At 45.0% G+C, this 65,115-nt stretch overlaps 2 protein-coding genes across 5 annotated transcripts; one reads left to right on the forward strand and one right to left on the reverse strand.

The window, feature by feature from the left end:
• Positions 1–20,690: 20,690 nt before the first annotated feature.
• Positions 20,691–21,683, reverse strand: LOC6596955 (ADP-ribosylation factor-like protein 3). Its single transcript, XM_026989636.1, has 3 exons — positions 21,042–21,683; positions 20,889–20,975; positions 20,691–20,813 (listed from the first exon to the last, which is right to left on the reverse strand). Exons 1-3 carry the CDS (start codon positions 21,681–21,683, stop codon positions 20,691–20,693), a joined length of 852 nt encoding a protein of 283 aa, XP_026845437.1.
• A 5,578-nt stretch (positions 21,684–27,261) lies between these two features.
• LOC6596954 (microtubule-associated protein futsch) lies at positions 27,262–38,447 on the forward strand. Of its 4 annotated transcripts, none has more exons than XM_026989723.1 (6): positions 27,262–27,281; positions 27,350–27,400; positions 27,463–27,629; positions 27,696–27,994; positions 28,063–32,852; positions 34,764–38,447. In XM_026989723.1, the coding sequence occupies exons 1-6, from the start codon at positions 27,277–27,279 to the stop codon at positions 38,398–38,400; spliced, it is 8,949 nt and encodes a 2,982-aa protein (XP_026845524.1). In that variant the 5' UTR covers positions 27,262–27,276; the 3' UTR covers positions 38,401–38,447. The 4 variants fall into 4 exon arrangements, with proteins under 4 accessions (XP_026845524.1, XP_026845525.1, XP_026845521.1 ...); XM_026989724.1 differs by having other exon boundaries at positions 28,063–30,944; positions 35,808–38,447; XM_026989720.1 differs by having other exon boundaries at positions 28,063–38,447.
• The last annotated feature ends 26,668 nt before the right edge of the window (positions 38,448–65,115 follow it).

Genomic DNA, 65,115 nt, shown 5'->3' on the forward strand with positions numbered 1-65,115 from the left:
TCCTGCTGTTGCATGCCATATAAAAATATGTGTGCAAAACCGGACATACTAGAATATGTACATCATCACAAAGTGTATCTGCAGCCTCGGCTATCGAATATAAATTTCTTTATTGGTTTCAAATTGCATTTGCACTTGTTTTTATGGCGTTGGCTCAGGATGGTCATGGTCCTGGTCCTGGTCCTTGTCCTGGCCATGGTCATGGGCGACAGACAGCGGACAATGAAATGCAAGTGCAGTTTGCGCCATCCGGAGTGCTCCTGTTTAAAAATTGCGAACGGGAATGGAGACGAAGAGTACTGTTGCCTGATTGGGCAGTACCAAAGATAGAATCTGGTGGTGGCTCTTGCTCCTGTAGCTCATTCTGTCGCCCCGGCTGTTGTTGTGTCTGGCGCACTTCACATGATAAATGATGCACAAAACTAAACGATGAAAATCGCTGCAGCATGCTCCATGCTCTGAATTCAAGTACAGAAGCGAGCCCGACCCCAAGTATGACGGGGATGCATCGGCCGACTAATAAGCAAACAGAACAGAGCGTGAAATCCCTTAAAGGCTTTTTAATTTCAAAATCAAGCGAGATGATTTCATAAAACTGTGTGAACATTGTAAGCTTTCTGCATTGACAATTCCAATATCCAGCATCCCCCAGTGGTAGAGATTTTAGAAATTAATATGGATTGCAGGAATTTCTAATTAGTTTCCCTTTATAAATATGGCTTACTCAAAAAAACATAATGCTCCAATCATATGGCACTGTCTCTCGTACCATCACTTCCGGCCTTTACGCTTTGATTTCTTAAGTTCTGCAGTGCGTTTTGGTGGATCGAAATATGCCAGGACCAGCAAAGAAAACCGAACACCCAGAATCATAAGGAATGACCATACCGGGCTGCTGAATCTGGATCACATCGGATCATCATTATTACGTCTTCCACGCGCTTACTCTCCTCTACTAATGGGTAGTAGCGAAGCAAAGGAAAGAGATAAAATACTCCAAAATTCCAATTACATACTGGATCATTAGGTGGAAAGCGGAAAAACGAAGTGCAAGAATGGACACTAGAATAGAACCAACAAATCAATTCGTCCCTTTTCCTAACAGCGATACCAAATGACAAAGAGAGAGAAAAGGCCGCGGCAGTCATCGGCAGCGGTAGCAATTCTGCCGCTTACACATAATAAATATTTTACATATATTCTATAAGTTCCAAAAGTCATAAGGAGGATGTCCCATGGCCCTGGGCCGATATTCATCCCTCAAGGGTCCTTCCATTTCCATACTGAACAAAGTTATGGCCACGATTCGTTGACTGCCGAAGTCGCTCTCCAGATGATTAACAAGTGCTGCTGTCTTGCTGAGTATCTGCCAATGGAGTAGCCCTTTCAAGGGTGAAAGAAATCCTTTAAAAATTTGTCACTCGTTTGTTCACCTTTCGGTTATCTCTGCTTCAATCGAAGGCTCCATTTATGGGACGGAAGTAGATCGTACTTCCTGCAGCCTAAAATAGCTGAAAAATAAAAAATGAGTACCAGAGCCAGAGCCAGAGCCAGGACCCCTTGGATATATGTACATATGTACATATTTACGGACTGACATTTAGCCAGGACAATGGTCGCGCGAAGGAGAAGACCGACCAATGTTCGAACGCACATTGTTAACAAAGGTCAGGGGTCGGAGGTGGGTAGCGGGGCCATGAGGCAAGCAGTAGGCAGGGGAGGAAGTCGGATATGTCCACACCAACACCAGTGCCAACACTCACATGGACATGTGACAAATTCCACTCCCAGGGCCCAAACATATGCAAAATGTATAATTAACCATACACACACACACACACACACACACACACACACACACACGGTCGCAAGGGGGAGGCTGGGGTCGGTGATCGTGGGTCATGTCGAGTGGCAGTAACAAAAGAAGTACGAGAGGAGGAACAAGAAAGGGATGTGTGGAAAATGTTACGGCCATTTACACAGTCAGCAGGCCATTGGACCTTCCTCGTGTCCACTCCGATCCGGACATGGCCGGCAAGGCATTGAATACTCGTATTTTGACTTGCTCGATACCCTTTTCCACCGTCCGAGCAGTTCAACGAGACCAACTCGGTTGCTTCAGTGCTACAAATCTATGCGTGTAGTGTTTTAGTCTTCTTTTGCAGTATAATGGTACCTTTTGAAAATTATTTTGCATGAATCACCATCTATTGGATGGATTTCAGATTGGTTGACAATAGTTACTATTTAAATTTAATTATTCGGAGTTTTCCGATACCCTTTCGCCGTGTTTGGGTACGTATAATGGTACTATATTGCTGAGATATTCCTATTTTAATCTGTTTCAGATTAATTTTAATATCCGGCATTAATATGTATTTAAAAGACTTAAGAAAGCATTCTTGGCCCTTCTGGTTTCGATTGGATCATTATTACGACCGTATTATTAGGCCGTAACAAGGAGCGTTTCTTCAAATGAAGAGTGTCTGAGATTCGTTTGACCATCGCTCATTTCTGCGGCTTTTTTTCGATTACCTCTCTGCCACTTCCACCCACTGCTCTTCTCTGTATGTGTGGTAACAATGAAACGGGGAAAATGTTGCTCATTTTTTGCCGACCATTCCCACTGCCTCTCCTGCACCTCATGGCTGATGTTTGGCCCATCGGCTGCTCCTTTGGTTGCCACCGCCCTTGCTGCTGCTGCTGCTTCTGCTACTGAATGCTGTGGTCAGCATTGCTGCCCCACCTGCTGGTGCCACATCCACTTCCACATTTCCACCCGCCCACTCCCTCCTGGGCAAAAATATGGAAACATTTGGCACTAATTGCATGTGCTCGGCGGCAGCGGCAACGGCAACAGCAACAGCAGCAGCAGCAGCAACGGCAGCGCTGTTGCTACAGTCGGAGTCTCGTTTGGAGGAGCGACAGTTATGACAGGCAGCGATGCTGCCTCTGCCTGTGTTGCCGCTGCTGCTGCTCCACACAGCACAAAAGAAATTGCGCAAAAATCGTTGTAACAAAAGAACAGGGGACATGCACGCACACACATACTGGTGTGCCGTTAAGGGGGACAATTGGAGGACATCATAAACGTTTGCCAGCAGAGCAGAGCAGAGCAGAGCAGAGCAGAGCAGAGCAGAGGAGTGGCTGGTGGCAGTGGCAGGACAAAAAATGTGGCAGAAAAGGCAGTACCCACCCAAACGTATGAGCACACAGGGTAACGGAGGAATGGAGGGTCGGAGGCATGTGCCTCCTGTTGCTCTCGGACCCGCTCCGGCCACTCTTTTCTAATAGTTGTTACACATACCCATAAAAGGCAACGACGTGCAATAGGAACAGCGACCATTGAGTGAGGCCGTGCCAGCAAGGACATCGTTGTCAATGGCAATGACAAAGGAAACAATTCGCGGTGGCAAATGCATGCCTTCGCGTGGCGTGGCCGTTACTATGGGGTTGCCCATGGGCTTATTACCTTTTTCAATAAAAACCCACCCATGCACACGCATGCACGCATCCAGAAGGTGACCCATTGAGCCCTATGCTTCCTGTGAAGATAGCTGAATCCCGAGTGGAATCCAGAGCACAGCTAGGCAATATGAAAACGGTTGCATACTCGGAAAAAATGCAGCTCGTATGCTTCTCCAGCTCCTGACGGAGACATTGATACTTTAAAAGATGGTTCTGCTCTTCTCTGTAATAAATGCAAAGGTTACCCCTCGACCGACCCGACCAACCGCTTTCACACGGCATGGGAATGGAGTCTCTAATTGGTTTTGCGTTAGTGTGATGATGCTCTTGCCAAAGTATTTTGGCAACAGCAGTTAGGCTCCTACTCGCTCTCAAACGCATCCTCACTCATCTACACTGCAGAAAATCTTTCAAAAGTCAAGAATATGCCGAATGTAACACAGCTTTCTTTAGAAGGCATCTTTGGACAAATTCAGATTGCTAGATTTATGGGTACATATATTCATCTAAAGATTCTTTCCCTTTTGATTTCCCCCTTTTCAATTATGTCTTGAGATTCTTCCTTTGGGATCGTACGGTTCGTTCAAAAAATTGATTTGGTGACGTTTTTCCTCCCAGTGGAGAAGCGGCAGAAGAAGACATTACAGAGATGGAGAAGAATGAGAGGCGAAAATTTATTGAAGAGCAAACTCATTTGACTATAACTTATGATTGGATTATCGGTTTAGTATGGCATTTGACAGCAGCCAGCCATGTGTGTGTGTGTCTGTGATAAGACATATGTCTGTGGCTGTGGCAGTGGCAGTGGCAGTGGCAGCGGCAGTGTGTGGAGTGTTCCCGTGCTTGCGCCTACATGCAGGCTATGGGATGCCCAAGACTCTGTGCCGTAGCTCCCCCTAGGAAAGTCATAAATGCGCCGCAGACAAGCGGAAAGATGCTGGCTGACTGTCTCTTTCCGCCTGGCTGTCGCTCCGTCGGACTGGCTTCTGTTGGCTGGTCTTTTTGGCCAGCGATTCCGTCTGGCTGCAACGGTCTGGCCTCCTCCTTGGCCTCGGCCCCGGCCCCGGCCTCGGCCTCGGCCTCGTCCTGAATCTGAGCTTGCTTTTTCGAGTCTCGTTCGGCTGCTTCATTTGGGTCTGGCAGCATGCAACGGCAGCATCAGTAGTAGTCAACGCGATTGCTTTATGTCTGTGCCACACCACCCTGGTGCTTGCCCTCCACAGCATGCATCCCCCGCTCAGCTTTGTGTGTGCGCCTGGTTAGGGTCTGTTTTATTGCGCCATAAACACGCACTTAAGCACACAGACATACCCACGAAGCCACACACACCGAAGCACATTCACATGTACAGCCATATACAGATACAGCCTAAGTAGTACCCAAACCCCCAGCCCCACACATTGGCCGTAACTTTTTGGGAAACCTTTTGGAAATGTGTAGCCAAGTGTAAAATTTTGATTTTTCAACCTCCACAAACAAAGTGACGCTCGAAAGGGAAGTCTCTACGGGGTGGGTATACTGGTAGCTCCCCAAATTCCGAAGCACATCAAAAGGGGCATCGATAAAGCATCCTTCTCACAATATCGGAGATATTGCACTTGCTCAGAGCGACAAGATCTGGACTATCTGATAGCCCTATCTGATAAGTTCAACTGAAAACTTGTTTCCTTCATCTATAGTTCTATCCTCATTTCTATTTCTATCCTCCTGGAAAAAATGTATTCAAAATTGTAGCTCTTGTATCAGTATCACTAATCTACTACACAACTATTCTTAATTGAATATCCATATAAGGCCACTATGCCCGGCCTTTTGGCAACTTATTATACAGCAGTGGCATAAACCTCAACATTTTAGAAGCGTTTTGAAAACGTGTATTCCTTTCTATAGTGATTCGGCTATGGTAGTGATCCAGGCACTATTGCAAGCATCTTCCTATTCTACCAACAGTCTATTCCAATCTGAACTTTGAAATCTAAAACAAACAAGAAACTTCGAAGAATACCGATCTGTGTTTTCCAAAGTCTAATTAAGCTTCTTTTAATTAAGTGTTCATTGAGCAGTTTGTCTGGGCTCCAATCGCTGTCAGGGTACTGTGCTACCCGATCCTGATTATCTTTTCCTTCTCATCATCAGTGATGTTAGAGGTGTTGGCATCCGATACGAGCTTCACCTTTATGGTCATGCGTGCGATCTTATTGTCCAAATGCAAAGGCGTACCACACCGAGCCAAACGCCCGGCGGCCTTCGGACCCAAGAACAACGTTTCGAAAATCATTTATTGTGTGATCTACAGGGCTGCACGTCTGTTGGGTCATTCTATCTTATCAAAGAGCCTTTTTAAACCACCGCGTGTTTCCTATCACTATCGGAGTAGAAGCAATGAGTCAGAATAGGCCTTTACATTGGCTGAAGCACGCTGTTGTGTCTTGGGACAGTTCACTTTTAAACCAAGCAGATTATGGATAAAAATACAAAAAATAGGCGACAATAACTGGATTCTTTTATCTGCAGTGGAACAAAATGAAGAAGTCCCATTAATATGTATCGAATTGGTGTGGGTGTCTGCTGCCAAGTGAAAATTTGAGTCTGAAATTTCTAACTCCCTGAAAACCACCAATGTTCTTTCCCCATAAATCGATTATGGCCGCAGGGGTCCACAAAATTCGTTTATCTAATTTCACAATTATTTTAAACTACTTGTTTCAAGGACTACATTCATATGTTTATCTTTTCCTTCCTCAGAAATAATTTAATAGGAAAATTTGTGTGTTCATATCTGCTGTTTTTTATGTCATTAGTGGTGATAGTTGCGCTAATACGCAGAACAAAGCAAAAACGCAATGTTTAGCGCAAAAGTAATCGAATATTTCGATTAGACGCACCTGCCCTCGAAAAGGACGCCATTTTTCCCACCACTAGGCCCGTATGCTTATCCTAAAGCAAAGACGGATTACGCAGCCACAGTTTAAACAGCTTATAATATAAGGGGATTTGAATATGAACCGATTTTGAACATTTTAGTATATAATCGACTTCTAGCTTTTGTGACAAAATGATTTTTTCCATCACACACAGCCAGACAGCCAGGAAAATTGGTTCTGAAAATTTCAACAATCGATAACCTCTGCCGCAGCGCTGCTGCCAGCTCAGCTGGAAAGCCAACTCCTTTCCCATAGGGCTATCTCTGTTTTCAGCTTGTTAGTGAGAAAAGTCTAATGTCATGCAGCTATTATCGTTAGGCACATTGTATGTGCTAGACATTCAATGTTCATAAGGTGATAGTTCGGATAGCGTCAATCTATGCGAACGATCGAGAATATAAAGATGTGAAAGACCAGTTAAACCATTGAGCCAGAAAACATGTCATATCGTTGCAGAACGTACATACACTTAATACGATATTATGTTCCTAAAAGGATATTGAAAAACATTCAGACATAACAAACGTACAAAGCGAAATCGAGAATTAGGTTGGATTATCCAGTAGTTGTTTTTTTTATAAATATATATATAGGACTCTCATGTTGCTTTCCCCGTTATCCTTGAAGGTAGACCGAAATTATCCTCCAGTGTAGTGATAATACAGGTAGCCTGATTTCCTACGGTACAGCCTGTCATTGGTGCACTCTCTGGCCGGAATTTGATACATTAAGCTCAACTAAATGACAGACTGGGTCTAAAGAGGGGCCGGGGGGGCTTCTCCCCTTGTTTCAGGGATGGCGTTGCCAAGTGTCGCAGCATAAGAGGCGAAAAAATCTGGGCGTAAACTAATTATGTCTGCTTTTTAGGCGCTCATGCAGGCGTGGCGGAGGCGACTGATATACATACACGGAGAAGCGTACGGCGGAAGATAGGGACACTCGGGGGAAGATATTGAATTTCTAAGTGACATTTGCTTGCTTCAGGAGACGAGGACTCGAGCAGCTCCTGGGATACGAGTATATTCAACAAGTCTTGGGTGGATATAATTTTTAAGCCCTGCCTATCTTTGCCGCCCCCTTGGCCGTGCTACAGGCAGCACCTCTGGCGCTAATTGGTGAGGGTGTGTGTGTGAGTTTGTGTCGAGTAACTCGATTTTGGATCAAAGTGGAGCGCTTCCGGTCTGTATTAATGGCTTATTCCTGCTGCTCCGTGCAGATGTATAACACTTATGTAATCCGTAAGAGAAACTTGCAAACACTGACAGAAAGAGAGTGGACAAGAGAGGCTGCTGTTAACAACAAAGCTACCACAAAGAGAGCAATCCTGCTCTTAACCAAAGTATAACAGTTTCGCACAGCACTCTTGCCATAAACTTGTGTTAACTGTACTTGTATAACTAAGGGAGGACCCACCACCCCTTGGTTCCCCAAGCCGGGACCAGAACCGCGCCACGTATAAGAGTGGAGCGCCATAAATCACGACAGCATTTGATTAGCGTCAATTCCACGTAGCCCCACAATCAATTCCCATTCACATCCACACTTCTCTCTCTGCACTCGCTCTCTATGGCATCTCCCGCTTGTCATTTCTCCAGTTTTGAATTTTGCGCAAGCGCCTGTAAAGTCCTCATTGTTTCCTTTTTCTTGATTACTAGCGGTCCAGCCACATTTCGCTGTGGCACATTGTGGTTGCATGCACGAGAAATGAGGAACAAAACAAAGCATACCTTTTTTCTAAATTTCTATATGCAATACTTGAGGGTACGCTACACGCCATATTTCGTTCCCGTCGTCTCCAATGGATCGTCTCCCCTTCCCCATTCCATTGCTGCATTTCCACCACTTGAATCCATTTAAAACCCATTCGAATGTGAAGATCGCGTCACATTTCGTCTAAGTATAAATATTTCAACAGTGGATAAAACATGGACCACTCAATTGACTCTCTTTTAGCTATTTTTTGAAGGCGCTCACTGGTATGATAATGCAGATACATATATAATACTTAATGACAATGGCTTTGTCCGAGAAAAGTGATTCTCTTTTAATGATCCTTCCACTGAAATGCTCCCATTGGACCGCCTGTGGCACACACCGTATAAACCCCACTTTGCACCCTTAGGAAGAGATTAGCTTTAGTTATAAAATCATTGGCTTTAGTTGATCGAACATAGGTTTGGCTGGTTACTTTAAGTACAGTTGAATACGAAGATAATACCTTACTTTTCTCGATTATTCTTTATGTGTTTCTCTGCGGCCTGGGAAATGGATATGACATCAGCATGGATGTGCCAGAAACAGCACAGTAGCAAGCTGCAGTAATTATCCGATCGCCATGATTAAACATTTTAAAAATTTGTATTATGCGGCTAGCTCACATGTCTTCGGTTCGCAGATCGACCGCTTGCGATTGTCTACGTTCTCTTTGAGGAGCACGATAAAACCTAGACGAAGCCTCACTTAATGCCGGCACCGTCTTGAGCCAGGATTCGAGGAGCATTTGAATCTGCATGGCTCCAGTTAGACCTGCCCCAGAATATCGTGCTGCGGTTGCCGTGGAGACATGGCACGACACTCCCTCCCCGATCCCGGACGGGGCCATAGAGGGCCACACAGTGCGTTCGAGTGGAAATTTGTATTCAAAATGGAGCCCGAAATGAAATTATCGACCACAGACAGATTTCAGACGTGGATTCAATTACAAAACACACTTGGACAGTAGTTGCGGAGTGGGTTTCTGAGAGGGTATGGGGGTTATGGAATTGGTCATTGTCTTGGGCCGCACACATTCATACGCACTGTGTGTGTGTTATGACATTTGCTTACGAAATGAACAAGCACTTAACGGCCAGTCCTAATGTTAATTAGCTACACACACACACACACGCACTCACACCTGTGCCAACCCGCACACCTCTTGTGCATGGAGTGTGTGTGTGCGTGGGCCGTGTTTCGGTATGCGTCTCGTAACGTATACGTAATTGCTCTGTATACAATTGTAATTATAAACCACTAATAAGATTCGAACACGAAACGATTTTCAAACCGCCATGAAACGTGGCAACGCAGCAGACTTCTACGGCACCCTACAGCACTCATCCTCACAGTCGCCCCCAAGCCCCTTCTCCATGGCGCGTCAGAGTCTCGTCGCCGCTGCCACATCAACAAGTTAATTTTGCATCTGTGAGGGGAGGGGTCATTGCTGGTGGTGGTGAAGGCATTGGCATCTGTTCTTGGTGGCATGAGAAGCTCCGGGATAGGGTATTAAGAGAGAGAGCAGTCGAGAGGAGAGATGGGTACGAGTGGAGCGCTCAAGTGACTATTTAATGCGATTAAAATTGCAAAAGCTTTGCTCGACCCGGCTTCACGTGGATCCCGATGGCCGCTAGATGAACTCATGGGCCTCTAGTGGCATTTCGTTACGACATTTGAGCAGTATGGTCATCGGCTGGCCTCGAAGGAGTGTATTCAAAACTGATTCGCTTATCGATAGTTTCTCAAAGTTTTCAAATAATGAAAGTGGTTTCATACAAAAACGATTCAAGATATACATTCTTTATTTCTCATACCCCAGTAAAAACATTATCAGAGGTGGCACTTTGGATATACAGTCGTAAACTGTTGTACATACTCCTATGTATGTCCTTCTGTTGTATAGTTTAAGGTTGAAGGAAGCATCCCCGAGGGGGTTCAACTGTAAGCGAAATGGATTTCAATTCGAATAATGATTTCTGCTGAACCAGTTCCATATCTGCATTGGATGGAAGACTTCAATAGATGACCTTGCCGGACTGTACCTCTGTTCTAGTCGTTCAAGTTCTCGTTCTCGTTTGGTCTCTATCTCAGCAGAGATTACGGGATTTTCGCCTTCATCCCTGTCTCTCTTTCTGGTTTTCCCGGCAAGTCGCCTCGAAATGAAAATGGAAATTGACAACTGGCCAACGGGAGCGGCATCCCTGCTGCGAACGCTGACCGACCGACCGACCGACCACCAAGAAGGAGTGCATTCATATGTGAAATGGAAAAATTATAATCCAAATAAGAGAATGTAAACGGAGAAGGAGACGGATACGGATACGGAGAGTGCTAGCTTCGAGCTTCGAGGTTCGAGCTCAGAGGCTTCTGGGGCAGACCTCAGGAGCGAACGGTGGCGAATCGGAATCGATGACGGATGCGCTGGCAGGACAACAAGTCATCGGTCGCCGGGTCCTCTGGCCACGTTCACATGTCGCTCATAGATTGGGTTCGCCGTCCTTCGTCCTCCGTCCGATGGTGATGGCGACGGCGATGGCGATGGCAACGTCGACGGCTACTGCTGTAGCCATTTTTGAAAATTTCTTAAAATTCAATAAATATTTATGAGTTGATAATACCAAAGGCACGCGTACTCATACGCACACACAGCTGACATGGTCGCTTGGTCGCTTGGTTGAATTAAATGGATAACGGATACGGGCACGGCGCAAAGGAACAACTCCATGCGCGGCGCCACACACAAAATGCAAACCCAGTGGGGCACGACCGTGTACGACCGGGCATGGCGATTGAGTGGCTCTTCGGCTATATGGGCGTGCATCTCAAAGTGGGGCACTCCCATACACTACACTACATTGCATCCAGTAAATGTGCATAATTCATAGGTCTCTGTTTGTAGCTGGCATTAGCCAGGACAGATTCTCCTCTGAAGGACAGACACAGAAATATAAGCAGTAATCTAAGCAATAAGTGCATTTCAGATGATCCCACAACCACACATACAAGTTATATGGAAAAGTACGCACTCATTTCCTGTTTTATATCAAAACATGTTTTGGAGGTTTACAACGTACGGTAATTAATCAGAGATCTCATGGAAGCAGACTCTGTCATTAATTCTTCCAGGAATATCTGCACTTAAGGTGAATGGTTCAAAAGTTACCTTTCTCTCTCTGTATGTTTCATTTCCACACCTACGTCAAAAGTTCTGGCCAAAGTGCTGTCCAGATGTAGAAGGAGATCAGGCGATCTCCTGAAAAATTAGTTTGGTAATTATTCACGGATCCCCTCTGTATGTATTCTAAGCAATCGCCTAGTCTAGGAACTTCTTCAACCGGCCTTCCTGCCGAGGCAATGTGGAGACTGCCCATATTCTCACTATTGTGGTCGAGATAATGTGGTCGATTTTTGACTTGTTCGACCGCATGACAGCAGCACCACCCAATAGTCAGGAACTGAGCGATGCCTACCAGGCCAGGCCTCTGAAGAGGCAGAGAAATGATATGAGAACATACACCTCAGCTGCCTTCTCCCAGATCCTGGCCATCAGCCATTTTATAAACTGGAACAAAATGCCCGAGTGTGACCAAGCCTCGATGTTGAGAACCCTGGTTCTGCTCGTTGTTTCCAAAGAGAGCGTCTTCAGTGTAAAAAAAAACACCTTTTCTACATTTGAAAAGAAGTAGCTGAAAACTAATCGCGCCGAGATCGAGAAGAATATACATAGATAGATTGTCACACTAGGAGATAATCAATTATCTGTTACCGGAATATTAATTCTTTTAATTTTAATCCCATTATCTAACAATGATGATATCCATCGTTGCCCCGATGTGTTTAGCGCTTATCAAAATCACATGCGGTCTTACGACTTTCGCGGACGCGCTGAAGACGATGAATTTGGGTGTAGGTACTTCATAGATCAATAGACGATCAACTAAAGAAGCCAGGAATTTGTCACCGGCAGGAATGGGATACGATCAATTGAAGATTATTGCAAAATGCAATTTAGATGAAACGTTTGCTTTGTTTTTTTCCTCATTTCCCATTCGTGGGCAGATCAGAAGAGTCGATCGAGCTGGAACCATCCGTATGTCCCATCTGTCAAGACATATGTATGGCTGAGGCACTCCGCGGACTCCTTCGGGTCTAGACCATTGGGATGAGGGGATTGTGGATATGGCATTAGTATTCTGAAGCTGTATATATTTATGCATGTTCCGCCTATGAGTCAATGTGTTGATTGGGCGTTCTTTGTCAGCTGTTTGTGTGGGGAGGAGCGCTGGAATGGAATTCATCAGAAAGTAATTATTGGAAAAGTTTTCGGTCTGGTATCTGGCTGTGCAGCGGCGAGGCAATGTCCCAACTATGAGGGAGGTCCGCACTTCTTGGCCCCGTTGTAAGCCATCGACAAACACGTGGAACTCAACGGAAGAGATGAACAAACTTTGGCAAACAACAAGCAGAATCGAAACGCAAACTTATTTATAAAAACGACGAGCGAACCGAGCTTAATGAAATTCTGTGCATATTCCGGCAAACGTACGCCAGCCCGGGTGCTCGCTCGGTTTTTCTACATAACCTTAGGTTCGTTCTGTGCGATTGTTCTTGCGTCTGGCTGAGGCTGAGATAGTTCCTTAAGGGCAGTACGGGCAGGCGGACACGCAGCCGGAGCCGGAGAGCGCGTGTACGTGATGTTCATATTCTCATAAATTCAATAATTTATACGCGAATGTATGTACATATTATGGACACACACACACACACACGTGCATCTGGCTTTGTTGGAGTGTGTGTATGCGTACATTGATACAAAAATATAATGAAGAATGAATATCGACTTACATATACATATGTATTTCAAGATCTTTACATTGGATATGGGTTGGCTTTTTCAAAAGCATCGATCTGGGGTCATCAGACATGTCTGCAACAATAAAAACCGAGTAAGGGATTTATATTTATTATTTATTGTATTTTAAGTCTAGGAACTTCTCACATTTCCTTTGCTCGAAACGCAAAAAATTATAGTATGCGATGCAAAGATATTTAAATGGTATGCGAGATTGACTTTGGCTACTTTTGGGACTGTATGGAGAGCAGTCGGGGCAGGAGAACACGATGTACAGACTCTATACGATAGACAATGATGTCGACACTTTCAGTTTTGTAACTCGATTTTCAATAAAAACAGTACACAAAACTTTGCCCTCGCTGCCTCCTCACTTTGTTGATAACTTAATTTCGTTTGGCGCTGTTCACTTGGCTGTTTCACAGGCTAAAAGCATTTCATTGTTGGCCAACAACTCTTTTTTCGTGCTGATGCTGCTGCTGAATGGCAAGTGTGTGGGCGAGGCGACGCAACAAGACCCAAGTGTCGGCATTTTAAACGCACACATACTCGAGCATCGACTAAAGCTACCGCTTTTGGGTCCAAGGAAAACGCTCTTAAAATTGAGCTATCTACTGTCTAAAGCCATTGGCCATAAGGTCTATGACTGAGAGAGAGGGAGAGGGGACATAGCTCTCGATTTCGATTAACGAGCAGAGTTCGAGGAAACGGTAACCTGTTGTTTCTGTTGTTTTCCTTATCGATTGTCCTCATGGCGATGGGTCGCTCATTATACGTGTATGCTCTGCTCTGCTCGCATCGCATAATGCCATTGTAGTCTTTTTAGACACTAATCACTCTCGAATATCAGACCAGTGGCGGCGTCATAATACAAATAATGATGCGTCATAAAGAACAAATTTCTCAGTACAATATACGCTCCTCCACCGCTGCTGTGGCTGTGGCCGTTCCCGTTCCTCGCTGCTGGCCTTCTCCTTCTCGCTATCTATGAGTATGTATTGTCATAAATCTTTCATTGATTGCAAACGAAGACATCGACACAACGTCAACGCGGCGGGTAGGCGGTCGGCGGAGTGGCGTGGTGGCATAGTGGCACCGAATCACGGGGGATTGGGGATTAAGGGTTTTGGCGGCGCCGTGTCGTGTGGCAGAAAAGAAATTCTATAAAGCGACCAAGCTGAAATATATATAAATATTTTAGCCATCGCCGAGCAATACGATGCTGTTGCTCTGTTGCTCTAAGAATTGGGTATATTAGGCTGCACATCAGGGCAGTCATACATATCCATATGTGTGGATGTTGGGAAGAAAGATCACTTCATATTCCATCTGTTCTCAGGTGGTTGTCTGATAGGGCACTCGACATTCGCCATGACTGCCACGTATGGTTAGTCCCTTTCCCTGTTCGTTTATCTCGTTTATTGTGGATTTCATTATGGCTGTGTTTGCGTGTCTTTTGCTTCGCGGTGGCTTATTCCGCCATTCGATTTTGAAAATGTAAATCTCTTGTCGTCGTCCTCGTCCGCGTCCTCGTTTTCGATGCCTTTGGCCATTGGATTGGGTTTGGGTTGGGGTTTGGGTCTCGGTTTGATGCTGGTGTCGATATCGGTGGCGGTGTCGGTGACGGTGACGGTGTCGGTGACGGTGTCGGCGGCATCGTTTGTCAACATGTCACCAGCGCTGGTTGGTGATTTTGATCTGAATTATTAAGTTGCTTTTAATGCGTTTGTTTTTGGCTTTAGCTTTGACAGCGCATGCCGTTTTGCTTCTTATTGGCACAGTTTTCCCAATGCCACCTGGCGGCACCTGGGGAAGGGCAGGTGAATAGCTGTTCAATTGCTAAGGCAGTTTCACTCGGTCTCCGTGAAGCTGTTTCAGTCCATTATTCAGAGAGCTCTCTGTTGATATGATCTATGGGCGCCATCGCCACTCCGTACGTTCGTGTTACGTTCTCGCAATGCCCCGCAAAATTCGTAGAGGAACTCCCATCCTCATTATACAGATTTGTTTATCAAGGGTCCACGCCGGGGCGTACGTATGGTCCATGTGCTCGTGTCCGTCTACTTCCGAAGCCCTGGGACTTCATAAATCTGCCACGGCGGACTTTATCAAAACGCCAGGCCGGCAATGGTAACGCCTCTGGCCTCCTGCGCCGCAAGTTGAGCATCAACTACATAAGAAAGTAAATTGAGACACGACGGACACGTGAGTTTGATAGATTGAGGGATACATATAGAGGCATACATACTCGTACTCGTACTCGTGCTCTCTCTGGCATACGCACATCATGCTGGCCAGGCGATGGAGATGGCAATGGCAATGGCGTTGCGTTGGCGATGGTGGCATTCTCAGCGTCTAGCATCCTTGCCGTGCCGTGCCGTGCCTTGCCTTGCCTTGCCCTGCCTTGGCTAGGGATTGTGCCTGTATGCGTATTTCATTAACGTCGCCTTTGAAAATCCATTCATTTATCAAAAGCAAACTTCAAACACGCACATCTCCGTCGGAGTGTGTGAGAGTATTCCATCCGTCTCTCCGTGAAAGCAAACACATTTATGTGTGTGGCGTATGGTGTGTGCGTGTGTGTGTGTGTACGATGTAGATACTGCAACAATTTACCAGGGAATAACTGGCGTAGCAGCATCGTAAAAACGGAGCGGCCAAAAGGATCAATGAAGTATGCCTAAGAATCTGTCATTTATGACACATGACATACTTTATGAGCCTGACAGAGACCCAGGATTGTGGGTCTGCCTGTGGCAGGACCAGGGCCAGGATAATAACAGCAGCGATAATAAAGATAAGCTAAAAGAAACTTGGCCAAAATGCAATTGAAAGTTTTGCTCTTGGCAACTTGACGCCGTCGTCCGCAACATAAAATCCGTGTCCTGCGGCTATGCGTGTGCCTATCCTTGTATCTCCGTCTCCGTCTCCGTCTCCTGCCTCTTCCCTGCTTCCTTCAGCATCCCAACACTCTTTCCTCTCCTCCTGCTTTTGCCTAGGCCAAATTCATGTATGTATTTGTAACTCTTGAAATCTGCTCGTAAATCTCATAGACTTTGCTTTATCGAAGACTTTAGTTGTGGGTGTTGTTGCTGCTCCTGCTGCCATCGCCTCAGTCGCCTCCGTCGCCTTTGTCGCTCCTCCTCTGTTGCTCATTGTGGCATGTAATCCTTTTCTCCTTATTTCGGCTGCAGGCTCGTAAAGCGCCTGAGAATTTATATTTATGGCTTGCCATGTTGTACACACACTGGGAAATATTCCTACCGCCTCCTTCACACTCCTTCACATATATGTATGTTACGAATCCATCTCGACGACATCGACATCCACATTCCATGGGGCCAATTTTATGCGTTAATTTTGTGTAGACGTTCAGTTTTGGCATATGGCACAAAAAAGTATCCATATTTGGATACGATTCAGCATAAGTTTGTGGCGAACAAATGGAAATACAGATTTTATGCAGCACTCAATAGTCCTGGAGCAGGGGATGGCCGTTCACCTTTGCCCTGAGCTCGAAGATTTTCTGAAATAAATAAAACATCTGTAGAAATCATGTGTATCAGAATGATTCATCTGATGTTTCGTGGCTGCCAATAAGAAGTCGTTATTTGTAAGACGAATTCCCGCCTTTTCTGTCTTTCCAATAATCTTTCTCCCCAGAATACAAAAAATGAAATCAATAAAACTTAAACTACTATTCCGATTCCACTATCATTAAGTGGCATGAATGGAATGAATCACTCTGAAGTTCGTTGGCCTCTCACAGTTCGCCCTGGCCCCCGCCTCCTGCCTCCTGCCGTGCTGGTCAGGTGGGAGAGTGACTGCGCCTCTTCCTCTTGAACATCGAGTGTGTAACCCCACACTGCCTGTGAACCAGGAGGCCTGTCCGGGACGGCCGGAAACCGAAGCCAAAATCCTCCTCTTTGGGCTCGATTCGTATTATGAATTAAGCACAAGGCAGCTCGTCTCGCAATAATTGCAAACTACTGAAGCATTTAATATTTTGAGTGCATTTCCGCGTTACGCGTTGACCAAAAAAAAAAAAAAAAAAAAAAAAAACGAGGATGAACAGAAACGAACAGACATGAAGGGGAGCCGGAGGAGGAGCTGCATAAGCTGGAGTTGGTGCTTTTGCAGGAGCAGGGGAGCAGGAGCAGTAGATGGAACTGAGGACCAAGCTGGCCAAATCGAAGCGCATGGAAATTGAAAGTTAAAGAGGCAGCACAATCGATCTGAAGGGGAGAGCTGAGCCGCAGGCGGAACGGTCAGCCGAGGACGAGGAGTGGCAGAGGTCACTTCTCACCGGCCCCACCGGCCGTAAAGTTAATAAAGAGCCCTGGGGGCGATAAACAATTTGCGTTGCGAAAAGTCGATCAGGGAGGACGATGACGAGGCCGGGCGGAATAGGGCGGGCGCTTAAGGCGTCGACGGGACACACGGAACATCGGACTGCGAACTTGAAATTCTAATTGGCATTTTATGCCGGACGGACGGACGGACGCATTGCTCTGGGATGTGGCATGGGAATGAGATTGGAAGGAGGGGATGTGACGCGAGGTTGATGTGATTGAGGTCCATGTCCAGGTCCATAGCTAGCTTTTGCACAGGTGTGAAATCGTTGAAGAATTCTCACGAATACATTTAATCCGCTTTCAGATTTTTTCAGTTTTCTCTCTGCCTCTGTGTCTGTGCCCGCTTCGTCCGCTCCGGCCTCCGTCTCTGTTTTGTGTGCCTGAGCTTGGAAAGGATCCATGGGTAGCAGCGGCGGCAGCAGGAGCAACCTCGACCGCTTTGCATTTTGTGGACGATATCATGTTGGATTAAAAAGAGCGACGTCTCCGTCGTCATCTCTACTGCATCTGCTGGTGCCATCCTTCGTCCTTCATCTAGTAGCCCTGAAAAATAATTTCGTGCACATGTCCTGCTGCCCTTTTTCAGCAAGTTTGTTTGGCATCCAACGCCCTTGCATACAATGAGCGTATCGGGTTACCCTTTTAGCGGTCCACCACTTGACCAAATCGCCTGGCTTTCGCCCTCCCGAGCTCCCTCCTTCTGGCTCTGGCGGTGCTCCATTTCTATCCTCACGTGTAAACCGCAAATACTAAAGCGGCGTGACTTTATTTGATTATGTTCACAGAGAGGAAGAGAGGCAATCCTTACTGAAGAGCTTCGTACGAGTACGAGAAACATTGGGTCCAGGCATAACACGATTGTGGCTTAAATTGAAATTGAAACTTGATTTTTTGGGCCAAGGCAATTGCTGGGGCCCGACCAATCCTCCTGTAAAGATACCAAACTTATGAACAAGTTTCTAGAAATTTTTGAAGATTCATTTACACTTTGGGCAATCCTCTCCAGGCTTTTCTCACCGGTCCTACACACCGTGTTTCCCGTCCTCACAGGAATGTGCATATCCATAATCGCATAATCGTAAAAAAGTCCTAAAAACGTGAAAAAAAATGCCGATTAAATCTTTATTTTCCGCCTTGGCGCACTGCCGCACCATCACCACCACCATTGCCATTACCACGGCGGATGACGAGGGTTGTGGAACGGGTTATCGATATTGATGAGTCGCTGCTGACCCGGCGGCACACACACTCGTATTTGGTTACACATTTCTGAGCCCTTGACTGTTGACAGACATGTGACAGCGGCTGATGGCGGCTCATGGCGGCGGATGACGGGTGGGCCGGATCGTACAAACAGATGATTTAATAACTCTCCTCGCAGAACTGATTAGGAATGCCGCAAAAGGAGTGACCGCACCAGAGGGGTTGGCATTGGCGTTGGCGCTTTTGTAAATATGCCTCTCGTGTTGACAAAAACTAACCACCACCCCATGGTGGGTGGGTGCTACCGGTGGGACGTTGACGTTGCTCCTGTTCCTGCAGTTCCTGTTCCTGTTGTTCCTGTTGTTCGTCTTGTTCCTCTTGTCACCGCAGCATATCCCCTTTTCTCCTGCACCCGTGTTTGTGTGTGATTGATGACAACGCGAATAAGCGATGATTGATGCTTATTTTACACTTTTCGCTACAACACACGGCGACAGATGTTTGTCTGGGAGTCGGGTGCAGCGCACCGGCGTTGGGTTATATATCGAGGGATTATTATGAGCACACGTTCGAGCGTCTCCAGACAACGACTACGACGACTACGACGACGTCGACAAGGACGAGCCGCAATCATCAATGTCACCCATCAGCGGGTGTGGGTGAAATCTCTGTCGGTGTAGTAGTAATTGTTTGATTCTGCCCTCTCCTGCCGACGCGTCGTGTGTGTCATTTTGTGTCTATAGGATGCTTCTTCGTATGGGTTTGGTTATTGGTGTTCGGCAATACATCATCGCCTGGGTGACGGGGCCCAGGCACACCCACACCCATGGCCAGACCCCACTAGACCCCACTGGACAAACCGGATGACTGAAACCAACTTTGCATAGCAGTCTCCTCTGCTGTCTGGCCGCATCAATGCGGCGCATGGTTCTTTAAATACATGTAGTTTGAAATGCCATATAATGTATAGACGATAGGGCGGCGACTAATTTCAGCTAAGATTGTTAATTAGAGCCTTCAAACGGACAAGGATTGTCATAAGTTGTGTGAAATACGAAATGCTTTTACTAACCGAATCGATTGATTTATTTTTGTTCCGTGAATAACGCTTCTCTGTGGTTGCGATGCCTCCAAATGGATAACAATAACATGCTAGAGCATTATAAACCTCTTACTATGACTGCATGATTTTTCCACACAGTTTCCATTGCTGGTCCCACTCTCTTCTATTGAAATGCAGTGGATAACGACGAATAGTACGCTCTGTGCCCACTCTGCATCCACAATCATATGCAGATCGAGCGGAAGCTTTGTGCGCCGGCAAGGGCCGCGGCTCTACTATGTACGAGTATGTGAGCTTATGATTAATGTAACTGGTAAAATATATTTTGTAAATATCGCAATCGTCTCTCTGTCTTTTGGTATTGCTGATTGCAAAAGTGACGAATCTATTGTTTTTTTCGGGGACGGGTTATCTCTCTACGACTTCTCTTCATTTTGCTCACTTTTGTCATGAAAAACGGAGAAACATAGAGAGAAAGATAGAAACCATGACCACTCCATTGATTGGAGCCGCACATGCACGAGGAAAAGTGTCCGGGAGAGAGAGAGAGAGAGAGAGAGAGAGAGATAGAAGGAGTAAGCGCGGGAAATGGCGTTGCGTAGCCACTGTAATTTGATAAGTTCATTATGGCTATAATAGTGGTCCGATCTGATCCAATCTGCTAGAAATGGTCATTGTCAATTATTCTGCGTTTTTGGTTATTTTTATTAAATACATAAAGTTGTATGAAAAAAATTGACAATATAATAAATATAAACTTAAACATCAGCAAATATCTTTATAGTTTTTTTTCGCACATTAAAATTTGTGTATCATTTTAGAAATCGCGATTTGCGAAAACCGGACTACGAGATATTGCGATTGGACAGTCAATGTGCCTCTTTTTGCGATAAGCGGAGAGATAACCGGCTTTAAAATGGGAAAAAGCGCGAAATTACCCGCAGAAAAAACCATAACATCTTTACTTAAACCTTAACTATAAAATACTGCTTAAATCCTATAAATAAAAACGTAAGGCCTCTGGTAACAAAATGCTTTTGGCACGTCGGACGCGGACACGTGACAGAAAGCTAAGACGCTGCTTGCTCCGGATTTGGCGCTACCTCTTGTCGCGAGCGAACTAAGAAAATTGTCGGCGGCGCCGTACTGGGACGCACCGTTGTCTGATTAACACTATTGACTGTAGGCCAGAGCTGTTGAGAGCAAGGATATATGTAAATAGGTACACTCATAGATAAGTCTGAGAAATCCCTTCGAAGGATGGCTACCTTTCTGTTTGGGCGACGAAATCGGCCGCGATGCACTTGCGCCATCTTGCTGCTGGATAGGAGTGACTTCTTGCGTCGGTGCCAGACCTGCTGGAGGGAAAACCAAGTTGAGGTGAGAAAGATGACGTGTGTGTGCTTGTAGTCGAATATAACCTGCATGTTGACGTCGTAGCGGACGCGCTGCTCGAGCATGGGACGCCGTGCCACTAGCTGGCGGCACAGCCAAACAATGCCGTGTCCCAAATCCCTGGCGTCGTCCATGTGGCAGATGTGAAGGGGGCAGCCGCAGGAGCGAGCCAGCTGGTCCAAGCCAAAGGAGTGCTCCACGTCGTACAGTTGCACTCCCTCGCGGTGTCGCTTGGCCACCAGAAGCACAGGCTTTCCGTCCAGAGCCGTGCCCTGAAGGCACTTGCGCAGCAGCGCGAACGTGTCCTCCAGCTCCTCCATGCCCGAGCCAAGATCGAAGCAGTAGATCAGTGCATGACTGGCAGCGTAGTAGTGCTTCCAGAGGCGCTGCATTTCCGCATTGCCACCGACCTCGGTGAGCTGCAGATCCACAGCGATATCCTCGCGCTGTAAAGCCGCCGACTCCAAGCGGTAGCATCGCACTCCGTTAGTGGGATCCAGATCGTCCCCGCCGCGCTCTCGACCGCTCACCCGGTGGCCCAGCTCCGTCTTTCCACTGCCAGCGGGCCCCAGAAGCAGCACCTGGAACTCCTCAGGCGGCGGCAAGGCCCTAAAACAGCAGCAGGAGGAGCAGAAGTAGCGGCGCAGCTTGGCGCATAGCACACCCATCTAGGACATGGCCATACCGACCACCAGCTCTGATTTGTTTGATTATTTTTACTGTTTCAAATAAACTTTTGCTCCGAGTTCCCGTTGATTAATGCGGATTTCAGTTTCTGTTTGTTTACATGCCACAGGCGGCGGCCAGCTGATTGTGCCACGGAGTCGTCATGGGCAACGCAAGCAAATGCAGTGTTTTGGTCAGTGTTCCACTGCTCTTTGCCATGGAGACGCCGACGACAAGGGATGGGATGGAGACGTAAGCGACTCGCAGACAAGCGATTCCCCGGTAACTTTTCTCCATTCGATTGTTCCAATGGTGGTTCTTCTCTGTTAACTGGAATCCATGTTACCCTCCCTGTTCCTTTCGCTGGTAGCCTTTCGAGAATCCCCCTGTTAGGCAGCGTAACAGTTCGAAGTGAGAGCTTTCTCTCTCGAGTGATAGACGCCAGATGGCGTTTTTGTCCCAATTCTGAAATAGTGGTATATCGCATATCCCAGTATCTATGTTTATCCTATGCAGTGTAGTTGGGACTTTTAAAGTTGGGACCTTTAAAGTTGGGACCCATGATGTTCCCCATATAAAATTTGTACAAGTATATTTCAATTAGGGCTCATAATTCCTTGCAGACCTTCAACAGGCTTTGCAATTATTGATTCGGTTTAATTTCCTGATTGCCCCTGCATCCCAAATGCCAGGACACAGCCCGTCGGTGCCAGCTCCAGTGCACACACATAATGCATATTTGATGAGGCAGTGGCAGTAGCAGTTGCAAAAGCAGTGGCTGTGGCAGTGGTCGTTGCGGCTTTGTGGCTTCTATGTTCTGCTGGGGAGCAGAGCCAAAGCTCTTCATACATTTGCGCTAATCGCTCTCTGGCCGTATTTGCCCAGGCCTAAGCCCAGAATAGAAGCCCCTTTGTGTGTTATTCCATTGCATTATGATGTGCTCTGCCCATAACAGTAACGGGTAAGCACATGTAGCCCGCTTCCTGCCCCATCTGCCGCATCTTTGTGTCGCTGCCGCCAACAAATTGAAAAGTAAGCAAGTTAAACGTTCGCCGAACTTTCGGTGCGAGTGCGGAGAGTGAGAGTACGAGTACAGGCCCCAACTCGTCTGTAGCCTAGAGGCAGTCGCCAGCCATCCTTTTTTCTCGCTGCTGCTGCGCCTCCTGCTTCAGCGCCTCCTCCGGATTTGTAGCCTACCTATATGAATACCAAGTTGCTTGGTCTATGGCCACCACCTGACATTAGTTTTGCATGACTTCATCGTCGTCGTCCCTTTTGGCAGACGCATTAATGCGGAACAAAGCGGTGCGAAATGTGACAACACGGACTTAGGCTGGAGCACACCTAAGATGTTCAACTGGGCGAGGAGTTGGCCACGGAAGGTGAGTTAGAAAGAGCAACAAGAGCAATACCTCGTTCGGCACTTGATTGCAGGCAGATTGTATTCGAAGAGTCAGCCACGTGTGGGGAGAGGAGCCACATGCTTACTAGCCAGGAAACGATTTCTAACTGCTTGAGAAAGTGTATAAGTTATTTTTCATCGGATCTAATTTAATTTCATAGACTGCAACAAACTCTTAGATGATCATTTATGGCACTTAACATTGAAAATAAAAAAGGAAAAAGCCCAGCACACTTATGATATGTACATATGTATTTATATAAACGTTTTTTCGAGACAAAGAATGCTGATTTTATACATGATCATTTTAAATGCATCCTGAAATCGTCAAAGCCAAAGAAGATGCCACAATTTTGAGAGCCCAATACTATCTCTAAGAAACCTGCTGAAATGTTCCGAGGTCACACCAGAATTATCCACTCAAATGTCACTATCGCAATATTTGAAAGCGCAAAAATTGGTGCTCCCGCTTTCGCAAAAAGCAATGTTTCTATTTTCAAAACGGAAACATATCTAAGCGAAACACTAAAGATATGCAAAACGAAAGTGTATTTGCGGTGTCCGCAGCAACTCACAGCGTTCCCCGCTGCGGACACCGCAACTCTACATTTATACCCGATACATAGTCAGTATGGCTCTTCTCCGGCAGACGCCGCAAATATTAAACGACACGACAAAGAGTGCGTGCGAGAGAGACAGAAAATCAGTCTGAGCCAGAGCAAATTGATTTGTTCCTTTTGGCTATAAAAACGATCTGATCTGATCCAGATTCAGCAACCGGATAGATATGGTCAGTCTCTATGATTGTGCGTTTTTAGTTTTATCGAATCTGCAATATTGTGGATGCAACAGATTTTCGTCTTTTGTGGGGGCGCAAGGGGGTGGGGCGAAATTTTGAGATATACGTTTTATAGTGAAATCTAACAGGAGTGCGGATACCAAATTTGGTTACTCTAGCCTTAATAGTCTCGGGGCGGAAGGGGGTGTGGCGAAATTTTGACACAAAACGGTTAAGGTCCGATATCACAGGAGTGTGGGTACCAAATTTGGTTGCTCTGGCTCTTATAGGAACTGACCATGAAACCTGTGTGTTAGAGAGAGACATAGCGAGAATGAAATTGTTTTCTTGATTCTGGCTATAATAATTATACGATCTGGTTCAGATTTTACACTCTAGAACATATAGTCTTCCTCTACGATTCTGCGTTTTCAGTTTTCTCGTATCTTTGAATTTGTGGATGCCACAGATTTTCGCCCTTTGTGGGGGCGGAAGTGGGCGGGGCAAATATATATATATATATTGATATATACTTGTAGCAGTGACATATCACAGAAGTCTGGATCCAAATCATCGTTGCTCTAACTCTTATAGTCTTTGAGCACTAGGCGCTAATAGGGACGGACAGACAGACGGACTGGACTAATATATTTACTTTATGGGGTCGGAAGGAATTTGTGGATGTTACACAAATCTACCACAAATCTTATATACCCCAATACTAATTTGAGTATCGGGTATAAAAACCAATACTTCAAATAACGTTACACGTTGTGGCAGACCACGAAAGACAACTGCCAAGGCAGACACTTTTAATTTGCGGCAATTTGAGAGGGATGTCTTGAAAACTCCTCGATCGGTTGCCAATGACTTGAATGAAAGAGGAAATTTTGATGTCAGTGAACGGACAATAAGAAACCTACAAGAACGTCGCAAAAAAGTTGCACCCATATGTGAAAGAGCGATCCATGGAGGTGGGACCATAATGTTTTGAGGATGCGTCGCCTACAATGGCTTGCGAAATTTAGATCCAGTTGATGGTAGCATAAATAAGGAAAAATATTTGGAAGTGCTAAACAATCTGGCTTTCCCCTCTGGAGATAATTTGATTGGGGAGTCCTTTACATTCCAACAGGAAAACGCCCGTGTCAAAAAGCTAAAGCCGTTACCCAATTCTTGAAGGACACTGGGGTTAATACTTTGGACTAGCCGCTTCAGAGCCCAGACTTAAACATTATCGAGCGTCTCTGGTCTTATATAAAATGAAACCGGACTCCAAATTTGACAAGGAAGCGTGAGAATACAATCTGAGAGGTGAAATCACTCTGGAGAGAAATTCTGTTGGCTTATATCCACAGCTTTGTGGAGTCAGTTCCGAGGCGTCTGCAAAGGTGAAGAGGCAAAGGGAAGATATATATTTGGCTGATTCATCATAAAAAGTTAGTTCGTTCCGTTCTTTTTTGCTTTTTTACATTTTATAAAATGTCAAAATCCTTGTGCCACCATCTGTTTGGGAATAATTAATTTTCATTTCACAATAAACGCACTTATCATTTTTTTCTTACATATTGTTAATAGCTTAATATAATACCTATTTACGGTAAATAAATATAGTTTCTACTTTGAGAAAATAAGAAGTTAAAACCGAATACTTATGCCGATGTGTGTATGTAGGCCAGCACCTCTGCCCAAAAACTAAATAGTATTGTCGGTATTTTTCTCTTTGAACAAACACACAAACATATTATCGTACGACTTTATACTGTAGAAGTTGGTAACCTTACTATCTTCCAAAACTTCCACAATATCGTTGGTTTTTTTTGCCTCAGCACTTTGACAACGGAAAATACATTCAGGAAATTTAAAACTATAGGGTAGCCTAAAGTTTAACAGAACCAAATTGCTCTTATGCATGTGATGAATGCATCAAAAAATGCATAAAAAACAAGTTAATATTTTTCATTCAACAAAAAATCTAGAGAAGATACAATTTTTATTAAAAACAAATATAAGCTGAATAGCATATAAGCTATTTGCTAATTTTATAAGCTAGTAGTCAGTCCACTTTTAAAAATGCTAGATCTACCCTGAAATAGGCTAAACTGGCAGCATTGGTTCTATTAAAATATCGTATGGTGTATCGACTCTGGCATATGGTGTGGATGGGTTTGGAGTCTGCGTTTTTGGAAGCTCAAGTCAGAAATTTTCAGACCCCAACTCCGTTTCCAACAGCACCACCAACTCCAACTCCAGTCCCATGCCCATGCTCAAACCTATGCACATTCCCAGGTAAATGAAGCGATACGGCGTAATCGTTTGTCCTCGTATCCTACGAGCAGCTTCGCTCCACTGGACGGCCAGCTATGGGAATGGCTACCGCGTAAGCTTTGGAGTCAGCTCTGGCTGATGTTCTGGCCGCTGCGTTGGCTTTATTCGATTATTTGTGCGCAGCAGCATCATTTCGTTTGCTTTCCGGCTGTTTTCCTTTATCCTCTCTACCCGGCTCCGTATCCGCTGCCGCCACCGCCACCGATAGCGAGACCGCCACCGTCACCGTCTTCGCTCAAGCTGGTCTTTGACTACGACTTTGAGAATGCCACATGGCGACGTCATATTTCCTTCTATTTCTGGACCGTTTTTTTTTCACTTTCTGCTGCCCTTTCTCTGTCTGCCGTTTTTGTCATGCCGTTCACCGTGGAAAAGTTTAGCGGGCTTAGCGCCGCGCACGCCAGTTTGCCCAGGATTTCATTTCCGGCATGTTGCGGTTGCGTTAAGTAACGGAGATTGCATCGCTAATGATGCAATTGTGTTTGGCGGAAATGAAAGCGGTTTTGTGTGACGACTTCTCAGTCCAGCCAAAAGCCAACGTGCGCCTTAAAAGTCCCACCTAGAATCACACCCATTCCCTAGTATTCAATCCCCAACCGCATCTCCCATCTCGCATATAGTTTCGAGGAGAGTCTGTCTCTGACTCTCAGTTTCATTTAAAGTCATCAAAAGCCAATGAAGTTGAAGCAAATTGAATGCAGAGGAAGCTATGTGCCCGCTAATTGCATATACAGTCTTCAGTTGGAGCGAGAGCTGAAGCTCCTGAACGGAAGTGGTTGTCGAGTGGCAGCCGCTCCCGGGGCTCTTCGAACAACCTGCTTTAATGAGCTCCGCTCCGTATAATTGTTTAATTGGATAAGAAAAAGTGCACGGATGCTTGACACACTTTGCAAACGGTACATTGATTGCTGGAAGTAGCAACGATATCATAACGAAATTTTTCCGAATCTCAGCAAACTTTTTATCCCTTAGGCTTTGTAGCTTTCCAGATACTGATTTTACTCATAAGTCTGGCAACTCTCGAGCCTCTCACATCAAAATTTATGATTCTCCAAGTCGAAAAATCTTTTCAAAATTTTAAGTAAACATGAGGTAAGACTTACAGTTGATATTTCAAAATGAAAAATGAACTAATAAATGTTTAACTCTTTATCCGTAAGCTCCCCGAATAATAGTCCGAACAAAAAAAATTCGCTGCAATGTGAGAGCAGGTGAGTGACGTGATCTGACAACGCAGTCGCGGCTACTGATAACGTTACCCCATATGCGAAAGGATCAGTCTCCGACGCAGCGGTGGAACGCAAAACGATCTCGTAAATAAACTGCAGCATTTGCGTCCGGGATTCGGTCTCGGCGCGCCGGTACGCCGGTACCTTCCCGCCGTGTTCGGTGTCATAGACGGTGGCACCCATCCGCGCAGCATCCTACGCGATCAGACCCGTAAGTGCTTCGCGTGAGATGCAGTTTCAAGGCTTGCAGGTATAACACTGCCGCACCCACTTGCAGATAAAACCGATGCAACGGAGGTGAAGAACTTCCGGCAGGCCCAACCGCGACGCCAGTCCCGTGGCCGACAGCAGCTTCAAATAGCCAATGTTCCGGAGGAAAATATAGCAGATGTGTCGGCACCCAGCTTTGAAATGAAAAAGCCCTCTCAACGATCCAATATGGCGGAGGCGCCGGTGGCCAGCGGCCACACGGTCGAGACCGTGTATACGGAAATTTTCGATAGCTTTCCGGACCCCAGGGATATTATGACGCCCGGCACGTCCTTACAGATTAGAGACAAATCCCTTAGCCAGAAGGTAACTAAAATTCTCCGAAGTGTGTACTTAGTTTTTGCCCTAATTCTTATGTCTCTTGCGTCTTGAAGACTACCCACCGCAAGGTCACTACGCATCGTGACTCCAACGGAAATATTACTAGTCGCATTGAGGAGACGACCACAGTGTGCACTGCGCCCCGGGATAGGCCACCGTCCATTACACGGCGCATTAACTTCTCCACAGAGGATGTGTCTAAAAACGTGTCGGACGAAACGATGCTCATGCTCCACGATGACTCTAGGCCAAGGACGCTTATAGGAGAGAGATACATGCCCAGCGAGTATCCGGGTGGGCAAGGACCTCTTCAATATCGCGATCGCAGCTCACAGCGCGAGAAATTGGAGGACGAACCAGCGCATTCTTTCAATGGCATTTCGGGAGCTACTCGCCAATGGCGAGCACCCAGGACTATCGGGTTCCTGAATGACCAGACAATACCGTCTTATGTGGCATACACCACCGGCTTCTCTGACAGGGCACAACAGACGTGGCCCAGTGCCTACAGTGAACAGCAACGGCGAAAAAGGAGATCCCAAGGAACGGCTCCGGACCGGACCAGTTTCCCGGACAGGTCACAACAGGACAGTCCAAGCGAAAACTTAGAAAGTGATCACCGAAGATTCCGATCTCAAAGTCCAGATGGCAGACGCAGTCAGTTTCAAGAGGACCTCAGTTCCGCGACCCGCCAACGAAGCTTGTCGCAAGGCTCAAATCCCAGAAGGCAGCAGATATCACAGCAGTCGCAGAATATAAACAATAATTCTGCTCCTCAATTCAACGACAGTCCACCCAGAGGAGAGGTTTCGCCTTCTTCGAGATCTCCAAATGGCAACGCCCACCCCAAGTCAGTGTCTGGTGACCTTGCTGAGGAATACGCCCCCTTTCGCAATGAAGCCGGGTCGATAAAACGGAGTAACGATTCTGTAAATAAGGGGCCAGTCAAAGTGACTGATGAAGTTCTGGATGATGTAACCATGCCGTCGTCTGGAGAAGCAGCAACTTCATCCCACCGGCATGTGACACTACCCAGCGGGGACTTACGCGAAGTGTCGGCTCGGGAGCAAATAGGTGATGAATCGGCTCCTACCTTTGCAAGTTCAGATCACAGAAATACTTACAGTCAGAGACGATCAATGCCTTCAAGCAACATTAATGATGAATCAGCCCCCACATTTGACAGTACCGGTCGTGGAACAGCATACAGTCAGAGGCAATCCATGCCATCTCAAAACCTAATCGATGAATCAGCACCCACATTTGAGAGTACTGGTCGTGGAACTGCGTACAGTCAAAGGCAATCTTTACCTGCAAATACTCAGAGGAAATCCATGACTTCAGCAAACATATGGGATGAATCGGAACCTACTTTCGAAAGAACCAGTCCTGGAACTGCACATACACAGAGGAAAACCTTGCCTTCAGGTACTCATCGACGATCTAGGCCTTCACAAAACATATGCCATGAATCATGTCCTAAATTCAACTGTTCCGGCGATGAACCTGTACCTACTCAGTTTCAAACCATGCCTTCCCAAAACATAAACGATGAATCAGAACCAACATTTGAGGGAACCGGTCGTGGAACTGCATACAGTCAGAGGCAATCCATGCCATCTCAAAACATATTTGACGAATCAGCACCCACATTTGAGAGCACCGGTCGTGGAACTGCGTACACTCAAAGGCAATCAGCTCAGACGAGATCCATGCCTTCTCAAAACATAAACGATGAATCGGAACCGAAATTTCACAGTACCGGTCGTGGAACTGCATACAGTCAAAGAAAATCCATGCCTTCTCAAAATATAAACGATGAATCGAAACCGTTATTAGAAAGTACCGGTCGTGGAACTGCATACAGTCAGAGGCAATCCATGCCATCTCAAAACATATTTGATGAATCAGCACCCACATTTGAGAGTACGGGTCGTGGAACTGGATACAGTCAGAGGCAATCCATGGGTCCAGCAGCTCAGACAAGATCCATGCCTTCTGAAAACATAAACGATGAATCGGAACCCACATTTGAGAGTACGGGTCGTGGAACTGCGTACAGTCAGCGGCAATCCATGGCTGCGTACAGTCAAAGACAATCAATGCCTTCTCAAAACATCAACGATGAATCGGAACCCACATTTGAGAGTACCAGTCGTGGAGCTTCATACAGTCAAAGACAATCCATGCCTTCTCAAAACATCAACGATGAATCGGAACCCACATTTGAGAGTACCAGTCGTGGAGCTTCATACAGTCAAAGACAATCCATGCCTTCTCAAAACATAAACGATGAATCGGAACCGAAATTTCACAGTACCGGTCGGGGAACTGCATACAGTCAAAGACAATCCATGCCTTCTCAAAATATAAACGATGAATCGAAACCGTTATTTGAGAGTAGCGGTCGTGGAACTGCATACAGTCAGAGGCAATCCATGCCGTCTCAAAACATATTTGATGAATCAGCACCCACATTTGAGAGTACCGCTCGTGGAACTTCATACAGTCAAAGGCAATCAATGGGTGTATTAGCTAAGCCGAGATCCATGCCTTCTCAAAACATAAACGATGAATCGGAACCAACATTTGACAGTACCGGTCGTGGAACTGCATACAGTCAAAGACAATCCATGCCTTCTCAAAACATTAATGATGAATCTGAACCCACATTTGAGAGTACCGCTCGTGGAACTTCATACAGTCAGAGGCAATCAATGGGTGTATCAGCTAAGCCGAGATCCATGCCTTCTCAAAACATAAACGATGAATCGAAACCATTATTTGACAGTACCGGTCGTGGAACTGCATACAGTCAGAGGCAATCCATGCCATCTAAAAACATAATTGATGAATCAGCACCTACATTTGAGAGCACCGGTCGTGGGACTGCGTACACTCAAAGGCAATCTTTACCTGCACAAACTCAGAGAAAATCCATGCCTTCAGCAAACATATGGGATGAATCGGAACCTACTTTCGAAAGTTCCAGTCCTGGAACTGCACTCAGACAGAGGAAAACCTTGCCTTCACGTACTCAGAGACAATCGATGCCTTTAGAAAATATATGCGCTGAAACCTGTCCTAATTTCAACTGTTCCGTTGTTGAACCTTCAACTATTCCGTGGCAAGCCATGCCTTCCCAAAACATAAACGATGAATCAGCACCCACATTTGAGAGTACGGGTCGTGGAACTGGATACAGTCAGAGGCAATCCATGGGTCCAGCAGCTCAGACAAGATCCATGCCTTCTGAAAACATAAACGATGAATCGGAACCCACATTTGATAGTACGGGTCGTGGAACTGCGTACAGTCAGAGGCAACCCATGGGTGAATCAACTCAGAGGCAATCCTCGATTTCGAAAAACCTAAACGATGAATCGGCACCGCCATTTGAGAGTACTGGTCCTGAAACTGCAGACAGTCAAAGACAAACTATGCCTTCTCAAAACATAAACGATGAATCAGCACCCACATTTGAGAGTACCGGTCGTGGAACTGGGCACAGTCGGAGGCAACCCATTGATGAATCAACTCAGAGGCAATCCTCGCTTTCGAAAAACCTAAACGATGAATCGGAACCGACATTTGAGAGTACTGGTCCTGAAACTGCAGAGAGTCAAAGAAAAACTATGCCTTCTCAAAACATAAACGATGAATCAGCACCCACCTTTGAGAGTACCGGCCGTGGAACTGGGCACAGTCAGAGGCAACCCATTGCTGAATCAACTCAGAGGCAATCCTCGCTGTCCAAAAACCTAAACGATGAATCGGAACCAACATTTGAGAGTACCGGTCCTGAAACTGCAGACAGTCAAAGACAAACAATGCCTTCTGAAAACATAAACGATGAATCGGAACCCACATTTGATAGTACAGGTCGTGGAACTGAATATAGTAAGGGGAAATCAATGGGGCCAGCAGCTCAGACCAGATCTATGCCTTTTGAAAACATAAACGATGAATCGGAGCCCACATTTGACAGTACGGGTCGTGGAACTGCGTACAGTCAGAGGCAACCCATGGGTGAATCAACTCAGAGGCAATCCTCGCTTTCGAAAAACCTAAACGATGAATCGGCACCGACATTTGAGAGTACTGGTCCTGAAACCGCAGACAGTCAAAGACAAACTATGCCTTCTCACAACATAAACGATGAATCAGCACCCACATTTGAGAGTACGGGTCCTGTAACTGAATACAGTCAGAGGCAATCAATGGGGCCAGCAGCTCAGACGAGATCCATGCCTTCTGAAAACATAAACAATGAATCTGCACCCACATTTGAGGGTACCGGTCCTGGAACTGAATATAGTCAGGGGAAATCCATGCCCTCAGCAAATATATGGGATGAATCGGTACCTAATTTCGAAAGTTCCAGTCCTGGAAATGCACTCGGTCAGAGGAAAACCTTGCCTTCAAGTACTCAGAGACAATCGAAGCCTTCAGACAATACATGCGCTGAATCCTGTCCGAATGTCAACTGTTCCGTTGTTGAACCTTCAACTATTCAGTGGCAGGCCATGCCTTCCCAAAACATAAACGATGAATCGGCTCCAACATTTGAGAGTACGGGACCTGAAACTGCAGACAGTCAAAGACAAGCTATGCCTTCTCAAAATATAAACGATGTATCACAACCCACATTTGAGAGTACCGGTCCTGGAACTGAATACAGTCAGAGGCAATCAATGGGTGCAGCACCTCACACGATATCCATGCCTTCAAAAAACATAAACGATGAATCGGAACCAACATTTGAGAGAACCAGTCCTGGAACCGAATACAGTCAGAGGCCATCCATGCCTTCTCAAAACATAAACGATGAATCAGCACCCACATTTGAGAGTACCGGTCGTGGAACTGGGCACAGTCAGAGGCAACCCATTGCTGAATCAACTCAGAGACAATCCACGCTTTCGAAAAACCTAAACAATGAATCGGAACCGACATATGAGAGTACCGGTCCTGAAACTGCGGACAGTCAAAGACAATCTATGCCTTCTGAAAACATAAACGATGAATCAGCACCCACATTTGAAAGTACCGGTCGTGGAACTGAATACAGTCAGAGGAAATCCATAGCTTCAGAAAAAAAAAAACGCCAAAATATAAACGATGAATCTGCACCCACTTTTGAGAGTACCGATCCTGGAACTGAGCACAGTCAGAGACAATCCATGGCTGCAGCAGTTCAGAAGAGATCCATGCCTTCTGAAAACATGAACGATGAATCGGAACCAATATTTGAGAGTACCGGTCCTGAAGTTGCAAAAAGTCAAGGCCAACCCACGTCTTCTGAAAACATAAATGATGAATCGGCACCCTCATTTGAGAGTACTGGTCGTGGCGCTGAGCACAGTCAGAGGCAATCCATGCCGTCCCAAAATTTAGACGATGAATCAGCACCCACATTTGAGATCACCGGTCCTGGAACCGAATATATTCCGGGGCCATCCATGCCTTCTCAAAACATTAACGATAAATCAGCACCCACATTTGACAGTACCGGCCGTGGAACTGAATACAGTCAGAGGCAACCCATGGTTGAATCAACTCAGAGGCAATCCACGCTTTCGAAAAACCTAAACGATGAATCGGAACCGACATTTGAGAGTACTGGTCCTGAAACTGCAGACAGTCAAAGACAAACTATGCCTTCTCAAAACATAAACGATGAATCAGCACCCACATTTGAGAGTACCGGCCGTGGAACTGAATACAGTCAGAGGCAACCCATGGTTGAATCAACTCAGAGGCAATCCACGCTTTCGAAAAACCTAAACGATGAATCGGAACCGACATTTGAGAGTACTGGTCCTGAAACTGCAGACAGTCAAAGACAAACTATGCCTTCTCACAACATAAACGATGTATCACAACCCACATTTGAGAGTACGGGTCCTGTAACTGAATACAGTCAGAGGCAATCAATGGGGCCAGCAGCTCAGACGAGATCCATGCCTTCTGAAAACATAAACAATGAATCTGCACCCACATTTGAGGGTACCGGTCCTGGAACTGAATTTAGTCAGGGGAAATCCATGCCCTCAGCAAATATATGGGATGAATCGGTACCTAATTTCGAAAGTTCCAGTCCTGGAAATGCACTCGGTCAGAGGAAAACCTTGCCTTCAAGTACTCAGAGACAATCGAAGCCTTCAGACAATACATGCGCTGAATCCTGTCCGAATGTCAACTGTTCCGTTGTTGAACCTTCAACTATTCAGTGGCAGGCCATGCCTTCCCAAAACATAAACGATGAATCGGCTCCAACATTTGAGAGTACAGGACCTGAAACTGCAGACAGTCAAAGACAAGCTATGCCTTCTCAAAATATAAACGATGAATCAGCACCCACATTTGAGAGTACCGGCCGTGGAACTGAATACAGTCAGAGGCAACCCATGGCTGAATCAACTCAGAGGCAAGCCACGCCTTCGCAAAACCTAAACGATGAATCGGAACCAGCATTTGAGAGTACCGGTTCTGAAACTGCAGGCAGTCAAAGACAAGCTATGCCTTCTCAAAACATAAACGATGAATCAGCACCCACATTTGAGAGTACCGGCCGTGGAACTGAATACAGTCAGAGGCAACCCATGGCTGAATCAACTCAGCGGCAAGCCACGCCTTCGCAAAACCTAAACGATGAATCGGAACCAGCATTTGAGAGTACCGGTCCTGAAACTGCAGGCAGTCAAAGACAAGCTATGCCTTCTCAAAACATAAACGATGAATCAGCACCCACATTTGAGAGCACCGGCAGTACCGGAACTGAATACAGTCAGAGGCAACCCATGGCTGAATCAACTCAGAGGCAAGCCACGCCTTCGCAAAACCTAAACGATGAATCGGAACCAGCATTTGAGAGTACCGGTCCTGAAACTGCAGGCAGTCAAAGACAAGCTATGCCTTCTCAAAACATAAACGATGAATCAGCACCCACATTTGAGAGTACCGGCCGTGGAACTGAATACAGTCAGAGGCAACCCATGGCTGAATCAACTCAGAGGCAAGCCACGCCTTCGCAAAACCTAAACGATGAATCGGAACCGACATTTGAGAGTACTGGTCCTGAAACTGCAGACAGTCAAAGACAAGCTATGCCTTCTCAAAACATAAACGATGAATCAGCACCCACATTTGAGAGTACCGGCCGTGGAACTGAATACAGTCAGAGGCAACCCATGGCTGAATCAACTCAGAGGCAAGCCACGCCTTCGCAAAACCTAAACGATGAATCGGAACCAGCATTTGAGAGTACCGGTCCTGAAACTGCAGGCAGTCAAAGACAAGCTATGCCTTCTCAAAACATAAACGATGAATCAGCACCCACATTTGAGAGTACCGGCAGTACCGGAACTGAATACAGTCAGAAGCAACCCATGGCTGAATCAACTCAGAGGCAACCCACGCCTTCGCAAAACCTAAACAATGAATCGGAAACGACATTTGAGAGTACTGGTCCTGAAACTGCAGACAGTCAAAGACAAGCTATGCCTTCTCAAAACATAAACGATGAATCAGCACCCACATTTGAGAGTACCGGCCGTGGAACTGAATACAGTCAGAGGCAACCCATGGCTGAATCAACTCAGAGGCAAGCCACGCCTTCGCAAAACCTAAACGATGAATCGAAACCATTATTTGACAGTACCGGTCGTGGAACTGCATACAGTCAGAGGCAATCCATGCCATCTAAAAACATAATTGATGAATCAGCACCTACATTTGAGAGCACCGGTCGTGGGACTGCGTACACTCAAAGGCAACCTGCACAAACTCAGAGAAAATCCATGCCTTCAGCAAACATATGGGATGAATCGGAACCTACTTTCGAAAGTTCCAGTCCTGGAACTGCACTCAGACAGAGGCAAACCTTGTCTTCACATACTCAGAGACAATCGATGCCTTTAGAAAATATATGCGCTGAAACCTGTCCTAATTTCAACTGTTCCGTTGTTGCACCTTCAACTATTCCGTGGCAAGCCATGCCTTCCCAAAACATAAACGATGAATCAGCACCCACATTTGAGAGTACGGGTCGTGGAACTGGATACAGTCAGGGGAAATCAATGGGGCCAGCAGCTCAGACCAGATCTATGCCTTTTGAAAACATAAACGATGAATCGGAGCCCACATTTGACAGTACGGGTCGTGGAACTGCGTACAGTCAGAGGCAACCCATGGCTGAATCAACTCAGAGGCAAGCCACGCCTTCGAAAAACCTAAACGATGAATCGGAACTGACATTTGAGAGTACTGGTCCTGAAAATGCAGACAGTCAAAGACAAGCTATGCCTTCTCAAAACATAAACGATGAATCAGCACCCACATTTGAGAGTACCGGTGAGACGAATGAGAAAATAGAAATGGACGACGAGTGGATGTCAGAATATGATGAAGTGGGAGGCGTCAAAAGAAGAAAGATCTCCAGAGGACAACAGGTGTCGATGCCATCGCAAAATATCCCGGTTCCACGGTTCATGCCCTCGGGTGGTGAAGTTTCCGGAGCAGCTAGAAGCACCGCGAGACCGGAGGGTACCATGCCGTCGCGAAACCCTTTTGTGCTTCAGATGACCAATGAGTGTGTGGCGAATGAAACTATCCAACCTTTGCCGTATGTGTCGGAACAGCCACCGTTAGTCGCCTATCAGCAAACCGAGCAGCGCGGTAGACCGGTGCCACAGCATGTCTCATATGCGTCTTTTTCCACGGAACTTCTGGGTAATGTAAATACGCTATCTCATCCCTCCGATACCGGAGGTAGTCAATCGTGTATGTGTGATGGAATGCGAGAGCATTCACTGGGTCAAACCTGGACAGACAGGATGGACCGCTCGACAACCAATAAAATAGAAGATGTCAGTATGAAAGCCTTCAACAACCTTTCTGTCACGCCGCACCACCTATTGCAAATGCCCAAGACGTGTTTGGATATAGCCACCGAGACGCCACTCCAGCGGAGAAGTCAGTCGCTAGAGTACACACCTTCGGAGAATGACAGCGAATCGGATTTCCTTACATGCAAAAGCTCTACTGACTTGCGACAGGAGGACAAAGGCGCTATTCCCTGTGGTATATGCGAGAGAGTGCCCTCAGACCGCTACTTCCAGTCAATGGATGTTGGTCCCCATGGCCAAGTGGTGCAAGGGGTAACCGTAACGACATCAATGTCCATAATTTCGGGGACGCGATTAAATCAGGACCAGAGAATGCGTGCTGAGGTTCAAATGTCGAACTCAATGACGAACTATGATTCAATTGATCAGGTCATGCAGTCAACCGGCCACAAAAGCACTGGAACAACAACACAGAACAGCTGTTCCATGGAACAGCAAAATCAGAACCAAAAGATGCGTGCTGAGGATGAAATGCTACAGAGCGGACGCAAGAATGGATATTCCAACCGAAGCATCAACGGATTCGACTCAATGATCAACTACGTTTCGTTCGATCAGGTCATGCAGTCAACCGGCCACCAGAGCGCCGGAACAACTACACAGAAAAATTGTTCAATGGAACAGCAAAACTATCAACCGAATCAGCCTTGCCCTGGTTGTCCCACCGGAGCTTCCCACGCCATGCAGATCCAGAGAGCATGGGAACAGGGTTTTACCATTTGTGGAAGCAGGCTTGGCACATCACCCATCACCATCACCAATTACCATAGCACTGGAACAACAACGCAAAACGACCATTCCCTGAAGAAAAGAGACTTTAACCCCACTGGATTTGCAGCCGAATGCGACCAAACCAGCTATAACTCCGTGCAGGCGTGCACCTGCCAGCAGTCTCAAGGCGGGGGTTCGGCCTTTCCCGTCGAACTCCCTTGCGGTTGTTCGCCGGATTCGGAGTCCCAGTTCGATTCGGAGACGGAATGCAATGCCGACGGCTTCACCGCCAGATCGTCTAGTCCAGATGAAGTAGAAGCCGGACCCCATTACGACGACTATAAAGACGTAGAGGAGTGCAATGATGACGACAACGATGCCAGATCGCCCGGAGCCTACCCAAACCCTTCCAAAGCCGTGCTGAACTCTGGTGCCAACAACTGCAACTGTCCACTGAAGTCAGAGGATGACTCCAACGCCAGACCGTACCGTCCCCTTAGAGGATCGCCTGGACCCTTCTTCTACGCAGTTCAGGACACTGGAATGTGGGGGATTACCAGCGCTTTTCTGCCGGAACCAGCGATCGCCATATCGCCATGTCTCAATGGACCCTGTTCGTTAGAGTCGGAGCGCACTGATGACTACCAGTCTGCCCGATCGTCCATTTCCAATGAAGAAGATCGTGGCACCTATCGGCCGCCATGCTGGGTATATCCCTCACCGATTCGGATGCTTTTTGATGGATTGGTTCGACTTGGGGAATCTCTTTAAACAATAAATTTTCTACAATAAATTGTAGACACGACCTGTTAACTCAACTTTTAGATAAATCATTTTTGAGAAGCAACATTTAGGACCCTAAAATTGATAGGAAAAAAAAGGATAAACGTGGTGGGTTTCTGCTACGGCCGCAACTTTACATTTGTACATTTGCGTGGCGAAATTTTGAAATACACTTGAAACAGTGAGATACCACAGGAGCGTGGACACCAAATTTAATTTCCCTAGTCTATGAGATCTAGGCGCTCATAGGGTTTTGAAGTTTGGAAATGAATCAGCCAGGCTCTGGCCTGCACTTTTCCAAAGTTTTCCGATTTAGTTTTGAAATCCGCCAGAATTCTCCGTTTTCAAAACAATATCACTGTGCGAGTAGACTCCATGCGAAGTACAGTAGTGGCTCGTGATAAGTTTTGTTCTTGTTATTTCGTTCGACGACTGGCCTACTATTCGTACTTTTTAAGTACAGCCACTGTACGTCATATCACATCGCAAATATCAGTCATCAGCTATTGGAATTAACATATACATCGAAATACCCAGCCTTTGTAGCGCCTGTGGCAGCTATTTGACACTCTACGAGTATCAGAGGTGGCAATCTGTTAACAATTTATGCCAGGTGGCTGTGATTGGATCCCTTGTGGATTGCCGCCCAGAGCGAATTGGTGTTGGAACTTGAAGCCCTAGCGAGTGGCTTTAAAATACAATTTTGGAAAAAGTCGCGCGCCACACGAGTGCGGGCTCGGGCCTGGGACTGGGCTCGATCGAGTGCCGCAGTAGCAGCTGCTGCTGGCCTCAACGCCCCCGGCCTTCCACTCACATAACTTTGGCAGCATTTTTGCAGAATTACAATTAACTGCCTATACTCGACCGCGCCCGATGCTGGTCTCCAGGCCTGGGGGCTCTGTCTTGTCGAGGCCACTGCCACTGCCAGCAGAGCCCAGGGAACACGACCAGGAGCAGTGGAGGCAGCGCAATTGCAGCCTAACAGTATGCAACCACACTTGCAGAAACTACTCCCTTCATGAGGCGGATGGTGGGTGAGTGCGAGTGGGCGGGACTGGCGCTCGGGTTGGGATTCGGGATGGAAAATTTGTTCTATTTTACGCTTTACACACAAAAACAATAAATCGCTCACAGCATCAACACAGCGTCAACTTCCCTAATGCAGCACGTCGCTGCCATGCCGGATCCGCTGCCCACGCTGGATGTAGAATGCAGGATGGCGGCTGAAGCGACCAGGATGCCAGCAATTGAGGCTGAAGCCATTTTAACTGCCACTTGAATGGCAAGAGCTAAAAATAAACAGGAAAGAAGCCTAACGTCGCGTATTGCGACTACATGATACCCGATTGTGTATTAACCATTTTTATATAAACGTACTAAAAAATTGATTAGTATATTCAGGGGCCCTATAGAGAAATCGAGCATAAATTACAGTAGGGCTTATTTATTTTTTATATTACTCACGAATTACAAGTGCTAATTATTTGGTTTTGGCGTGAAAGTGTTCCGAAGGGAGATTCTTTTGAATATGGTCTTCAAAACGCCACTCTTAAGGAGAGATCGTCGCCACTAACGTGGTGTCTGGCTTCCCTCTGCCTGTTGCGCGAACGCAGTAAATCCTTGTATTCTTAGAGTACAGGGTGCGAAAAAAGGTTTAAAAAAACTACACATGTATGTACTTTATGTAGATATTATGGGAGTGTGCCGTTCTGTGCGGGCAAACGAGTCTACGGGGGCTAAAAATGTAAATTGTAATTTTCAACTTTTAAGTGGCTGCCACGTGTTATGCTGTCGCCCCTCCCAGCGTCCCCTTATTCTCTACGGGCTGATGGAAAATAGAAATTAAAATCAACATGAACACGGTCCTGTTTTCCCTTCTACTCTACGCCACCCCTAGTTCAGTGTTTGACAACTGCGCAATAATCTGTTGACTAAAAAAAAGCGTAGTTTTTATATAATAATTCGGAGGTTTAATTATAGTATTGGAGTCTTGAATACGAGTGACGGTGGAAAACAGCAAGTAAAATTCCCCGAGTGATCGATTGCGGTATGGTAATTCCGTCCCAGGAGATCTAGGTGAGGAGTTACTCGTTCCAAGGAAACAAGATTAAGTTTTTAGCCAATAATCGTTCGTACCGTTTGGAAGATTTTTAAACATTAGATTTGATCTGTTTCCATTTTTCTTTAATTTTGTTGTAATTTAGATATGGTTATTCTCTACGGTTCTTGGTTTTGGTTTTTTCGTATCTTCAGAATTGTGGATGCCACAGATTTTCGTTCTTTGCGGTGACGGAAGAGGGCGGGGCGAAATTTTGGATAAAACATTGTGATATCACAGGAGTCTGGATATAAAATTTGGTTGATTTAGTTCTTATAGTTTTTGATAACTAGGCGTCAAAAATGACGGACGGATAGAGAGGTACTCGTATGTCTATATCGACTCGGCTATTGATGCTGATCAAGAATATATGGGGTCTATACTTTCTGGGGTTGGAAACGCTCCTTCTGGGTGTTACACCCCTTTACCTAAAGGTAAAATAGAGAGAGGGAAAAAAAGGAAGTGTCATTTTACTGTTTTTCTGCACGCTTTTTTTTATACCCGATACTCAAAATGAGTATTGGGGTATATTAGATTTGTGGTAAAAGTGGATGTGTGTAACGTCCAGAAGGAATCGTTCCGACCCCATAAAGTATATATATTCTTGATCAGCATCAATAGCCGAGTCGATTGAGCCCCGTCTGTCCGTCCGGCCGTCCGTCTGTCCGTCCCTATTAGCGCCTAGTGCTCAAAGACTATAAGAGTTAGAGCAACGATGTTTTGGATCCAGACCTCTGTGATATGTCACTGCTACCAAAAAAAATCTCCGCATCCACAAATCTCAGAGACTATTAAAGCTAGAGTAACCAAATTTGGTATCCGCACTTTTGTTAGATCTCACTATAAAATGTATATCTCAAAATTTTGCCCCCACCCCTTCCGCCCCCCACAAAGGACGAAAATCTGTTGCATCCACAATATTGCAGATTCGAGAAAACTAAAAACGCTGAATCAGAGATAGAATATCAGATTGCTGAATCTGGATCAGATCAGATCATTTTTATAGCCAAAAGGAACAAATCAATTTGCAGTGGCTACGCAGCGCCCGTGACGTCAGCTCAGACTGATTTTCTGTCTCTCTCGCACGTACTCTTTGTCGTGTCGTTTAATATTAGCGGCGTCTGCCGGAGGAGAGCCATACTGACTTAGTATCGGGTATAAATGTAGAGTTGCGGTGTCCGCAGCAACTCACAACGTTCCCCCTCGTTTTTTTTTAGTGTAGATATTTTGTTAGCATTTGGTTTGAAGAGTTTCTTCTCCTGCGTGCTGTAAAGCGTAAGATGCCTAATTAATGTCATTTAATACATGATGTAAGAATTCGCGAAGGAACACGAACTTGAAATTGTAGCATTTTGTCTTTAATACTTTCACTACGTTCATATTTACTGAACCGCTTGAGAAATATTTCGGATAAAAGTTGTATTATATCGAAAAAACCGAGATTTATTGCAGATATTGTACTGACCAATCTGTACCATCTAATTTTTTGCAAATACAAGTTCTGGGCCCCTGAGCTCGAGGGCCTTGGTGTGCCACAACTATGTATGTCTTCAGGTAGCCGCCTCGTTTAATTTACACCCTTCAGCTCCAGTAAATCCATCCGAGGAGAGGCACTTCAGACAGGGCACATGGTGAAATTCTATCTGGCTGCTCTGCTTCTGTTGCTTATCAAATCAAGAGCCAAGTCCATTGTTGGAGCCGGAGAAGGAGGAGGAATAGACAGAGGTGGGAGTCTTTGGACACATCTTCCACATCTCTTTCTGGGTCAGTCACAAGACACGCACCCACATAGGGAGGTGCATGAAATCGTTGTCTAGGCTACATGTTGTCCATGAAATGATTGAATGGAGAAAATATACAAATCCAGTTAGTGGGAGTGGGAGTGCAGCGACATCTACACATCATGGCATATGAAATGACAGGGAAAAATTGCTGAAAATATATTTGAATGAATTGAATGCAAACACATGGACCCATACCACCCATTCATCGCATCTGTATGCCAGCCAGCAAACGTCTTTCCTGCCTCCTGTCACTGCTGTTCAAACACGTGATCGATCTTCAAGGGGGCTCGGGGCTCGGGGCTCGAGGCTGGGAATGAGAATGAGAATGGGACCAGGAGTCGCCTGCTCAGGTGTCTTTTGGAGCAAGTTTTCGTGCAAAGTTTGCTCAGCACAAACATCAAATGTTGCGCGTCTCCCTCCTTCCGTCTGCCTGGCTCTGCCACACAGTCTGCTCTCTTTACGTACACCTACTGCTGCCTTATTCTATTCTCTCCCCCAATCGCTCTAGTTGTTTATGTGGATTTCTTTTGGTCGTTTTATACCCTGTGAAACGGTACTAAGACGAGATCAAGGGTATATGGCATGAAAGAATATTAATGAATCTTTCTAATTATAATCAACTGTTCTACATCTCGAAGACTTTATCCAAGCTCAAACTCTTTACAGATGTATGACAGGTGTATGACAATAATACGTTCAATCAGTTACCAATATTGTCAGTAACCAGAAAATCGATTAATCTGCAAGTGCTTTATTCTTGTATTATAAGTTATGCAACCAACTTCAAATACCTACGGTTTCATTTGTTCATTCAATGAACTATCTATATTTATATCGACGACTATGACTATAGAAAAATAAAGCTAGCCGAAGATCGCTGCAATGGTATCTGCAAGGGTATGCTAAGTTCTATAACTATGGGTAAAGCTATATAAATCTAAAGGGTATGCAAGGGTATGCCAAGCTTCGGATCCTGAAGCCGGATTTTCTTTTTCTAATTTTTTGTTATATTTGCTGTTGCTGTACTTGCGCCGCTTTCATGTTTTCAGTTGGTTTGTTTGTCCGCCTGCCATTTTGTTTGTCTGTTTGAGTTGCTGTTAGAATTATTTTTTCCACTAAGGCAAAGCCGCGCCGCACACACACACACACACACGCGCGAAAGGACTGGAAGAAAGGTGTGTATGTGGCACTCGTCCTGCCAAGTTCTTCTTTGCGAATACATATGAAAGGCAAACAAACAAGCATAGATTTAATGCAGCTCTTTTGCTCTCTTCTCTCCTTCCTCCTCGGATAAGTTTTAGCTGAAGTAGGAGTATGAGGCTGTCCTGTCTCAAGTCGTATCGTTGTCTCTCTGTCTCTGAATATGTTGTCGTGGTCCAGGATGCTTCGTTAACTTGGCAAATTCCCAAGTCTGCCCATTGCTTACCCCCAGACATTTCTAGATGTGTGCTATGGCGCCATATCAATCCATATCCCAGACGAAATAAAGCCACACAAACCCATCAGATCATCAGGTTCACCATTATAAATATCATATAGCTTTTTAAGTCTGAAAGATCTCAATCCAAAAGATCAAGACAATAGGCTTGTTCTTCCGTCCTTCTTTTCTTAATTATTTTTCTGTATTTTCAATGTATCAATCTACTCTATACTATTTTACTTGTTTTTAAATATACTTCTTTAGACGTTTTATTTTGCAATTTGGGGGTATATATACAACATGCTTACTGGCTAATTAACGGTAACAAATTGCATTTTATATACATGCATAGAGATAGAGACTTAGCTCTGACTTCTCATGGAGATGAATCCATAGTTCCATTCAGTTGACCTCTATGGTGCCACCACGTTCACCGTATTTTCATTTGCATTGAATAGCCCCCTCCACTATAACGTCATCCACTATAAAGTCCCTCCACTAGATATATGTAGGTGTAATGAAGGAAAAGTCAAACTCAGGCTTAAATCAAAGTTCTCGTTACGTCATAGTCATTCTCTCTGTCGTAGCGGTGGCATGGTACATAGCCTCCTCCATCACCATCGTCGTCCTTCGGCACCGCATCCAGGCCCTCTTAAAGTTCACTTGTCACTCACTCACCAGCGCCAGCCCCATCCCCAGTCCCAGTCACATACCCATCCTCGTCATCGTCATCCTTGTCGTCCTTGGCCGGTATAGCAGGCGCCATTCTGCTTTTGCCATCGCCTCGCTTTGCTTTGCTTCGGTCCTGATTTAGTCGGCTCAGGTGAATGATATAAACTTAATTGCGGAAATTGGGTTAAAAAGGGAGGGGGAAAAACTTTGACACATGTGCGGGTTAAACAAATTGATGTGCGACCAAGTGCGAGTGTGAGTGCGATGCCGTTCATTGACTTGACTTTCCTTTGCCCATTGCACTATGGTCCGAAAATGGGATTTACATGGGTATAAAAGCTGGTAGAGGTAATTGCATTATGGAATATAGAACACATTACAAAATCTACGAAATACTTTAGCAAGGTAACCATTTCATAAATTTATTTCCCGACCCAATATATGTACCGAGTTTATAAAGCCAGAGCCAGAGAGAGAGAGAGATGTATCGAATGGTATGGACAAATCTAGAATATTATTTACTAAGTGGAAAAAGTATTGATATTTATGTATTTATATTGTATAAGCAGCGGAGTGCCGGATAGTTCAGCAGAAGTACCGCGACTCCCAACGTTCCGATTAGCTTGAGTTCATTTGACGACTGTATCTGTAGGAACGAAAACAAGTTTTTCAGGATCCAGGATACTAAAGGATATTCGCATATTTCGTTATCATACATTAAAACAACTTTTTTCCAATTGAAATTGACTTTTAGACCATAGTGTAAAGAATACTCGTAAAAATAGAAGCAAGGCGAAAGTTTTTTGCACACGTCGTTGCCCTCGTGGAGCCCCATACCCGCCGTCGGACAGCCCCCACACCCGGGTTAGCCCCTTTGAGCCAGGATCCTGGACCCGGGCCCCCGCTTGTGCCGTTATAATGCAATTTTATTTCATTTCATTGAAGCCAAGTTTCCACAGAAAATTCTTTTACTTAACTTCTTCCTTCACTTGGCCCAATGTTCTCGGTGCGTACGATTCTACTCATACGATATCCCTCGCCCGGCCTCTCACCTCGAAAGCAGCCTGGCAGCGACAAATTTGCCATTGCCTTAGCCCCAGGTCCCCCAGCAAGAGCCCGGCAAGCACCCTTCCGCAGGGAACCCCTAAGACGATATATGCAAATCTTTGATGTAAGTAATAACTTCCTTCCCGCATAAGAAGGAGAAAGCTGGAAAAACATACATATGCTCGTACATACTCCTACATACTCGTACATTCATACATACATACATGCATACATACATACATATGTACGGATTCGTATGCAGAATGGCAGCGAGTGAAAGATGGAACTTTGCGATTGCAAAGCACAATATGAGCGTGTGAATATTGCTTTTAGCATTGCGAAAGTTCCGGCACTGATTTTCCGAATTCGCCGAACGGAAAACGCCGAGCGGATGGGAAAATTCCGGATGAATCATCCAGTGCGTATTTAAACATACGATTAATCGCTCGCTTATGGTACGCTTATGGTGCATCTTGATGCAAGAACAGAAGAAACAAATTTTATATTACATATATTTTAAATTTCCATCGCAATTCAATTGCGATCAACAAATCGGCCAATTGTCGCTCAGACCGATCACCAACCAAAAACCGACCTTCTTTGCTTCCCTTCATTTCTTTCATTAGTTAAAATGGCTTTTTTAATTTTCAATTAATTTTTGTTCAATACTTTAATCCTCTGCCTGCGTGCAATGTTGGAAGATCTGTTTTGATAAGAAAATTGGTCAGAAAAGTGCAGAAATGGATCCATAATGCGTAATACTTATTGTTGTACCAATTTATAATCATTTCTTTCAAAGTTAAGCCCCAACATCTACACCATTGAAAGGCCTTTCACCGTTGGAGTATGTGAGTTTTGAAAGAACAAAATTCTAAAAATTATCCAGGAAATATAATGAAAAAGAATATTAACCAAGTTATCATTAAATAATTTATATTTAGAATTAGAATTAGCCAGTACAAGGATACTTGCATTTAGTCCATTTTGATAGAGCGCAGATTTTTCATTTAATACATTGAATTTATTTTATCCAAAAAACCTTTTTTTATTAACTAAACAATGTCTTGAACGGTGACCTGGAGAACTAAAAGATAGCTATTGCAGAAGGGGATATTCGGCAACACGGTATATTGAATATCTCGGGTAAGGAATGCGTTGGTCGAAGAACACCTCTAGACCACGCCCACAGGAGCGTTCAGTAAGGCAGAGTATAGCCTTATTTAATTTTGTAGCTTAGCTCCTATGAAACTGTCAGATGACTTTGTACCTTTTCTACTCTCAATACTGTTTACCTTACACCAACTTTTCCTTGACGATTGCAGGTTCCATAAATCATATTGGGCTGCGGCTAAGCCAGAGCCGGTGCCTGCCCGGTTCCCAATATATGCTTTTGGCTCTAGTTCCTTTTTATTTTCGCTCTGCCTTGTTGCATAGAGTGGGAAAATGCAAAAATTGTCGAACAGTGCGGTTTTTCAAGGAGCCTCTTCTCTGAAACCCAATCAAAAAAAAAAAACGGAGAATTACTGCAATTTTGTAACTTTTCCACGTGAGCTTTACCCGAGTGTGTTTGTCTTTCCACACTCTTGAAACATTCATAAAGTTGATTTACGCTCAAGTAAACCCAAAAAGTGTAAAATGATTTCATCTGATGATGATTTGGCTTTGCAAATTGCATGCTCCACTGCGTCACTTGCGAGTCTTGCATCTGTGTGTGTGTGCGTGGGTGTGCTCTGCATATATGTACGTATATACATACAACTACATACATTCATACAAAATATGGCTTTCAATTATGTGTTATTACAAGTAAATCCATCAATTGCACATTTTATGTAAGTGGAACAAACAAAGCTGAGGGCAATTTCATTTAACAAACCGAAATTCCACTTATTTGTGAGCAAACACAGTGAACACTCTCCGCAAGTGCCTTGATTCGAAATGGAACGACCACATAGGTAAACAGTCGAGTGTTCCGCCGCCAAGGCAACCCTTCCATGCACTTCCATGCATTTTGGAAAAGATTATCAATGATAATTCCTTGTAACGTGTCTGTAGAAGATCTCCAACTAAGGCGGTTTTGAACAGATACAAAGTCTAGTCTGATATTATATCCCTAAGGACTGACGATAATCTCAAGAAGGACCACCAGGAAAATGCGCACTCGTGTCCGTCTGCAAAAGCACTTGAGGGAGAAAAATATATATAATTTTTTAAGTCCAGAATCCTGAATCCTGATTAAACCAGAATACCCAAACTAACATTTTATGATGCGGTAGCGGCAAGGCGGACCGCGGGTCGCGGCCTGCGGCCACAGCGAGCTGTCAACAAAATGCATCCAATTGAATGCACTCGACCGTGTCGGTTAACTGCTACTTGAGCGATTTGGCTGCGGTTTTTATAAAAAAAGAAAAAGAAAAGAGATTTTTGCGGAGAGCTACCCAAAGTGCCAAAGAGGTCGGCGCCTGTGACAGTGTCAGTGAGGCATTGGCATAATCCCTTCACAAATCTACCTCGCGTAACGAACTGTTAATGCCAGGGCACGGGCGCAGGCCTGGGGATCCCCAGGAGAGCGACGTGTGGTGATGGCCCGGTGATTAGCAGCCAGAACCACCGCAACGCAGAGATACAGTTTCACAAAATTTCCAAAAAAAGCGACCTGTAGTAAGAGATTCCCAGAAAGGGATTTCGAACCGTGTAATCAAGGAGTAGGAACTAATACCAAAAGTCAAAAAAATGGTTCCTGTGTAGAAGAATTCAAAAAATAAAGTAAAGATTAAGAAAATTGGTGCGGCAGTAGCCCTAATTAGTGGTTGAATTATTCTGTAAAGGTTGTATACAATGCCTAAAAATAGGGAAGTGCGGCGGTTTGCGAGTTCATATGCCACTTGGAACAGGCACACTAGAAGCCCACAACCACAGCAGAACCTCAACTTGCAGTGGGAGAAAAAGGTTCCATAATTGTCGAAAAACGTCGAAGGGGTGGTGTGTGTTTTGTTATGATGAAATGATGATGATCCTGGTGGTGATGATGGTGATGATGATGGTGATGGGCAAATATTTAACGTCAGTAATTAGCGCTCTGGCAGAGCGCTTGAAACTACTATGTAATGCGATAATGCCAGCAGCAACATCTACGAGTATTATGTACAAAAATTCATAATGACGTTAAGCATGGTGGTGGTACGAGGAGGTTAGTGGGTTAGGGGATTGGGGTGAAACAAAAGGATGCCAGGAAGAAACGTAAAGAACACTTTTCTAGGCATTTGCGTAGCTTTATCCCCTCGCTCTTTCTTTATCTTACTCGGTCTCTCTCTTTCTCTGTTCTTCCCTCTCGCTCTTCTTGTATATCTTTCGTTTCACCATACTTATATACTCGTCCATGTTTGGTGCCATTCTTTACGTTGTTATTTTTGATGCTCTTATAATTAAATAATTTTCCGCAAATTTTCGCACAGTTGCTGTCTCTCCTACACACATACACTCACACAACTGTACCAGAAACCAACACATAGATACACGTATGCCCCAGATAAGTTATCATTAACATACTCTCATCATCTCCGTGCCGCTCGGTCCCTTAGTTCTTCTTGCTTTCGGCAGATAATGAGAATTTAAATCGCAATAAAGTGTCGGAAAAAGCTGGCAGCGAAAGAAACAAGGTAAAATAAATGTTCAGAGGAATCAGAAGGAGAGAAATCCTTGGGCAGAAAGGCTACAGAGGCTATGACTTCTACATGGGAGGTGGAAATATGGGTTCCTGGAGAAAAGCTGGAAGGGTGTTCGAAGGTCTGGAGAGATCCTGGAAAGCTATGGAAGTCTGGGGACCTAGGGATCGGGATGTCGTGAAGTCTAGTGCACAGGCAGTGAAAGTGCTGCCGATTAGCGTCTGCGTTTGACTCCGGGTATCTTTGTGTGTTTGCATCTACATATATGTGTTTACGGATACGCGTGCGTTAATAAATTGTAATTTTGAAGCGTATTTAAGGCAGACCCAGAGTCCCACTAAAAGTCACAGCCAGTAATAGCTTCCATCTCTATTAATAGGATTATGAGCCACTGGGAGTGGTGTTCCCGAAATGAGTTCCGTTTTGTGCAAGTAAACAGAATACATGGTTAAGATATGTCGGAAAGCCTTTAAAATAGCATCATATGGCCAAGGTTCAAGGATCATACGATAAATCCCAATTATATTAGAACCAACAAAGCTATTTTTACAATCTTATCGTAGCATGAAATTATATCCATTTTGTAAACTATATTTATACCCGGTACTCAAAATCTATAGGGATATATTAGTTTTATGTACACAACACAGCAAAAAAATATATATATTCTTGATCAACATCAATAGCCATCAAAACCTTACCCTTAATGAGTACCGGGTATGATTGGAGCCGCGACCCTGTGCCGCTACTGACAACGTGCCAACCATCTGGTAATAACTGATAATAATCTTCAGTGGGATTTCTGGTTTACTGGGGTGAAATGCAGGTGAAATTGTTTGTTGGAATCGCCCGGACAGTGACGAAACGTATGCAGACTTTTGCTTAGAAAGAGACGGAGACGTTGACACAGAGACTGGGGCACAGACACACATTCTCCTAAGTGATTATTAGCATTAGCAGCGCATTATGGGCATTCAAAGAACCCGCACTAACCCACCCACCCACGCACATCCTGCAGTTACCTCGTTTCCCGCTACTCCCATGCTGGCTTTAACTTCACACGAAACTATTTCACTCTCAGCTCTCAATCTCCCAACTTCCCTGCCTCGACACGTGTCCGTCTGCTTCGTTTCAGGTATTGGCTTTGCAGCTGGCATTTGGCATTTGCCACCAGTCTCCCCCATTGTTATTTGGGGAATACGAGAATGGTCGGGTGGGGGCATCAGGGCATCGGGGTATAGGGGGGATCGGGGGCGAGTGTTTGCATCGGCAATGCTGTTTGGGGTTGCAACCCAAACCGAAAACGAATCCGAGCCAGAGCTTTACGCTGCATTTGAATCCAGCTCAAGCTGCAATTAAAGCAATACATAGTTGCATTTGCTGCGTCCGATAGCTCGCTTTTTGGCAACCCTTAAGCCCATTTAGGCAGAACAGTGCTTCGATATGCTGCATACTACGAGTATACTTCTCAATAATTTGGAAGCGAATAGAACGACTTTGCAAAAAGCGGACTAATTTGATGATTGGAATCTCTGGAACTTGATACAACTTTCATGTTTTCATGGGACTGTGTCAGACAATTCTAGTTGGGAGTTTTGGATAGCAGCAGCTTATTCTGTATTGTGTTTGATCTTGGACTTCAGTTTTGTTCGATGGCTTTTTTCTCTACAGATGTATGTCTGATACTTTCCATAACGTTCCATGTTGATTTTGATGGGACTGTACTGTTTTCGATAACAAATTTAAATTAATTGGTTGCAGAATAGTTATTTACTTATTATTACTTTTTATGAATTTTAGACACTCGATCGCTAAATTGGGATCTATTCTTTGATGCGACATAACGGCTAGTTTAAATTGCGGCTTGTCTCTCTTTGGTTCGGCTTCAGACTCGAACAGCTGCCAAATATTCGCCAAGTCCCTTTTCACCTTCTCCGCACTCTGCTGGCCTTCTGCTGGCCTTCTACTGGCTCTCCACTGCTACTACTGTCCCTCTCCTGATGCTCTTTCCCATCCGCTGATTTCGTCACGCGCAACCGGAAATTACTTTTCGCTGGTTTTTTTTACGCTGGTATTCCCTTTTTTTTCACAGTTTGTAGTAGTTCACACTTGGCAGATGCGACTACTTCAGCAGGGGGCGATATCCTTTCCACCAGCTACATCTACTCCTCTATCCTCCATCAATGCAATCTGCACCGCATTCTGTTAGGTAGGGTTGCTGCTCGTTTCTTCCTTTTTTTTTATCAATAACAAAAGGATGCCTTATTAGAGTGTTCCTTTATTTGAATGCCACATTTCACGCCATGTGCGTGGGGAAGGGGAGGGAAAGAAAAAGAGTGCAAGGATGCTCAGAGCAGGGTGAGGGTGCGGGTGCGGGTGCGGGTGCGGGTGCGGGTGGGGGTGCTGTCATTTCTTTTGTCAAAGTTGGTCTTTTTCTGCTAGTTCACCGAGCTCCAAGCCTCCTTTTGTCAGCCATTGTGGGCTCCTTTGTTTTACCAAAGGCTTTGTCAGGGATTGCATCTCCTCCTTCAGTCGCTTCAGCGGGGCTCTCCAGCTCCTCCGATCATTCCTTTAGTTTATGCAGTCCCATCCCGTCTGTCCCCATACTCCCCATTGTTATCCCATTACAGTTGCTGCGGCAAGGTTTCATTAACCAAAAAAGAGTTGGCTGGAATTGGCCTGAAATGAGGAAACTATAGCCCCATAAACTGATTCTAATCAAAGGATCTTTCTTGAACTGGAAGAACGTATCACTATCTGGCGATTTCCATCCCTTTTGGCTTCCCTCCCATGTGAAGCCAATGAAAGTCAGCCACTTGTGATCTGATTTCATCATTGAGTGGCTACGTGTCCACTTTAAACGCCAAATTAAACAGAATAAACAGGCCAAGAACCACACAGACGGAGCAAGAGGATAGGGAGAGAGAGAAAAAGAGGGAGCTCTGACTTTCGTGGAGCAACAGACGTCTGGGCTCCACGTCTCATAGTCCACATAAAGCCGGCTGAGAAGATGAAACTGAGACTGAGACTGGGGGGACATCAACTAATTGAAATTGCGCGCCAATTTTGTGGCTGAAACCGCCTTCCCTCCTCCGAGCCAGCATCCCTACCTCAATGCCACCCACGTGGACATGCGCAGGGATCCGAAGCCTTAGCCGAAGCGGATAAACCGAGCACGCAGACGGGGCCGAGCCACAGCCGAACCGGACTTCGTGCGTTCTAGTGGGTCGTGTCGGGACTGCGTCTGGCTGCGGTTCGTGTTCGTGTGTATATGAGTGTGTGCGTCTTAAATTTGCCAAACCAAACATCAGCGAATGCAGTCCGTGTCGGTCTCTGCAGCGCCTCGCAACGTCCACGGGCGCCATTCACCGTTACCGTTACCGTTACCAAGCAGTAGCTAAGCAGTGCGTATCGCCTATCGTCTCCTCCGGTTGACCCAATGAAGAGCCGCGTCGTGTGATTCCGCCAATACAATACGATACGATACGGTTTCGTTGCGATTCGCGTGGGGAGTGGAGTGGAGTGCAGATTCTGCCGCTTGAATATTTCTTGGCGCGTCTTTCTGCATTCGATTTGAATCTTGGTTGTTTTTTTTTTTTAAATTTTTGTTTCCTGCTTTCAACAAGCCCGAGTATCCAGCAAATCAACGCCTGGCCCTATGCTGCGTCTGCTCCTTGTGTGTGTACGAGTGTTTTAGTGTGTGAACTTCAGGTGTCGGTTGCGGTCGCCATTGATGAATGGCAAACAAATTGAATGGCACTGGCCGGTAAATAATACGCGTCCGCTTTGAAAGCCCCCGCCCCTTCCGAAAAAGCGCTCCCAGCAAACACAAACCAAACACCAAAACCCAAACCGAAAGCCGACCAGCCGAAAGCCGTTCCAGGGTGCAGAGGTGTGTGTATTATTCACTCGATTTCAGGTAGGTAGAGTCCGCCAAGTGGCTTTGAAGAACATTTCCTGATCTATTTGTCACTGTGGATGTGTTTTTGGATTTGCAAAAGAAGATCATAATGGTATGTCAATGGGGAAATGCTTTTATATTGGGGATAATTAACTGAAATTGGAACGATGTAGAAGATCTTGCAAGGGATTTTAACCAAACACCAAAGAATGATATCTATTTTGGAATGAATATTGCTGGAATACCAATATCTCTATATAATATTTAATAGTTTTGAGTCGTCGTCCGATGTATTACTTATCAATATAATATAATATAACCCATGTAACACCCAAGCTATGCGCAATCGCAACAGCTCAACAATACATAATCACAGTTCATACTCATAAATGATTTTACAGAAAGAATACTATCAACCGGATTGCACAATCAGATTAAGGATCAGAATGTTGAAAGCAATTTCCCATGGCTTACTCCCCTGCCACGCGGTCGCTGGCTAAGAGTTTACGAGTGTGTCGCGGCCCGTATGTCTCGACTGGTTTTCTTTTCATTTTAACCAATCCAACAGTTCTTATTGGAGCCAATTCAATTAAGAGATAATACAACTTTAATGGAAAATTAATTAAGATTTAAGTGAGCATTTTTCGCCATTTTTCAACCATCATGATAATCAGAAACGAAGCTTGAAAATATGACGATAACTTTTCTTCTTACTTGATAAATTATGGCAGAGAAGTCGATAAGAATATGCAAACCAAATCGAGAAGAAGATGAAAGTAAACAGATCCTTAGAATTTGATTAGTATTAGCTCACATTATTTTTAATTCAAATTTAGATAGGGATCGATAATAGTTCCTCCCTCCCTCGGAGATTCCAAATCTGGTGCACTGTAGATATAAAAAACTCAAGGAAAACTGCAATCAATCGATTGAAGCAGGACAATGTTGATATATCATGATGGGTCTACAGAAGTTCTAGATCAATATGATCTTATTATTACTAAGATTTGAGGTAGATGTGGGAAACACCCAAAAGGAACCGTTTCCGACGACATAAGTATGTATATGCTTGGTCAGCATCAATAGCCGAGTCGACATAGCTATGTCTGTCTGTCCGTCTGTCCGTGTTGTTTGACACCCAGTTCCTGTCCTAAGCTAATGTAATATCACAGTAAATCAACCAGATTGCTGAATCTGGATCAGATTTGATTACTATTATAGCCAGAATGAGCAAATCAATTTGCAGTGGCTATGCTACGACTTCCACGCGCTTACTCATTCCCGCTCTTTCGCACACCCTCTTAACGTGCAGTGTGCGCCCTCTGGCGGAGGGGAGCCATACTGACTGAGTATCGGGTATACATGTAAAGTCGCGGCCCTAGCTGCGGCTCACCGCGCTCCCGCTCGTTAAGGGTTGGGGTTTATTTTTTGAAGAATTTAAAAATGTTATTTTTGCTTCACTGTGGAACAGCTTTGCAATTATGAAAAGTTAATGAATGCAGCTACCTTCTGGCCAACAACAATAGTCTAATTTATTTTGACTTTTCCTGAGTTTTTAAAGTAAAAGTTTGAAAATAAATACCGCAAAAAATTTGCAGAAACTCGGATTGTTGCCAGGAAAAAAGGGTACAGCATTTTTTGTAATAGTATTATTAAAATGAGGTTTTATCATATCCATGGAAATCCGAGCCTTGGAATATATATCAATATCAGTTTGTGGTCGAAGTGAACATACGTAGGACTCCCGTATAGCTATGGTTCGTGTGGTAGTGGAACCTATTCACAGAGCCTTCTGATTTATAGTTTTTAGCCGTGTACACAGTACGCGCTGCTGTCTTTCTGCTATCCCCGGGGTGGCATTAGCCGGGATCAACTGGACATTTTGGCCCTGGCAGCGTAATCATATCGAAAATTTGTTTGCCAAACGCTTTTACCCAGGGGTCTAATTCGATTTGGTCAACTGCAGCTAATAAGGTCGGAATGCGACACGGCCGTGTGTTTTTGTGGGGACTAAAATAATTTGCATTTTACATGACATGAGAATTGTTGGGCCCCACCTGCCCCCCGGTCGGCCTGCCCACCTGCGCTGCTGGGCGCTTCATCATCGACGGATGTCGAATGTCGTTAATAATGGGCCTGAACCACTGGCAGGGCCAAGGCAAAAACATTCCATAATAATTAAATTAAAATCTGTTTATTTATGCACTTAAGCCGCACAAAAATAATAATCGTAATAAACAGCAACAATAACGGTTGTAACGCTGGCATTCATCCTGGTCGGTCATTCGAATGAAATTTCTATATTAAATATTATTTATAATTAAAGCAAACAACATACGAGCAATCCGCCCTGGTTCTACCACCCCATCCAAAGGCAGCTTCGGAAATGTGTATTAATTAAAACAAAACATAAATGTACACTTGCATTCGTACTACTGGTGTAAATCCTGATTCGCATCAGTGCGGGTATTGCGGCCATGGTGAGCAGGCGGCCAAGGCGATTCGCCTTGCTCTCAGATTGGTTTCCAATCTGAAATTGAAATGATGCTGATCCCGTGCCAGCTGCCTCGTGTAGCGACTAAAAACATGTATGTACATCTCTCTGCTCTGCTCCGTCTTACATCAAAATTAATTGGAGAGACTTGGAGGAGATTGGTGCCATCTCCTTTGGACTGTCTGCATAATGAAAATTAAATATTTATGGTCTGTATTGGGTCCGGGGCTCGGCAAAAGGTAATCCAATCAATGCCCGCACACGATGATGAGGATTATGGGTGGCTCTGTGGCCAGTAAAAAGAAGATGAGCTGAAAGACAGTATTCACATGCGGCACCAATAAAGCCATAAAAAATATGTTTGGGATGTTTATAGGGCTCGAACTAACAAGATTCAATAGCAGCCACATGATATAGTAGTGCTGGGATCCGATCCAGGATATCTTTGCAATTATTTACCAATCTGCGGAAAGACACAAACATCTGGCAGGAATCATGCTTCCCTCTGTAAGGTTATACAATTAAAAAACAGCATCCATATGAAGTAAAATTTCAGATTCAGTTTTTCTCTATATTTTTCTTGGATGTTGCCACTTTGGTTGTTATTCTTTTTGTTTTGTGGTTAATGCATGGATATTCGGATGCTCTGGACTTTAATGCTCCTGCTCCTGGCTGCTTTTCTGCTGCTGTTTCAGCAAATAATATTTATATTGCTTGTGTTGCTGCTGCATAATTCCTGGCTGCCCGATAGCTGGGCTTCGGAGCAGCCGGAATCCGAAGCAAAGGCTGAGACACTTGCCCCGCAGGAAGGCAAGCAGTGGAATGCTTTGAGCTCCTTCCATTCGAATGAAACTATACTTTCGTTGTAGGACATCTTGAATTTCTCCGGTGTTCAGGTGCAATGGCACATTGCCCGCTTCCGGCTTGTCTTGTCATCGATTTGTGAGCAGGTTGCATGCTCGGAATTCCTGCAAACAATTCTCTTGCCTCTTGAAGATGCTCTATGCTCCATGTATACTTATTTTCTGGTCCGGGCCAGGCATAACTCCGGGCTCCCTGATGGACCCGGACGGAGCGGCGTAATGGGGACTCAGCCTCTGGCCACAATCAACCTTTTTATCGTACTCAAATTGCAAAATTTACATTCAAGCATCGATGGCAAATACAATTAGGCTCGGCCGTATGCCGTTGCAGACGATGCCTGGTCGGATGGAAACGGGATACTCTCGACCAGGGAAAAGTTCCTAATTGATGGTTCGTCTGTTGCTGGCGGAGCCAAGTTATTGACTCTATTGCTGGATTAATTTCCGATGAATTTTCCAAGTGGATTTCGGCTTGTCCCAGTTCTCAGCTCCCAGCTCCCAGCTCGAAGTACCAATTTGTCGTCGATCCGATCCATTACATTGAAAACTGACTGAGTCGACTGCTCTCCCAAATGCTACTCATAATATTTAATGAATGGTCTGTACATCCTGCTACTTACGGCAAAGGCAACCAATTTGCATGGAATTTAATCGGCTGTCCATAATTATTCTATTCGTTTTTGTTTTCAATGAACTGAAGGATGCCGTAGTATGCTCGTGCGAGTAAATGGGTCACATTTAAGATACTCTTGGGGAGGAGCTTACGCACAGGTCGCTGGCTAGGTCCTGGAAGGGTCTATAATCGCATTACTGCAAGCACTTTGGTGAGTTCGTTCTATCAATTTTGGGTATCTAAAGATGATTCAAGGGACTGGCTAGGATTTTTAAATGGATTATGAAAGCTGTAGCTGTATTTTCTGTATCTAATTTTGTATCTATTTCCTTAATCATGAACACCACAGATGGAAATACTATCATGAATGAATATTCCAGATTGAGTCACAATCCTTGAAAATATACTTTTAATCTAAAAGTGGATGCAAGGCCGGACTTTCCGGACTTCTCATCACATCAGCAGTGTCACGTTCCATGCGGAGCGGAGGACTCGAGGCGCTCGTTTGATAACTCAATTGCACCGGCCCGACGCCTCTAATTGAATTTCATATTAATTAACTAATTTCAGCACTGACTTCACTTTTAATTAGCTGGGCTCCCAGAGCTCCCCCACTCTGCCGCCTTCACCTATATCTTTATCTTTATCTATGTCTGCCTATCTTCCATCTTGTGGCAACTGCGACGCTAATTTCATTTGATTCTGGGCAACATTTGAGGATTCCCCGCCATCTGTCAGCCTGGGAGATAGAGCTCCTGTTGGTGACTCTGAGGTGTCTTCGTTGCGTCCGCAACGTTGACTTCACGTAAATACACGTGCCACCGCCTCGCTGGCCACTAAGGAATACCCGTAATATCCCCACACTCGCACTCACACTCACACTCCCATCTAGAGAAACATGGAGAAACACTCACAAATACTCGTACGTATGTACATCGATGTGCAACGTGTTTTTCCGGCTTAATACCTTTCTGAACTGAATGCGAATGGAAATATAGGTAAAGGTACGATGTTAATAGGTAGAGCTACGAGTACGAGTACATATGCAGGAACAATTTTTACGAAAGAGCGACCAACCTCATGGCTCCGCATCCTCTAGCCTAGCTTCAGTGTGTGTGTGTGTGTGTGTGTGTGTGTGTGTGTGTGCATGTGTGTCTAAATATGTGACTATCTGTGAGTGTTGCAGCTGAGCACGCGCCGCTTTACGTTACGGTCGTGACGACCACACACAGACAGTTGCCAGAGTAACAAGAAGCCGTTAGATGGGGCGAGATGCTCCGCTAACATTTGGCCAACAAAAAAAGAAGCGAAAAAGGGAACGAATTTCCGAACATTTTCTTTTCTTTTTCATGTGCAGGTGCAGGCGTGTGCCGTCCATTGCGGCAGGTAAAGAGGCGGGCGACCACCAGAATGAAGACTCGCCAAACGGCAGACATGGCTCTCAAAAAGATTTCCCCAACCGTCCGATGACTGACTGACTGACTGACTGACTGACTGACTGACTCACTGGCCAAAAGTCAAGCACATCGAACACCGGCATTATCAAATCGACAGGGAGAATGTGCGAGGGCTTGCATGATTGATCGTCCACTCGAGCTTAGTCCCTGATGCACAACTGTACGAGTGTGTTTTACAAAAACGGGTGTAGATTTATAAGTGCCCGTTCTTATGGGAATGCATAGTCTTCGGTAAAGGATGTACTTACCCCCCTATTCCGTTTCCTTTCAATTAAGAGCCTATACATACATATGGCATACGCAAGCCGAGCTTCACAGTTGTTCTCCATAAAAATATCCGTGCGTATTTATCCGTTTTTTCGATAATAGTTTATATTTACAAAGACTTTTGTTGTTGGTATTTTTGGAGCTATCGCTGTACCGCCCTTGTTTGTCTGCGTCTCGCTTTGCACACATTTTTTCCATCGCCTCGCTTTCTTTTCTATACGTTTGCTCTGTTTGCACAACTTCTGTTCCATCTCCATGGGCTCATCTGTGTCAATGCCTTTTGCTCTGCCTTTGCTGCCTTTTCCTCTCCCTCTCTCCGCCTGCTCTTGTGTTTTCCTTTCACTTCTTCGCTTATTTTGTTTCGCTTGCGCTTTGTGCAGAAATTGTTGTTTGTTTTCTGCTTCCCCCTTCTGTCGGCTGTTCAGTGTGTCAGTGTTCTAGACAGTCACACACACACACACGTACAGCTAATCGTGTACGATTGTTGTATTAATATTGGTGGCAGGCAGCGTTCGGTTTCTGTTTTAAATTCCTGATATTCGATGGGGTACGAATTGGTATACGGGTATATGCGAGACCCAGAAAACGAAAGCCGTGTTATTCGTTGATTGCTTTTAGAAAATATGGCACATATACCCGTACCTCTGTTGTATCGATATTCAACATATTCATTATCTGACAGAAATACCTCAAATTATCCTTCTTTGCTAAGTCCGAAGACATTTATATCTGATACGATGTTTCCAAAAGGTGGCATCTGAAGATCTGCTCCTACTCTTCCCCACCGATTCATCGATAGTTGAAGAAAATCTCGTCCTTGAACCTACTTTAAGACCCAGCATTTCTAGAATGTTCTTGTCGTTTCTGATCTTAATTGACTTGAACATAAATTACCCAAAAGAAATATTTGCTTGAAGGACTTTAGTATTCTTCAAGCTGTACATATATAATCTATCTATGCAGACAGATAGATGGAGGATGGAAATATAGATATGTATGTGGACTCCTGTCTGTGAACTGCTCACACAAGTCCCAGTGAAATGCTTGATCTAATCTTTTATTCCAGCTGATGGTTGCCCTAGAACATACAAATACATATGTACACACACACACACACACTGCCTCTTTACCCCATCGAAAACCAAAGTCTATCTAAAAACCATAGCATACCTTTTAGGGCATCAAGCAATCGGCTTATGTTTTCCCAGTGAATGCTCGTATTTCCGCAATTCGGTTTTCTGCTGCTGTTGTATTTTTTTTTATTTTATTTTGTCGCTTCGGGGGAAATCGCGTGCCAGAAATCGCTAAAAACTGCCGCTGTGTTGTTTTTGTTGGCTATTTCCGTTTGCGTTTATGTTTTACTTAAATTCCCCTTAACCGGCCTCAACATCCGACCGGGCTTCGCCGGGCCTCTGCCCATTACGCCCACCCATCCATCCTTCCTCCTCCCTCATCCCCGATCGCCCTAACCCATTGCCCTGAATGAATCCCACTCCGTTCGTGGCAACATTTACGCATTGAGAATTTTTACGCTGTTGCTTTTATTATATTTTGTTTTTTGTTTTCTGTTTTTCTACTTTTCTCTCTTTACGTTTTTCCTTCCACTCTTTTGCTGTTGATTATTTTTGTATTTGCACTATCACGTAACAGAGCAAATAAAGCCGTAAAACGTCGTCCCACCCTCCCGCTCACCCCAATTCTCTCCAGGTAAGCCCCTCTTTCCGCTGTGCTATACGTAATGCTTCTCGATTCGTTGCCCCCTCTCTAGTAGTCGGTAACCCGTAACCTCGTATATTCCGCTTTGGCATCCGCTTTTGTCCACAGCATCGAAGTGTGTTCAATGGATTTGATTTTGTTGAGCCGGGCACGAGCAACGGCGGATTGAGCTGGTGGAAATCAATTCAAGTTCAATTATAATAACGAGAAGAGCGGACCACTTAGAACAAGGGAGAAATGGAAGTCCTTTGTCTAAAAAGATCTGTTTGATATACTCGTAGTCCTCTGATTGTGCCAGTATTTGTAGCCATTCAAGTGTAAAATATATTTTTCGGATGTCAGTGCTATTTGTACTTTTTCCAATTCTAGTTTACTTTAATTAATTAACCGATTTCCTTCCCGAGGGGCAAACATATACAGCCCCTGCATTGGTATAGCACGTAGTGAATTAATGGAAGGCAAATTTCGTTGTATCTAACATCTATTGAAGGGTTTCCTTTCCGGGTGCAGCTGTCCGCTACTTGTTTCGCAATAAGCTGCACTTTCACTCGAGCAGAATCAGTGGCTGGCTTTCTTTGGGCCGTTTCCATGCCAACTATCATATCATGTACTCGTAGTGCTTCAATTATCCTGCTGCAGAGAAATATCTTGCTAGGTTTAATGGGGTGCGGACATGGAGCATGGCTGCATCGATATTGATATTGTTCGGAATATATACATGCATATGCTCGCGCATATGTATCCTTATGAAGGGTACAAGCGGTGAGCACTGGCCTGCGGGGTGCGGAAGCTTAAGGTTGCGGCTTGGAGTTGGGGAACAGCTGTCATCCAAGTGGTTTCTCATTAAGCGCCGATGCATAAATCAAAGAGCCGCCAAATAAACACACAAAAACCCAATGCGGAAAGGAAAGCCAAAAACAAGCGAAAGTTCGAGAATAAACGCAGGGATGTTAATCGGAAAAACAAAGAAAAAGGAAAGAAAGTGAAAAACCCAACTTTAAAATAACAGTCGAGCAAGGGAAAACTTTTGCGTGTTTCCTGACGTTGGAAATTCATTAAAAAAATCATATAAATTATATTACCAGGATGTCATTAGCCCGCTGTCACAGGACCAAAGAGTCCCCAAACTCAAATTCATCAACTTTCCCACAAAATTCTCCGATACACTCTAGTCCATACATCAACCCAAGATCAACAACCATTAACCAATTAATTAGTTTACCAACAACAACGCTCTTGTATTAGGTCGTGCTAGATCGTGTTGTTGAGTTGTGTTGGATCGTGGTCAGTCATACAAAAACTCACCAACACTCCCCTACGCCATCACCAACACAGACTCGGACACCAATCACCAATCCTCAACCCCCCAGAGGAGTCAGAGTGTACTTTTCGGATAAATATATTTGGGGATTAATTAAAAAGAGCCGATTGGCTGGAGTGGAAATATTGATGCCCAAGCATTAAGAAGATTATTTTTAGTTGATTCGATAAATCCGATAAAATGAGGCCAGCGGCTGGCAGCGCGGGGGGAGAAGACAGGGTGGTGAGCCTTTAAAGCGCCTTAAGCCCCTTCAAAAGCAGTGCCGAGGGCAGCGCAGCTGAGCAGCAATCAAGTCTGCTTAGGCCTTTGTAAGTCAGCTTAGCCACAAAATATGTGTGCGCTTCAAGATGCTTGACCCCTCACACCACACACACACAAACATGAGTATAAATGCGGCCCTACGCACACATACACAGAACGTCGCAAGCAAATCTGACCAAAGTCCCACCTCAAAGACAAGCGAAATGACCTAAAAATTCATCAGGGACTCCCCCCGAAGCTTGGCGGACTTCCACTTCCCTTCCGCAGTAGTTAACCAGGATTTTGATGATGATGATGATGGGGTTGGGGTTGGGGTTGGGCAGAGCATGCCTCCGATTTCATTATCATTAGCATTAGCCAAAAGCTAAAGGGTAGGGGTAGCCTGCGTAAAGGCTTTGCCAAGGCGAAAAGTCCCGCTACGAATTCACTGACTAGGCAAAAATCGGTAACAGCTCATTATTGATTTCGTTTGCGAATCAAAATGAGGCAAGTCTATTCGGTGTCGGGGGTCGGCTTAAGCATTGGGCGTTGAATCGTTGACGCGACAATAAAGAATCGATTTAGGATAGGGTGGAGCAGGTTGGAGTACAGTTGAGTAAAAGCAAGCAAGCAGAGCACACTACCCGTAGTACGAATAAGAATATTTAAGAGTAAAATTGACTTAAGATAATGATAGTGAAATCCGGTTTTTTGAGAAGGTAAATGAATCCAAAAAAAGTTTTCGAGTGTATCTGGTTATCAATCCCAAATTCGGTGATCAGTGAAAAAACGAAGTACTACAGAGTCGAATAGTAAAGATCGGGAATGAGTGGAAATTAGTTTAAAGAAGAAAAGTCCATCAGAAAACAAAGAAAAGTGGGCAAGAGGTCAACGCAGTTGTGTAAATTAAAGAACTAAAGAGAAGTCTTCGAAGGAATACCAATCGAGAACAAAAGCACAACCAAATATAGTAACGAGCAGTTTCCTCTCTCCTAAAGGTGAAGAGTAGTAGGTTCGACTAGTGTCGAGTACGGTAGAGTAGGGAAAAGCTCAAGTCCTACGAGAATGCAAGGTCAAAGTACGAAAGGGAGGCCAAAGTCGGTAAGAGTGGCAAACATGTAGAAGAGAAGGGATGGAATGTAGAAGAATGCTCGGTGGACACAACTGGGTCCAGTGTCACCACAAGGCTATTAACAACAGTTTGCGCAAATGGCACTGCAATAAAGTATAGCTCTGAAGAAAGAAAAACATTAGGCAGGCAGGCGCAACAGCAAGATACGATGGGGCGACAGTCACCACATAGGGATATGGTCTATAGGATATAGGATATGGCAACCCGTTCTCCCCACTAACACCAGCTCTCTACTACTCCCTCTCCTTGACCACTGGTCGGGGAATGTCTTATGCACAGATTTATTATGTGGCCATAAATAAATTAAAACACCAACACTCGCACACACGCATTGAGATGGCGACCAAAAATGTCTGCCAAGGGGCCAACTGGACGGAGGATGCCTGCTCGGACGTGGACGAGCACGTGGAGAAGTGGGGAAGTCGGGGGTATGCTCCTGCGATTTATATGATAAGGGTTAAAGGGTCCGATGAAAGGAGAACGTCATTCCGGGCCTGTAATGCTCATTAAAATGCATAGAAAATTGTAAACGATCTAATTAGTGGAATATTTTCACCATAATTAAGCATCGGAACGCCCGAGCAAAAGAGAAAAGGAGATATAAATGTAGGAGAGTCCTGTCGGAGAGTAGGCGAATCAAGTGGAAAAAATGAGAGGAAGTCCAAAACAATGAGAAAACCAAGCGAAAGAATTAAAATTAAATTCCCTGCCTGGGTAAGGGCAGGGTTGAGGTATGTAAATGATAGGAATTTAATAAATTCACGGTAGATGGAAACGAGTTTTGTTTTCTGCTTTTGATTGAAGCTTTTAGTGAAGCTTGGAAATCCGACTTACAACCATATTTTAATGGCAACTCTTCAAATCCATCTAATAGGGAAGGCACTCATAGCGTATTAAGATTAATTGACTTTAAATTGCTTTCATGTTTTTCGTTACTGTGCCATATTTACTGAAAGTGTGTAAATTATTGGTGGAATTTTGATGATGATCTTTTGATGCTACAAATTGCAAACTTTTGTATGTAATTTGCACTAGAAAACGAGGGGGAACGTTGTGAGTTGCTGCGGACACCGCAACTCTACGGTTATACCCGATACTAAGTCAGTATGGCTCTCCTCCGGCAGACGCCGCTAATATTTAACGACACGACAAAGAGTGCGTGCGAGAGAGACAGAAAATCAGTCTGAGCGTGACGTCGGGCGCTGCGTAGCCACTGCAAATTGATTTGTTCCTTTTGGCTATAAAAATGATCTGATCTGATCCAGATTCAGCCATCTAATAGATATGGTCATTATCTATGATTCTGCGTTTTTAGTTTTCTCAAATCTGCAATATTGTGGATGCAACAGATTTTCGTCCTTTGTGGGGGCGGATGGGGGTGGGGCGAAATTCTGAGATATACGTTTTATAGTGACATCTTAAAGGAGTGTGTGCACCAAATTTGGTTACTCTAGCCTTAATAGTCTCTGAGATTTGTGGTTGCCTCAGATTTTCGTCCTTTGCGGGGGCGGAAGGGGGTGTGGCGAAATTTGGACAGGAAACGGTCAAGGTCCGATATCACAGGAGTGTGGATACCAAATTTGGTTGCTCTGGCTTTTATAGGTTCTGAGATCCTTGAACTCATATTTTGCAATTGGCAAAACCGACCATGAAACCTGTGTGTTAGAGTGAGACAGAGCGAGAAAGAGTGAAATTGTTTTCGTGATTCTGGCTGTAATAATTATACGATCTGGTTCAGATTTTGCACTCTAGAAGATATAGTCATCTTCTACGATTCTGCGTTTTTAGTTTTCTCGTATCGTCGAAATTGTGGATGCCACAGATTTTCGCCCTTTGTGGGGGCGGAAGTGGGCGGGGCAAAGTTTTGAAATATTTTTGGAGCAGTGACATATCACAGAAGTCTGGATCCAAAACATCGTTGCTCTAGCTCTTATAGTCTTTGAGCATTAGGCGCTGAAGGGGACGGACAGACGGACAGACGGACAGACGGACGGACGGACAGACGGACAGACA

This window comes from Drosophila persimilis, unplaced genomic scaffold (assembly GCF_003286085.1).
Source record: "Drosophila persimilis strain 14011-0111.01,24,50 unplaced genomic scaffold, DperRS2 tig00000431-arrow-pilon, whole genome shotgun sequence".
Lineage (NCBI taxonomy): Eukaryota > Metazoa > Arthropoda > Insecta > Diptera > Drosophilidae > Drosophila > Drosophila persimilis.

Coding starts and splice junctions, on each gene's coding strand:
- LOC6596954 (XM_026989720.1), top strand. Junction 27,630..27,695: donor CATCCTACGCGATCAGACCC/GTAAGTGCTTCG, acceptor ACCCACTTGCAG/ATAAAACCGATGCAACGGAG. Junction 27,995..28,062: donor ACAAATCCCTTAGCCAGAAG/GTAACTAAAATT, acceptor TGCGTCTTGAAG/ACTACCCACCGCAAGGTCAC.
- LOC6596955 (XM_026989636.1), bottom strand. CDS start 21,683: ATGGGTGTGCTATGCGCCAAGCTGCGCCGCTACTTCTGCTCCTCCTGC. Junction 20,976..21,041: donor GCTACGACGTCAACATGCAG/GTTATATTCGAC, acceptor TCCCTCCAGCAG/GTCTGGCACCGACGCAAGAA. Junction 20,814..20,888: donor TTCGTCGCCCAAACAGAAAG/GTAGCCATCCTT, acceptor TGCTCTCAACAG/CTCTGGCCTACAGTCAATAG.